At 32.3% G+C, this 60,948-nt stretch overlaps 3 protein-coding genes across 14 annotated transcripts; 2 read left to right on the plus strand and 1 right to left on the minus strand.

Moving 5' to 3' along the window:
* Window positions 1–10,531: 10,531 nt before the first annotated feature.
* Window positions 10,532–11,283, plus strand: LOC142643750 (uncharacterized). Its single transcript, XM_075818465.1, has one exon. It carries the CDS (start codon window positions 10,660–10,662, stop codon window positions 11,149–11,151), a length of 492 nt encoding a protein of 163 aa, XP_075674580.1. The 5' UTR covers window positions 10,532–10,659; the 3' UTR covers window positions 11,152–11,283.
* A 21,346-nt stretch (window positions 11,284–32,629) lies between these two features.
* On the minus strand, window positions 32,630–38,147 carry LOC142642133 (serine carboxypeptidase-like 17). Its single transcript, XM_075816486.1, has 14 exons — window positions 37,764–38,147; window positions 37,516–37,652; window positions 36,174–36,250; window positions 35,929–36,051; window positions 35,219–35,321; window positions 35,054–35,091; window positions 34,843–34,944; window positions 34,538–34,618; window positions 34,275–34,439; window positions 34,104–34,175; window positions 33,885–34,003; window positions 33,184–33,297; window positions 33,025–33,079; window positions 32,630–32,921 (listed from the first exon to the last, which is right to left on the minus strand). Exons 1-14 carry the CDS (start codon window positions 37,895–37,897, stop codon window positions 32,838–32,840), a joined length of 1,404 nt encoding a protein of 467 aa, XP_075672601.1. The 5' UTR covers window positions 37,898–38,147; the 3' UTR covers window positions 32,630–32,837.
* Window positions 38,148–39,095: 948 nt separating this feature from the next.
* On the plus strand, window positions 39,096–48,974 carry LOC142643681 (uncharacterized). 12 transcript variants are annotated; one of them, XR_012845901.1, is made up of 8 exons: window positions 39,096–39,645; window positions 39,816–39,872; window positions 40,625–40,659; window positions 43,202–43,266; window positions 46,333–46,457; window positions 48,117–48,237; window positions 48,323–48,502; window positions 48,591–48,974. XR_012845901.1 is itself a non-coding variant. In XM_075818383.1 (7 exons), exons 4-7 carry the CDS (start codon window positions 46,432–46,434, stop codon window positions 48,786–48,788), a joined length of 495 nt encoding a protein of 164 aa, XP_075674498.1. In that variant the 5' UTR covers window positions 39,096–39,645; window positions 39,816–39,872; window positions 43,202–43,266; window positions 46,333–46,431; the 3' UTR covers window positions 48,789–48,973. The 12 variants fall into 12 exon arrangements, 4 of the variants coding, with proteins under 4 accessions (XP_075674498.1, XP_075674501.1, XP_075674499.1 ...); XR_012845898.1 differs by lacking the exon at window positions 40,625–40,659 and having other exon boundaries at window positions 48,591–48,972; XM_075818383.1 differs by lacking the exon at window positions 40,625–40,659 and having other exon boundaries at window positions 48,353–48,502; window positions 48,591–48,973.
* Window positions 48,975–60,948: the final 11,974 nt, after the last annotated feature.

A 60,948-nucleotide genomic window follows, 5' to 3' on the forward strand; every position in this document is an offset into this window, starting at 1 on the left:
AAATGCTCTAATCTTAAGTCTTGATCAAAAAATAATTTTTATCTTAATATAAAAACATTAGTGAGGCATTTTTATCTTAATATAAAAACATTAGTGAGGCTTTGTTTGGTAATAGGATAAACTTATGGGAGGAAAGAAATAAAAAGAGTGGAAAGAAGAAATTATTTTTTATTATTATAAGTAATTCACACGAGGAATAGGAAAATGCAAAGAAAAATAAAGCATTTTATATTAAGTGTTACCAAAGCTTGTCATGTATGATTCAAGTCATTCATTACAATCCCATTGCTAAGGTAGTGATTAAGTGTTACCTAAGCTTGTCATGTGTATTAGTTGGACCAATAAAACCATACTATTAGTTAATTAGCCAAGTCAATTAAATAACCTTAAAAACTTTTAAAAGCTAAAATAATTCTTTAAAATCTAAAAACTCTATAATAAAAAAAAACACACACACACGATTTCTTTCTTTCCACTATTTTCTTGGCATCCAAATGGAGAGTCAAACACTTTAATGCAAGATTTATTATAAGGGTAAATTGCAAATTACATCCCTAAAGTTTGGGGGTGATCGGATTTTATACTCTGAAGTTTCAGAATTTAAATTTTACCTCCTGAAGTTTGGTGATGTTTGGATTTTAAACCTTAACATTTCATAATTCGAATTTTACTCCTATATTTTAGAAGTGTTTGGATTTTACTCCCTAAAATTTTGGGTTGGTTGGATTTTACACCTTAAAGTTTCAGTATTGGGAGTGTAAAATCTAAACAACCTTAAACTTTGTGGGGTAAAATCCAAGTTCTGAAACGTCAAGGTGTAAAATCCAAACAACCTAAGTTTTAGAGGATAAAATCTAAATTCTAAAATTTCATGGCGTAAAATCCAGTCATTCTCAAATTTTAGAGGTCTAACTTGCAATTTCCTCTTATTATAAATTGAACATAATGGAATGAAAAGAAGAAATGGATTTCTTAATCACAACATTGGCTTCCTCATAAAAGCTCAGAATAATTCTGTAAAATGTAAGTTTGGATAAAACCTCAAAACTTCCACCAAATCAACCACCCACTCAAGAGAGTATCTCAGATTCTCAAGAGACTATTCTCCCACGATAAATAAGATCTACACATGTTCTTGTTATAAGAGAGAAGTCTTGTGAGACGCATGTCAGAAGATAATTTTCCCAACCACCCACTCACACCCAAGGAAAACTATTCAAAATTCCTGTAGTACAGCAATGTGGTACTTTATTTTTATATATTATTTTTTTTAATCTCACATCAAATTGAGAAATGCTTGAAAGAATTGGTTTGATTTTTATATTTATGAGAGTTTTTAATTTTTTTTTTTTTAAACGAACGGTACATGCGATTCATAAAATTTGACTAGGATATGACTCAACAATTTAACTAGATGGCATTCTTTTATTGGGTGGACCACTGTGCAAGGTTAACTTGGCTCTGAAGGAGCACTTAATAATTTCTCAAGTATTGAGTGAGCCACTTTTTCACATTCTACTGAAAATTGGAAAAGGGAAAAATATTTTAAAAAATTGGAAAATTATGTATTTTATTTTCAATCATAAAAAGCTAAAATTATTTTCTTGAAAGTAAAATGAATCAGTTTTTTATTTTTTATTTTTAAAAACAAACAAACATACACGCACAATGGAGTGGAAATGAGATTCTTTTAGCATTGCGGGCTTAGAGAAGGTGGTTGTAAATTTGTAATTATGGGTTGCAGGCCCTTTTTGCATCCATATTTTGTCAATGGGCCTTTAAATCATGATGGGTCAGAGTGGGCCCCAATTTCTGAAAGCTCAAATGTATTTGCGTCTTTTCTAAGGACGGATAGGCCGAAGCCTTTTACATTTGGGTCGAGGAAATCACACACTATTGTAATATAATCAGACGCTAGATTTAATAAAACACATGATTTTGGCTTCCAACAATTTCTTAAGATCTAGCATGTGCATGTGCATGTGCCACTAACTAATTTTCTCTCCAATTTTCAACTCTACAACAAATTTGGCACATGTGAATTTAGCTACAATCATCGTAATGACACGTGAAATTTAGCCCTTAGGTCTGTGCCATGTCACTCTTTTGTGCCACATCACCATGCCACTCCATAATCACCTATGTAATGCATTAGACTTTTGTATCAGGAGACTAATCAAAGTATAACAAGTGACTTCCCGTATTAGGCTCACACGCTCACACATAAGTAAAGATTTGTTAGAATATTCACATATGAGTTGTGTGATTAGTTATGCATTTTGAAGTTTCACATTGAATAATAACACACACACACACACACACATATATATATAAAATGAGGTTTTTTTTTTTTTTTTTTTTGGGTCTAGTTTCATAATTTTCCTTTTTAATTTTAATTTTTTTGGATATGTTTGTTTTAAAGACATGGATTAGTAAGAGAATGTCCTATTTTGTAGGCATTTTAAGTGAAGTTTGAGATATATTTTTACCAGGTTGTCCTCAAGTTTTTTTCTTGTTAAATGTAAGGTTTAGGGGTATTTCTAATCTACATAAAAGTCTAGTCCAAAGAGTTGAATCCTCATTTTATATATATATATATATATATATATATATATATATATATATATATATATATTTATAGATATAATAAATTTTCAACTTATGACTCTAGCTTCATGAGCACTACTCTTTATCATCAAGCAAAGATACCAATTAATTTTTGGTGTAGGTAGGGTTTGAATCTTAGATCTCTTATTCAACAATAATAGATTTTACCAATCAATTAGCAATCAATCATATCATATACTATATATAAAAGCAAAAGTATTTTCCTACAATTAAGGAGGTGTTGCCATGTAGGAAAAAAACTCATCTAAAATTCAGCCATGTTAACAATTAAAAAGTGATAAACTATATTTTTTCACAACGTTAACACACCTTTTGATAGCCTCTCACTCTCTCAGTATAAAAAGAAAAATAACTGGTTAAAATACAATTAAAAGGCTTGCAATACTCCACAAAAAAAAAAAAAAAATTGCAAGATACAGAGAGAGAAGGAGAGAGTTTGTAAGTCGTCAACATCCGTTCCCTTGCCAGACTTAGAGCACTAGACTTAGCCATTTTTACCTCTTTTTATTAAGTTTTTTTTTACTATTACCCAATAGATCATAGTAACTTATTTTTACTGTTAGATCAAATTTTATTCTCTACAAAATGGAATACCTTCTAAAAATAAACCAAACTTTATGAAAAGCTCAAGTACGGTTATTACCTTACATATTATGACCCAAGTTTGACTATTTCCACGTGTAAATTAAAGCCAAAATTCTTAGCCACTTACAAACTTTTTTCCTTCTCTCCACTTATAGATGATACTTCTAGAAAATTTCATTATTATGAAATCATGTATTCTTTTTTTTTTTTTCTAAATTTTAATTCAATACGCTTTTGTCTATTAATAATGTTCTTTGTAATTTATTCAGGATAATTCTCTTTGTCATCGATTGGTGCAACAAAATATATATAAATCTTGAGATTCCCGAAATTGCTGAAATAATTGACAAGTGCATATTTTTAAAATTTATAATAACAAAAAAGTCTAATAAATAACATATATTAACTCACAATAATTTAAGAACGCACCCCCGTTTGTTTTCTTCCTTATTTCCCCACCAAAAATTGCAATACGAAGCATCAAGTTTTGAACAAACTTGGTTTGGGAGAATGAGAGAAGAAGCTTGATAAGAAGGGAGGGATGATGCCACAGAAGAAATGAGAGTGGCTCTACTGGCTTGTGACAAGGTTTTCTTCTTCCAACCTTGAAGATGTTGTTTAACTTTCTCAACGATTTTTTCACACGCTGCTTTCTTATCTTTACCTGAGACAATAGGAATACCCAGGTGTGAGAGATGGTGTCCCTCAAAAAAATAGAGATTCAAGTACCTTTTAGGGCACCTCTCTTTTTGGGTAAGTGGTATGGAGTCGCCACTTATTTTTTATACAAAAAAATTAAGAAAAAATAAATACCAAATACATGACTGAATTGTTCTTCTCATTTATTGAATAATAATATACATAATTGAAAAAATTGAAAATTACATGGTTTTGGGTCCTAGTTACAAACTACCAAATATACATGATTTTTTGTCATAGTTACAATCTACCCAAAATAAATAAAGACAAGACTAGATCTACTTAACCAAAGACCTAAATTCGGAGGTTAGGTTACGGAATGGGAAGGTGTTAGGCACCTATTCCGTCCAAACAAAGTCTAGTCTTCTAGACTCTTGTGACCAATGTACTATTTTATGCATGTTATGTATAATATGTTGAACATGTGAAATAAACTAATTACATAAAACCATTTATGAATGTATCCTCTTTTGTTTAGAAAAATTCAGATCTGTTTTGATTGGTAAAAAAAAAAATGATTTTGGTTTATATAAAAAAATCAGATCTGTTTGGTGGTATATGTAAAAAGAATGGTTTTTGAAGAGAGAATTCAGATCTGCTTTTGTATGTGTAAATAGAATGATTTTTGAAGAGAAAATTCGGATTTGATTTTTTAAGAGATAAAAAAAAATGATTTTGAGTTTTGTAAGAGATTAAATCTGTTTTGATGATGATAAAAAAATGGTTTTTATAACAGAAAAATCAAATCTGTTTTTATACTTGAAAAAAAAAATAATATATATATATATATATATATTTTTTCTATGGAGAGGATCTCATTCATAAAATTATTTCATGCTATATATGATTCAAACAAAAAAAACAGCAAACAACAATTCATGATCTCTTTCTTTATTTCAAAAATCTGCATACATTAAAAAAAATTAGATTTGTATCTAAAAAAGATACAAAATATGTTTTTATTTTAAGAAAAAATCAGATCTACATCTAAGGAAGATGTAGATCCATTTGGTTTTGAAGAAAAATTTAGATCTACATCTAAGAAGATGTAGATTTGTTTTATTTTGAAGAAAAACTAGTTTGGTACATGCAGATTTCTAAAACAAAGAAACAAATTATAGTCACAATAAAAGAATCAAGAATATGTTTTGATAATCTAAATTAACAAATCATAACATGAATATTTAGAAACAAGAAAGCATGCATTATCATGATTAGAGAAACATTAAGAACAAAAGGGTTAGAAAGCAAGCTCTTGCATGAGCACTTTTTTACTTGAGAGGATGTCTTAGGGTTCAAAGAAACTTATTCAATTCTCTTTGAAACCTAAAAACCCTAATTCTTGTAGCAAATCTCAAAAAGGATCAACTAGTATCAGCACTCTTTAAGTCTCAAAACGTACGCCTCTCAGAGCGTCAAAACAAAGTGCTGAATTATGAGGTTCAGTATCTATTTATAAAGGTTAGAAATCTCTAAAATATAGGTATGGACGACTAGGGTTTGAATCCGGACACATCCTTTTGCGAAAATGTCGAAAACGGTGTGCATTATCGTCACCCGAAGGCTATTGGGCCAAAGCCCATATGATGGCAATTCGACACTTTGAAAGTGCTGTTCAGCACTCCAAAAGTGCCAAATTGGCCCTTGCATGCTGAACGCACTTTCGTGTTCGGGTGCCAATTGGACTCTCTTTCTAGGGTTTTTTGGCCGATCCTTGTACCTAGACGCATTTTCATCCTCCGTTTATGATTTTTTATCTCTTTTTTGGATAATTCAGGCTTTTTAAGAACAATTATCTTGACCCATTATCTTGTGGATAAATCCCTTAAAATAGATTTTGATAAAGTTCAGATTATCCACAATTTTATTGTTATCCAATCATTCATTTTATTCCTATGCATGCATCTCTATTTTAAACACTAATTATCAAACAATCACAAAATTATTTAATTAATTTTAATTTCTTGACTAATAAGAATTAATTTAAATTAATCGTGTGTGGTCGACTCTTCCTAGACACAATGCATATGGATTGTGCAAACTTGATGATGCGATATCTTTCGATCTGATGGTCCGATTTGGAAACTAGAAACACTGTTGCGACCGTTAGAATCCCAAGATCATTTTAATGATATGTAATGAATGACATGATGCATGTAATGCAAAGACAAAATGATGTATGTAATGCAAGAACATAATGATGCAAGAAATGCAAGAACAGAATGATGCATGAATGATTTTTTTTGTTGTTGTTGTTGTTGTACATGAATGGTCATTTGAGCCATTATTCTTAATTAAATCATGGGTGCAAAATCGAGTGCCTACACCAGGTATTTTTCCTTCTTGTTTGAAGCATTAATTCCAACTAAGTTGGCCAGCCTTGTTTTTAGACTATGGGGAGTATTTTGGCTGAAAAGAAGGACTGACTTGTGGAAATTAACCTTTTGACCTGACCAGCATGAGAAAACATCCCAACAAGATTTAATTTTCACCATGTTCTCATCATTTGCTTGTGCAAAGATAAAAAAATCATTCGCAAATTGTAAATGGGTGATAGGCATCAAGTCTTGAGTTAACTTGAAACCTTGTATCCTATTACCGGAGGCTACCCTTTCAATTAAACAAGCTAGAACTTCAGCAGCAAGAACAAAATGAAATGGGGAGAGGGGATCTCTTTGTCTTAGCCCTCTTTGAGGCCTAAAAAAACCAAATGGGCTGCCATTAATAAGAATTGAGTAAGACATTGTAGATACACATTGCATAATCAATTGGATCCATAAGCTTGGAAAACCAAAACAAAGAAGAACTTTTTCCAGAATCCCCATTCTAAGCATTCATATGCCTTTTCCATGTCTATTTTAAGTGCTATCCAAATTGTTTTACCCTTCCTCTTCTTTATAGCATGGAGGATCTCCTGAGCAAGGATGGTATTTTCTTGGATTTTACGGCCAAGAATGAAAGCAGTTTGCCACGGAGACACTGGCTTATAAAGGACCTTTTTTAGCCTATTTGCTAGTAATTTGGAGATGATTTTGTAGAGCACATTGTAAAGGCTAATAGGCTTGAATTGATTGACTGACACTGCATTATTACCTTTGGGAATGAGGGCTATGAAAGAGTGATTTATTTCTTTCAGCATATAACCCCTAATAAAGAATCTTATAACTGCTTTAGTAACTTCCCCCCTAATTATATTCCAATAGAACTTGAAGAAGTGGGCTGACATGCCCTCTGGTCCAGGGGCCTTGTTAGACCCCAAACTGAAAACCACACCCTTGATTTCATCTACTATGAGTATACTTGAAAGCATTTCTACATCCTCTTCAGACAAGCTGGGAATTATAATGTTATCTAAATTGTTTGGAACATGGGGATTTGAGGAAGTGAAGAGATTTATGAAAAATTATTAAAAGCATTTCCCAATTTCCTCTCTGCTTGAAACCCAAGACCCCTGCTCATTTTTCAAGAAATCAATTGCATTTCACCTTTTTTGAACTATAGTTGAGAGATGGAAGAATTTTGTATTTAGATCAGCTTCTGTTAACAATTAAGATCTAGACTTTTGTCTCCACAAAATTTCTTCTCTTCTCAACCATTCTTGGAGTTCTAGATTGATACTGGCTTCTCTCTATAGATTTTCTTGGGTGAGTTTTTCTTTCTGGGCCTTATCAAGTTGCTCCCATTTCTCTCTAATTCTAGTTTGAATATTACCAAACCATTCTTTGTTCCATCTTCGAAAATCTTTTTTTTAATTTTTTAATTTTTTTTTTTACAGACCATGAACATAGGAGAGCTTTGCACACATTTCCTCCAGCACTTTTCGCAACAAAATGGCTAGTTTCATCCCTTGTCCACGCCTCTTCAAATTTAAAAGGTCTTTTGACCTGCTTTTGTTCTCCTTCAGTGAAAAGAATAATGGGGAAATGGTCAGATGTTGAAGTTGGTATATGTTGTATAGTAGCTTGAGGGAAAATGAGTCTCCATCTACATTTGCAAAGGCTCTGTCAAGCCTTTCCTTTATATTAGCTAAACCCTCCCTTCTATTTGACCAAGTGTAGGGGTTCCCAAAGAATTGCAGATCAATGAGACTATTTTTCTCTATTATTTTATTTGGACCTCCATTAAAAGGCTTAGCCACAGTCCTCCATCATTTTTTATTAGCTTGAGAAAATACATGATTGAAATCACCTATACAAAGCCAACCACCACTAAAAGCATCACCCACCTTCTCTACAGCTTCCCAAAAAGGCCCTCTATTATCTCTATTAGGAGGTCCATACACAAAAGAGATCATCCAAGGTTCATTAACCGGGTCAGAAAATACTAGGCCGTTAATCATATTGCACCATTTGGTAATGATTTCCAAGTCAATCCCCAATTTCCACCCACCTACAATCCCACCTTTCTTCCCTTTGGGACTCACAAACTCCAAATTATAAAAACCCAAAGACTCTATAAACCTTTTAATTCTTTTAGTGGGCACCTTGGTTTTAGATAAAAAGACAATATTTGGTCCAATGCCTCTTATTAAGGTTCAAAGAGTTATTTTTGCCGCAGCTTGAGCCAAACCATGACAATTCTAGGATAAGATAATCACGGCTAAGGGTGGGGCATGGTAAGGCCTGCCTCAGCCATTTTGGATGCAAGGGACAATTCATTATCTTTTCTTTCAAACCTAGTTGCTTTTGCTTTCAAAGATATATCTCAACATTAACACTCAACATGGTCTTCCAACATGAATGTCTAGGTTAGACATTGAATTTGAATTGCATCCTGTTTTGGAGATTATCCTATAATGATGGGGATATGATGTAGATATCTCAGTGTGTGGGTAGTTAGAAAATTAGAATTAAATTCATTTATGTATAGGGAATTGGTGGACTTTATAGTTTTCCAGCTTCTTAGAGTTCGGTTGCGTGAAGTTCTTTTAGCACTAAAAAACTATTTTTAGCACGTCAAAGCACCAAAAAATATGTACTATATCATAGGTGTTAAAGCTAAAAAAAAAATAGCAAGTAGACTACTGTAGCGTGTTGCTACTAAGATTTAATTAATTTATTTTTATGGAGAGAGAGAGGGAGGTTATTAATAAAGGGAAATGCTAATGAATGCCCTTGGGGAATTAGTTAACAATCCATTTAAAGAAAGTTTTTATAAGAAAAAAAAAATTAATGTTTTGATAGCTTTTTTCATTTCCCATAAAAGCGGTGTCAAAACATTCTTAAAATAGATTGTTAATCATTGCTCTAAGGACATTCGTTAGCATGACCTATAAATAAATTAATATGTTGAGTTTAGGGGTGTCCAGCCAGATCCGGAACCCGACCCACCTGCCCAAACCGTCCGATATGGCTGACCCGACGCCGGTGATAGGTTGGTGGCGGGTCTGAGCTCCCTGAACCCAAAAACGGCGGGTTGGTTGGTTGGTTTGAGGCTGCGAATCCGAAATTTAACTGACCCGACTGTATCTAACCAGAAAATCGCTCATTTTATGTTCAATCTATTGAGATCCGGCCTGAACTCGAAGGAAAATCGCCCATTTTCTGTCTGATTTGTTGAGATTCGGCCTGAACTCGAAGAGTTAGGCGAGATCTCGTCGAGATTTGGCTTGATCTCTTTGAGATATGCCGAGATCTCATCGAGGCCAGATCTCGCCAAGATTGGCCTGATCTCTTCAAGATCCGCCGAGATCTCGTCAAGATCTGGTTAGGTCTCTCCAGATCTGGTGGCTTTTGGAAAAATCCGGCAGCTTTTTGTCCAACCCGAAACCGACTGAGGATCGATCTGAACCCGATGAAAATCAGACTACCCGAATCGACTTCGTTCACCGGTCAGTGGTGGGTCTAAGCGTGGGAAACCCGAGGTGATCGGGTCGGTTCTGGGTTGGGCACAAACCCGACCCCGACCAACTTGTGGACAACCCTAGTTGAGTTGTTTATATTATTTTAATAAGTTGTATATAAAAATAAAAACTTAAAACAGAGTGTATCGTAAAGCAGTATGTTAAAATAGATAAAATATATTTTTAAGGTGTTAAAAGTAAAAATGTTTAGCACCTTCGATATCAATGCTCTTAGCGAAGTTGCCATGTCACCAATACCATTCCATGCTATGGTGTCTTTATGATTAAACCCATTCTTGTGGAGGTGTGGCACACCATAATTTCAACCATCATGTGGCATTTTTTTTAATACACATTATTATTGATTATATGAAATGTCTATCCAATTGGTTGGTGAGATCCCTTGAGTTGGATGACAAGGTCCTACCCGCGTAGTGTATAATTTCTCCAATTTGTGTTCCAAAAAATTTGTCAACTTGCTGAGTGTTATGACTCGGCCCAAAGTCACGGAGGAAACACTAAAAAAGTGGTCAAATCCTTGTATATTTTATTGAATCTGTCTCCCTCACATTTGATTTCAATTTTGGCCTAATAGAACTTTAACTTTTCGTTATCATATTGCATTCGAACCTTTCATATGTCTTTTCCATAGGTTTGAAAAAGTCCACACGGCCACATTAACTTTCCTCTGCCGTGCCATCCAACATGTTTGACGCCTCTTCCCACGGGACAAAGTCCAAAACACCCCACACCTTTAAGTATGCCGCATATAACTCTATCCCATTTAGCTCATACTCACCAAGTTTCTCATTTCTTGTATTTCAGTTCTTAACAAATCAATCCCATTTTGCATCAGAAAGATTTCACTACTTCTTGCTAACAAAAAGCATTACTAGAGGCATATTATGAAGAGACAAGCAAATAAGAAGCAAAGCAAGTTCATGTACATTGTGTCATCACCCATTAGGATTTTAAAGAAGGCAACTGAGTTCTACATGAGAAGCATGGAAGATTGTGCTGGAAGGGTGGGTTATGGTGGTGTTATGGGCGGCCCGGCTGCACAAGTGTCACGTTTGCCTAAGAGTTTTAGTGTCAATTCTTCGCAGGGTAGTGATGATGAGGATTTGAGGCAGCTTTTGAGGGCTGTGTCAAAGAAATATGTGGAGAATAAGGAGAGTTCTGATATGCATCAACGGCAACAACAAGAGGTGAGAGTGAGACAGTCCAATATGGGTGCTAATGGAATGGGGAGGAGTTGCAGTGTTGGGTTGGGAAAGATTGGGAGAATTGATGAGGACATGCCTTGTTGTTTTGAGGAAGATGAAGTTAATGTGAAGCCAGACTTGTATCCCAGAAGTAGAAGTCATGCTGTTAGGAGGAAAGGTGTGTATCGTTAAAGAGAGAGAGAGAGAGAGAGATCGAATCAATTGTTTCTCTATTCCAATTGAAACTTTCAAACTGTAATATACAATTTGTGAATTTGTTCTTCTTTTCATCAGATGAAAATGAATTTGTTCTTTGAATGTTTACCCTTGTGTTACTTTTAATCTAATTGTTATGAGTTTTATTTAGAAAAAATGGGGGAAATAAAAGCGAAAGTAGGAACTTTGCCATACAAGAATCCTTTGCTGAGTTTGTTATAGTGACAGCATCAAGATATGATTAGACAAGTTTAATACAAAAACATAAAGTACACAATCGGTTTTAGATTGTTCCATGAGCTTATTTACATTCTTAAACATAATGTATAGCTATTTAAAGTTTCATTTTATTTAAGAAAAAACAAGAAATTTGAATTGCTAGACTACTGGTGTATGTGGTTTATATGTGATTATATGCATATAAGGAAGACAAGCTGCAACAGGCACCCATTATTGTGAATGCCTGCCATATTCTAAGAATCATTTGTGGCTTCTCTCTATCATTTCATTTTTTTTTTTGTTGATAATTTGATTGTTACAACAGGAAAGACTAAATTTAAACTCTATTTTTTTTTTGGTTGAAAACACCAAGAAACCATGTTAAAGATCTTGGCCTCTTTATCATGTTGTTAAGCATCTACAAGTAGCCATGTTAATAACGAAGTCCGATACAATTGGCAAAAACTCTTCCAAGCTCTAAAGTTGAATTTATTTAACTATGTGTTAGCTTTATTCTGTGCCAAATTTGCTTGTAATTCAGCATTTAGAAACTCTGTATTTAGGTGAGAATAATGTAAGGGTTGTGTGTGAGAGAGTGAAGATTTAATCAAGAGTATGCAACAAGAAGGTGACTCACGACTGGACTCGCGATTGATTCGCGAGGGGTGACTCGCCAAAATGAAGCACACATGTGAAACATGCAGGAAGATGAAGAGTTAGGCTAGCTAGATCACTACAAGACAAAAGGTACAGTCTAACCTAATCTAGTAACTGGCGACTGGAACTCGCGACTCATCCTAGTCACAAGTGACTCGCCAATGCACCCTATTTTGTTAAAAAGTGCTTTTCACATTTCATCTCATACCTTACTATAAATACTCTTATACCCACGAAATGTATAGAGATTTGAGAGAGAATTTGAGTGAGAAACCCTAGAGAAAAAAAAGATTGATTCATCCACAATCTTATACACTTGATTCTCCAAATTCCTCTACTTTCACCCTCTCTATTGTCATACCCATGAGAGGAACATAAACCAAATCCTTACCTCACCAAATTCAGAGTAGTGAGAAGGTTTTTGGTGTTTGGGAAGCAGTTCAAGAGAGAACCAATTCATATTAGTTGATGCAATGGGCTAATTGTAGGATCCGGAAAGTTAGAGAAGACACAGTTTGGCGTAACCTTGTTGGGGTAAGAAGCTTGGAGGACTTAGGTGCATTGGGTAGATTAGGCTTGGAAGGTTTATTACTATTCTTGTATCCCAACTGATTTTTTATTGGACCATTTACCGCTTGGAGGGCAGCGGGGAGGTTTTCGCCGAGTTCTTTGGTTTTCTCTTCGATAACACGTGCCGGTGTTATCTTGTGTTTGCATCTCTCTTTCCCTTACTCTAACTTTTAATTTTTGCTAGTTGTGATTAATTAATGACTTAGAGTAGCTTGCTAATTTGGGTATTTTTTATATTTCATATTCTGTACATATATTGTTTGAATATAAACTTATATTGAAAAATTTGTATTTGGGGGTCTAAACATTCACAAGTGTTTTATACACTAAGTGAGTTTTCACAGGCAATCTATATATATATATTTTAATAGGAAAAACTTAAAGAAAGTTCAATTATAATTTGAGATTAGAATCCAATTTTGAGGCATGTGTCTAAATTTATGTGGGAACTATACTATAATTATCCACTTAAGTATGTGTTATGTGTCCACTTAAGTTTTTAAATTTTTGTGCCAAGTAAATTTTGTAATATTAATGAACTATATATATAAAAAAAACTAATCACATATACTCAATAAAAATCACCACACAACAAAAATCACATGTTTTAACTTATAAAAAATTAGAAAAAAAAATTATTATAAGTAGTATTAAATTTAGATAAGAATTTTAATATGTGACTAATTACGTTTACTTTTAAAAAAACAATTTGACTAATTATTTAAATTTTGTGATAAAAATTTGTTTAATTTTAAATATATTTATACGTATGCATGTGTTACATGCTATTGGTTTTTAAAAAAATAATTTGACTAATAATTTATATTTTTATAAATAAAATTGTGGTTAATTTTAAATGTATCCATGCGTTTGCATGGGTTACATGCTAGTGAAGTATAAATGCTTTGGCAATTTAGTCAAATATTTTATTGCAATTTTTCATTTTATCTATCAAAAAATGTGTGATCATCTCAGTCACTGCCTTAAGAGAAATGAGAGTACTAAAATCATATCTTAAGCTGCGATGATCATACATAGTTAAATCATACTGGCCAACAAAGAAAGAAGAAAAAAGAGCGTACTAAAATCATAAAGAGAGATTGCAAGATGAAACGAAAAAAAAATGCAAAATATAATGACAAATTGAGTTAATAATGAGTTTATCATATATTTTTTTTAAATTTAAAATAATATCTTGAAATTGTCTACTAGACAAGGTCTAATCTAATGTGCTGGAGCAGCTGCAATATATTATTAGCCGCATCGGTATTGGTAGAAATTTAACCATGACAAGCATCCAATAAGTATACAATTTACACACAATAACAATATATTATCAACAATCAGAATAGTTGGCAAGCTTGATTTGCTATGCTCAATGGGAATATTGAAGAGTTAAAAACAAAAAAAACTATTATATTAAGAAAAAAATATATTAAACGAATAATGTTTTTAGAGAATTTATGTGGTCAATCATAATAAACATATGCTAATGGCTAACTTAAAATTGGGGTGATATTTGCGTGGAAGAAAAAACATATCAAATCCATAAAATAAAAATTCAGAAAGTCAAGCACTAACTATATAAACATTTAGCTAATCATTCATTATTTAAATAAGAAATTTGCAACATTTGATACGAACGTAGCCAACTAAAATTTGATAAGTAAAAAAATTAATAAATAATATTCACCTCAAAAAAAAAAAAATAATAATAACTATAGATAGGATATCCTTTAAAAACTGAAGATGCATTACCATAAACTATAGACAGGTGTTTATATATATATAAACTATAGACAGGGACATAGGGTATCGTTTAAAATATGAAGATGCATCATACATTGCGATAATTTTTAACTATATATCTTCACTGATTGAAAGAATCTTCATTTAAAAATAATAATAGTTTGATTATTGATGGATGACGTTCATGATTAGTTTAACTGTTTAAGTCGAAATCTTTTAAATGATCTTCACTGAACTTTTTGTTACAATTTTTATTTTTATTGAACTTATTGTTAATTTTTTTTGCCAACAAAATATTTTCTACTACTTTATTTTCTTTGTATAAAAAAAAAATGAACCATTGTTAATTTTTGCGCTAACAAAATATTTGCTACTACTTTCTTTATTATAAATACTAGATGCAAACCCGCGAAATGCATGGGGGAAAAAAAAAAAAAGCTATTTCTTGTAGTGAAAAATACTATTTTGTTTTAAGAACTCAATTGATAAAGCTAAAAGCTAATGATTAGTTAAACCAATATAATGTTTTCCTATCATGGGTCTTAAATTTAAATATGAATTTCAAATTTGTGCGCTTTCTATAACAGGAAGTCTCAAACAATAGGATGATTAAATAAAGATGGATTGAGTATAATATTATTAACATAAATAGTTTAAAATAAAAAGAAACCAATAAAATGGACCAAAAATGGATTTGTAATTAAAGTTTAAAAGTGAAATTTCAAGTTCTATTACAATCTCTCACAACATATTTGGTTCACAAACTACAATCATTGTTACTCATACGGAGTTTGGATTGTGCACCTATACTTGCAGTCTAGAATTTTGACATTGAAATTGATAGATGGTAAATTGTCTTTAGAATCATGTATATCCTTTGAGACCTCAACTACTTCAAATACTTTGTTTTCTCCACATGACTCCTGGAATCAAAACTCAAAATGAAATACTAAGGTCATCACCATAAAATATAAATGCATCTAATTTGACAATAAGATCTGAGAAACTAATCACTCACCAAATACAATTATTCCTACCAATCATAACCATTTGAGCCAAATATCAAAACTAAAAATCGTTTAGATGGAGACGGAGAAATCATGAATGAAACAAAATTCCTACAGAATGCAATATAGAAAGAGAGGCAAAGGCAAACCATCTCTTAAGAACAAAAGTGCAAGAGCGTGTCAACAAAGGATTAAAACTTGAAGAGATGCCCAAAGAACCAAAAGAGCAGACCACGGTGCTTAATTAAACTTAGGTTCCACTTACAACATTTACAAACCACTTAGCTGCCAAGTGCCAATACTCACAACTTTCAACAAACACCTGATGCCCACCAAATTGATGCCAAGTGTAGGCCTAAGGCCTTGACACAACAACTTTGAAAAGTATTATAGGTCCTATATAGTTTATGTTTCAACAGTTTGTACCAATTTGAAAATATGCCAAGGGGAGTACAAAAAACACCTATTAGACAAAATAAATACCTTACATGAAACCTAAGTCCAAAAAATATATATATATATAGAATAAAAAATAAAGACGCTTGCTCTACAAATTCTCTCATGACTTTGATAGGGAGAACCCTCAAAGATAACAACATAGCAGTAGTCTTCCTATGCACTTTTCAACTTTGACAGCCCATGAACATATTGGAACTTCTTCAAATTCTTACACTAAAATGAAATACCAATCCATTTGCCTTTCTTAGACTTTGAAGCTTCCATGAGGACCATGATTTGCTTGAGAATAGGAAAAATTTTCATTTGTTTCAATGTTGTTGCAAACTCTGTTTCCTAGCTTTTCTCTCCTTCCAAAAGCACTACATAGAGACAACATTCTATTAGACATCTTCTCAAATAAAATATGATCAATTAAAAAAAATGTTTGCTTCTCCTTCCAAATGCAGCAACAGAGAGGTCCACCCCAATAAGAAATTGAACAATTAATAAAATCTCTTAGTTTCCATTTAGTTAGCTATGCCACCACTTATTGAATTATTGTTTAAATATATTACTAGAGAAAAGAAGAAGCAACTATTAGACAATATTGAATAAAAATAAAAATGCTATATTTTTCATCTCAATGATTCGATATACAACATTGTTCATTTTGCACAGATGATAAGTCTTTGACCCTAATTGCACAAAGATTAAACTCACATTGAATAAAGTTTAGTAAGACCCACATTCTTTTTGCTAAATAATCAAGTGAGAGTGCCCCATACACACACTTCAATCATTGAATATTTAATTCCATTTTAAAGAACAAACCACTTGGAAGATCAAAATTAATTTAATCCTAAAAAAGATATAAAAAAAATGTATAACAACGTCAATCCAAAAACATTTAAGGAGCAACATAATTGGCAATTCCAATATCACAAATAAATTAGAAGAAGGAAGATGTATGTTAAGTAATGAAGCACACTTGCAGCCCATGCCTCAATTCCAATATGGCAACAAACAGAAGTCCAATTCTCAGTCTCAATGCTTAAATCAAGAAGCTAATTTACCACAGATAAAGCATGACAGATTGCCCCCTAATATCACGCTCAATGTCTGACTTTGTTCTTTGCAATTACCTTAGGAATATATTATGCATTTACTTTATAGCTTTTCCTTGTACAAATTACTTTCTTCACATGATGTAAATAGAAATTCTCATAAACATATTTCAAGCCTGAATCACTGTCCATTATTCCAACAGTATTAAAAGCATGTAAAATTTTCACATTGATCATACCCTTTTTGGCATAAACAATGGTGTTTTTTGTATTGCATGAACATGGCAGTGATCACTTGGACTTCTTCTTTATAGAGCCGCTAGGTACTGATTTGTCAAATGGAGCCGATGACGCCAAAGCTAATTTGTCATATCAGCATAGTTGATTCCTGTTGCAAAAAGCATTGAATGTTTCTTCAAAATTTAGCAAAAAGCATTGAATGTTTCTTCAAAGATTTAAGTAAATTTTTTTTTTAAATTGAAAGTGAATAAGAAAAACCTAAACAATGAGAGATGTGGATAAGGGATTCACCATCATCGTCTAGTTTACGATTTTAATGGTGACCTAATCATCAAACCTGATAATGTTCATCATTGTTGTATCTTCATCATCAACTTGAGCCCTTGCATCACTATAACACATGGCATCAATTCAAAATTAGGAAAAAAAAATTAAGACAAACAATTTAGAATGGCAGACATGAGCACTCCAAAATCCCTACACTTAAAATAAAGATAAAATACACCTAAATATATTAATTGATTTAATCACTATATCCCCAATGTATCATGTCTTAATTTTTTTAAAGAATCGACATATCACTGTGTGGTCCATGTCCATATTTCTTAGTCCATAGCCAACCCAAAATTTTGGGACTAATGCTTGGTTGATGTTGTTGTTTTAGTAAGAACAAACGATTTATGTGCACTCGGTGTGTCCATAATTACATCGAATTATCAGTTTTTGCTTTGCATATAACATGAAAATACCAACACAAAAATGAACAAATCAATGTAGAATTTGATTATTAATATGAAACAAAAATTCATTTCAAAGTTAAAACTTAAATAAGGCCAAGATTAGATAAAAGTGGACGTATATGTATATACCTTGCATTACAAATTCGTTATCAACTGCCATGTATGCAATAAGAGAAAACACACAATAAAGCAATGCAACTCAACCACCAAATATCATGCATGTACATATTAAGTATATACAACTTATTTCAACCCCATTACACCTTTATTCGCCTTGATTAGACCATGCTCCAAATTCCAATGTAGCAATGGAAACATTAACTAAAGCAATAATATAGAACAGTACCAAATTCAATTGGTAGTGGAGGACACAGAGAATTTACCGTGTTGCATGAGTAGAGAAGATTAAATTTGAATAACAAAAAGTTATTCAGAAAATATATTAAATAAATATGCAAATTTCTAGCATAGGAAAATAAAATTTAAAAGTGTAAAGGAACAGAAATGTAAACATAAAGAGAAGGAAAGCAAATTGATTGAAATGAAGAAAGGGGATAAACACACAGCTTTTCGGCATGGGCTAAGGAAGACCAATAGATAGCAAGCTAAAAACCCATTGCCTATGTTTTCTTCTTTGGCGTCTCAGAGTTCTCCAATGGTGTCCTTTTTTTTTTTTTTTCCTCATCTTTCTAACTCTCTCAAAGGGGGTTAATCTCATTACCGGAAAAGATTACAATCACAAAAACCATCAATTTTCCCTTCTTTCTTTCCTAATGTCAATCATTAAGCCTGGGCGTAAATCTGATTAGCTTTGGCCACAACCAAGCAGTACAGACTCAAAAATGCTAATAAGTTCTCAACCAATTTTGTATGATAATGCTTTTATCTTCAAATATTTTGTAAATAAAACATAATAGTTCAATGTCATATGACCAATGAATTTTATGAATAAGTAAACTTAGTATATATTTTCACCCATTCTAAATCACAGTAACAACCAATAGCCAAAGGTAAATTGTATATGCCAACTTCTAAGTTTTAAATCCAGTATCATAACACATGCAATTACATAAAATATGATTTGATCATGTCTATTCCATTTTTGAGACTTTAGTGCTTTAACTTAATTCCACGAACTTACAGATAAATGTAGTCACTATTCTACTAACAAATGTGCAATTAAACAATTAGGAAAGAAATACACCAAAACATCAAAACAAAGAACCATAAACTTTGCATATGAAGAAGAATCCAACAAATTTAGACAATAATTATACATTTTGGTGAAGGTAGATTCAGCTCTTACAAAAGATGATCTTGAACAACATTGAACAAACAATTATAATTATGAAAACAAAAAAAGTATTTTAACAATAAATAAACAAAAGGCAGTAGAAGAAACAAAACAAAATTGCATGTGAACCGCTTTAATTAAACAAAGAAAGTATTTGCACTAACATAACTGCTTAATTCATTATTCAATTTACATCATCCCACTTCAATGACTCGTCTTACTCTGAGTGAACATAGATATGATTGACAGATACAGACTAATACAAATCAAAGTCATACCTCATTTTAAATAAAACTTACTAATTTAAATAAATAGGTTCACCCTCTCCCTCAAACCAATTCTAAATCAAAATCAGTCAAACCAAAATAGCCATGTCTAAGTCATTTTCCTCAATAGACTAATAATGCAGTTAAAAAAATTGTCAGCTTTGGCTATAATTCAATCATAATTAACGTCAAACTTAAAAGGAATACGAATTTTAGAAGCAAGGAGGTTAACTACTATTCAACAACATTGGCACCAATAACCCAGGAGTCAGAGGTCAGTTCGTGTTTTGTGTTTTTCAGGGAAAAGATGGCATGAAGATGTAGGAGAAGCAGAAATAAATATGTTTTAATATTATTATTAAAAGACTTTTCTAAGTTAGGTTGAAGAAGATCACTAAACACCAATCCAATCTAACTCAAGTAGAAGTGAAATCATAGAAAGATGCTAATACTAAATGCAAGAAGAGAGCAATTAACTAACAACACAAATATACATCAAAATTGAATCTCACATCAAATATTCATTTTTAAATTGCTACACTTCTTAATGACTACCACTCATGAATTCCCTCCCAAAGATTGGAGTTGATTAACGGATGCTGCTCCACCCTTAGTCACTGGACCTATTCCTATCTATTTTAGCCATTCAAATATTTTAGTTTACTGAAAACAAAGAAATTGTATTTGTAAAGAACCTGTGATTGGCTGCAAGTATCTTCAAAGGGAGATTTCTACATAGTAGAAGATGAACAGTTTGGTGCGAGGCAACACCATTTCAATCTCTTTTACCAAAAAACAATAATCCCAAAAAGAATCAAATCTAAACCAAATACCCAAAACAAAATCAATTCTAACCCAAAGACCTTAGGTAAAACAAAATCTAACCCATATAATCATGAAATGGTATCAAAAACCAATAGTTAGAAAACAATAGTTTATATATCCGCACATGAATCTATATATATATATATATATATATATATATATATATATATATATATATATATATATTCATTTAATCTAAGGATATAAAATCATACGAATGATGTCAAGCACATAACTCCATTTTTTTTTCATAATGGAATCAAGTTTTTCATACGGCAAAAAAACCTAAAATAAATATCAATGCAACATTCAATCCTATACTTATTTAATCTCAACGATTTCCTTAAGATTAGAAACAGAAGTACCCAAACTAAAATCAATATTTTTAGTGATTTCTGTAATCTAAAAAAACTAACAAAAACAAAACAAAAGCAAATATCTAAAATTGAGAAAACAAACATTTTAATAGAGAATCCAAAAACCCAAAACAAAAACGAATCAAATCTAAACCTACCCAACAAAAAAACTCAATTAAAAGTAACGTTTTATACCCAAACCTACAAAATTGAGGAAAAAAATGTACCTTCGTCGGTGTCGATATCGACAATCTGGTGTTCTAAATCTGGCAAGGGAACGGACGGTGGTGGAGATTGTTTTTGTTGTTCGGTGTATCATTTTGACGAACTCTTCTCTCTTTCCCTTTTGATTGTAACGTACAATGGGCGGACTTAGATATTCCTCTCTTTCTCTTGGCGCCCCATGCCTCATCGCCTTTGTATCGCATGTGTTTTTTCTTACACAAAGAATATCAAGCGGTGCTAAGTTTGGAAAACAACATTATTTATTGCTTTTTAATTTAAACATGGCAAAATTTTAGATGGCCATTTTTCCTAACGTGGGAACACCTCTTTAATTATAGGAGAGGAGTAGATTAGATTAGACTAGTCACTAACTCATGCGATGCAGAAAAATTTTATGAAAGTATAGTTTATACATTAAAACTTTTTAATTTTACATGAACTATAATAGTTTTAATAATATTTGAAAAATAAAATAAAAAGTGAAAACTCGAGCCGATTCAAGATGAACCACTACAATAACAAAGGCAGTCCTCCCATTCATTCTTGCAAGCCAATAGCAACTGCAAGAGCTATCATGAGGGCATTCCATCGGATAGTTTTGACCCAAGTATGCTCCTCCTTTATTTTGATCCTATACATCAACAATTTGAAGTGAGTTTTCAGCAAGTGGAATTAAGTAAAAATCACGTTTGCACAAAACCTAAACAGACATCAACAATTTTACCAAGTTTTTTGCTAACTTCATAATAATTATGGAACGCCTTGCAAGCTTTAATCACCACTGGCACATCAATGATGTTGAAGTTTATACATGTTCTGCATGTGGTATTAAGTTTTAAGGTTTAATAGATGTGGCAGCCAAATGATACATGGAAAGACTTTTATCACATAATAATGATGCAGCAATCAATATATAAATATATTGTGTGTAACAACATTTAAATGGAACAAATAAAAAATAAGTGTAATTGTTTTGAATTATCCATTCATCTTAATCAGAATTTAACAAACTAAATTTGATAAAATAGTTTTCATATGAATAAAGCTTTATAAAGCTTGAGTATAGTTTCCCCTTATTTCCAAAAGTTTCCACATAATTCATCCAACAAAGTCTACAACTCCTCCCAGGCCTTTTTTGGAAAAGTGAACGATTCTTCCCAAACCTTACCAAACCTAGAAGAAAAGAATGAAAGAAAACTTTAAATTAAATAATCATTCAGAGGAACAACTACAAACAACCATGAAAAATTTATGACTTAAAATTTTTATACATTGAAATTGAACATTTACATGTTTCCTACCATAAGGTTTTGGATTCTGACTCCAATTCCAAATGTCATGTCGCTTAATGTAAAGTTGTAAACTGTTAGCTTCTCATCTTTTTGTGGGTACCTAACACCTTCTCCACTTGTAAACTTCTGGACTTAAGAATTAAGATTTTTTGCAATCCACTTTAGATTAGGAAAAATGACATTTGTATTAGCCTAGGATTGGTAATAAAATCAACTAGAAAAAGGTGACCAATTACACCTTAGAAAAACCCAATAATTGGTGGTGACTTCACTCACCTTTGGTAATCCCTTAAAATTCGGCCCAGATTCCTACTATAATGCCAAAGGTAGACCTACCTTCCTCCACCAAGAGAGAGAGCACTCGAAGCTCCGCACAAACACACACAACCATTATCGAGAAGGGCCCTCCACTGGGGCCCCGTGCGCGTTGGAGCATCGCCACGGCGGGTGGTCGGACAAAGGCATGGCGGCGGCGGTTTTTTCACTACCGATCGGTAGCGGAAGCACACAAATGTTATACATGATTAGCGGGCTTTAGTGGTGAGATGGTCATTTATGCATTTCTCTTAGATGTTATACAAATAGATGCCACCTATGTGTGAGTAGAAGTTGTGCCGCTTCCTATGAGACTTTCTGGGTATGTCTCTAGAGCTCTCAAGAAACTTAGTGGCACATGGCCTGGATAAGGCGCCAACCCACTTAAGAACAACCTTGGTAAAGAAAGTAACGTGGGTGGTAAGATTGGATTACTAATGGCTTGGTTAAATTAGTTTTAACTCCACCGTTGTCTTTTAGTTCCTACTTATCAATATATATATAAAACCGAAACCTTTGAAACTCCCAATATTTTCCACGTTAGTATTTATTTATTTATTTATTTATATTTTTAAAAAAATTTATTTTATTTTTATCCAGTCTTTTTTGCGACTCAAAACTCTCTCTAACCTATATATGCATTCCCTTCTCAAAAAAAAACCTATACGCATGCTTAAAACCCAAAACCCTAACCTTCGAGCTCTCTCTCTGCTTTGTCTATGGTCCTTCTGTTTCCCCTTTCTCTCTTTATTTCTCAAACCTCTCCCTTACAAGCCATCCCCATTTGCTCATTTGCTCAGTTTAAAGCTTTATCTCAACTTGCTTTGCTCGCTCTTAGCTGATTTCGGCGTATTTTCTGGTAATCTATATGATTTCACATCGGATTTGAAATTGTTTGCTTTTTTTTTTTCATTAAAAAATATACAGATTGCATCAAATGGTTGAATTAGAACTTTGTTTTAGAAAATTAGGGTTCATTTTCTTCTTCTTCTTCTTCTATTTCTTATTTTTTGAGATTTTCTATCAAAATTGCATAAAGTTGATTTTTTTTTTCTTTACCGAACCTAGGGTTCGATTTGATTAATTAGCAATTGATTAATGCTGAGTACTTCGACTTTTTGTGTGTGTGTGTGTGTGTGTGTGTTCAAATCTGTATAACTATTTGTTGAATTGAGTAAAATCTCTATGGATTTTCAGTGGACTAGAAATTTAACTAAGGTTTCGTATTGTTCAGTTACTGATCTGCTTGATTCTGATTTGATCATTTTTTTTGTTGTTGGATTTTTTCGATGAACCGTTTGGTCTTCACCTATGAAGCATAGACACGGCTGGTAGGGTGCTACACTGGAGTTCGACGTGGGACACAGTGTCCGATGCGGTTGCTCGCGCGTCAGTGCCGCGTTTGAGCTTCTTCTTCTTCTTCTTCTTTTTTTCACGGATTTGCGCCGACTTGGCTCGATTTGTGCCTAACCGAGTAGATTCAACCAAAATCAAGCCGTATCAGTCGAATCGGCTGACGACCGAAACATCCGAAACATACCGAAATGGCCAAAACAGGCCAAAATCTGCCTTGAATCACGCCGGAACAGCCGAAATCGGCTTTGGATGAGGCCTAAACATCCTAAATTTGTCCTTCCTTAATTTTATTTTGAATATTTGTTGCTTATTTTGTGTTTCTTGCCTTCTTCTTTCTTTGTTTTGTGAATCAATGCATAGTAATGTGTTTTTTAATAATATTTTAATAGTAAAAATATATAGTAAATATAAATAAAAATATTTTTAATAATTTTTTAATTGCCGCACCTGCACCCACACCCAACTTTTTCAAAAATTGCCGAGTCCTGCACCCGCACCCAAATCCGGAAACGCACCAGTGCTTCATAGGTCTTCACTACTCATTTGATCTGTTGAGTTGATTTTACTTTTGAGTTTGTTTGATCTGTATGTATATTTGTGTTCTGTTTGTGTGTATATGTGTACATACTATGTATGTATTTAAGCTTCACTAAAATTAATGCTATGTGTTTCATATTGTTCTATCGGTTTTGTATTCTGTGACTAGGTTTCTGTGTTTGTGTGGTTGGCTCCAATGTATTGCTTAATGAAATGATTTGGGACATGATATTTTCTGAACTCAATTTTTAGTTTTTAACTGCCTTGACTTAAAGCTTTGAGAACTTCTGATTTGTTCACTTGATTGTGGTTTACTTTTATTCCAAAATGAGTTGTGCTTAGAAAAGATGTATTTTCTTTTGGGGAAAACAAAGATTCTAATGTGAAGTTCACATCGTTTGTAAATATCTATAAGCTGAAATTTTTATTTTAGTCTACCACCAAGAGTATTTAAGTTTTTTTTTTTTTTTTTTTGGGTTGATTGTCTTTGATTTAGGTATTTGGGTTATTGGTTCTGTTTAAGGTTGAATGATGAAGAAAAATGAAAAGAATTTCACAATCGAAGACACCTACAACCCTACATAGAGATGAAGCAAAGAATGGGGTTTTTCGGTATTGGTTTCTTTTGGATTGTATGTAGCAGTTAAATTTCAGATGCAATAGGTTTGGATAAATTGGTGGTTGATTAGAGTTTAAATTTCGTGTTGTTGATGAATTTGGGATACCCAAATTTATTTTTAATTTTTATGGATGACCAAGTTTGTGATTTTTTTGGTATAAATAGTTATGTGGTTTGGTATTTGTTGTTTCATATTTTGCAACAAAGTGAAAAGAAATCAAGTTAATGCTTCTATGTCATGTAAGGTTTTAAACATTGGAAGTTTTAATTTTGTTGTTTGTTGCCTTTTCATAATTTATTATACATTAGTATTGCATAAATTGTACTAGCATAAATTGTTTTATTTTTTGTGTTTGTAATCTTTACACTATGAAGTCAGCTTGCAATTACAATTAAGGCTTAGTTGATTTGTTGAGTTGACTAATGGTTGCTCTATTATTTTAGGTGTTGAATTTTTTTATGCATGTTGAGGTTATTTCATTTTGTTAGAAATTACCAGCCAAGAGGCTTTAGGCTTTGCTTGAGGACTTGTGTTTTTATACCACAAAATTGTTTCTTTCCCTGCCTTTGTATTGATAAGTAAAAGCTGTTAATAAATGTGTGGCCTTTCAAAAAGCCACATGTTACGTTTATTCCTTTGTTTAAAGTTCCGTTGTAAAGGCTTAATGGAGTTGCAACTTATTACTGAGAAAAGATTGTTTACCCACCAATTCATGAACTTTTCTGGGTTTGACATGTTGGATTATATTCTCAAAATTTTAATTGAGCATATGTTTGGGTGTTGAGGAAAAAAATAGTGAAGCAAAAGTAAATGGAAGAACAATCAGTTATGAAGGGTTTTTTTAGATACGTTGGTGAACTATGAGTTTTCTTTGTTAATGTTCAGATTCACTGTTGTGAACATGATATTTTCTCTGTCTCTCTGTCTCTCTCTTGCGCGCGCGCGCGCACATGTTTTTATTGGTATAATGGTTGAAAGAGTGATATAAGAATTGGTATCCTTTGTGAAAATAGGCCAACCCTAAGTGTTTGATAAAATGTCTCAATGAAATTAGAATCAGTGTAGATTAAAGGCTTGGTAAAAATTTTACATTTGCTTTCTGAAAGTCTTCTATTTTGGATTGGTAAAAATTAGAATATGTTTGGATTGGTTGAAAAAGTCTGTAATTTTTTATTGCTCTCTTTATATGTTATTATGCTGTTAAGTTTAGTATTTTAGGTTATTAGTTGCTATAAGTTGATTTTTTGGGTTATCTTTGAATTACAGCAGTTACCGTTGGTGAGAATTTGTATTGCAACTCCCAACTAGAACTGTGATTTATAATTTTGTTAATAGAGAACTGTAAGTGTTTAGAATTTTGGTTAAGAGCAATGATTTTTATTGATAAGTTCTTTGGAATTTTGGTTTTCTTTTTAAATGTAGTGCTTTTATTTAAGCAATCATTTTAAAAGGCTGAAAATAATGCTGCAACCTATGACTTCACTACATAAAATTATTTTTATTTGAATATATGTAGCGTAAAATGCTTTGGATATCACCTTATAATGCTAGGTTTTGTCTAAAATTTTCTTATGGAATAGATGTATTGAACACATCTTTATATGTATGTGGGATTGACCTATGTAAGCTCTACATACATATTCATATTGGTATATTCAATTTGTGTTTGCCTATTGGGTTTGTGTGAGACCTTGGGTCCTTGCTATCTAATTGTTACTTACTCTCTCTCTCTCTAAAGGCTAAATACTTTGATATGTTGAGTTATTTGGGTTTCGTTTGAATGGTTTCATTGTTTTTTGCAGGTCATCTGGTGCCACTTAGGGACTGTTGCTTTACTCAAATTTGTATCTGTCAGCCCTTCTAAGAAGCCTTCAAATATGTCTCCGAAAACTTTATCAGAGCATGATTTGGTCCCACTAATTCCTGCAAGCTTGAGTATGAGTCCTCCATGACCAGCGGTTGCACTTCAAATCCAAGGTTTTCTTTCTTCAATTATATTGAATTGGGAATTTCTAGCTCTTTGTATTATAGATTTATGTTGCTGTTGACTAATTGTTTGATTAAATTTTTTTTTCTCATGATCTATTCAACTGATATAGTCCATGAACTTGGTTTAGTTGTTATAGATGTCAGTTTGTATGAAAGTGTGACAATTGTTGTCAAATAGCATTTGTTAGGCCGACTAATGAGCAAAAAAAGGAAAAAAAAAAGAAAAAAAAGAAAAAGAAGAGAACAAAATGAGTTAAATGGGAATTGAAACATGTTCTAACACGCTTCCAGTACACCTAGCAATATCAAAAATAAAATGTGTTAAATGGGAATGAAAAGACTGTTTTTATTCCCATTTGGAACTTGTACACCACGGTGTGCTAGGTGTACTACAAAGAATCTTTTCATTCCCATTTAGGACATGTACATCGCCTGTTTGAAAAAAAATCTCACTCTTTCTTGATTTATTTATTTATTTAGAATTTTATAATTTACTTGCATTATTATAAGTCAACTTCATGGTTTGTGTCTCTTGGTTTTGGTTGTCATAGGAATTGCTAACACACTGAAATACCACCCGTGCTCTCATCCTACATTAAAACAAAAAATGCTATTGACTGTTAACTAACCAAGCATGGCAGGTGTCCAAGACAATAATATAGTAACATTATCCCATTGATTTCAATTTATTTCTCCTTCCCCCAATTTCACATAGATACTTTCACATTTTTTATCAAACAAGTCCATGCATTACACCACAATGACTCACTAAATGCATTGTATGTAATTGTAGTAGATTTGGTTTTGAATTAGAATTGGTTTTATAGTGGTTGAAACCCTAATTTGGGTCCATTTCTATATACAACCCTCTATATACATCAACTGGTAAGGTTTTGTTTCCCTTTTTAAAATTTGGATTTTAAATATGACTTAGGTTTTGATATTGTGGTGGATTGGTTTTGATTTAGGAAATTGGGTTAGTCTGTGGTCAACATAAAAGGGGTTTGCCTAAGAGATCATTTGGGAAGAACATGCACTTGGCATTAATTTGTAAAGTGTATTTTTGTTGTTGTTGTTGTCTTTTTTTTTTTTTTTTCATGTGGGTTTGTGGATAAATATCAGTGAGCATTAACCTCTTACATGGTATATGTATATATGTTATTTTCAGATCTGTAATTGATGTTTTGGTCAATTTCACCATTTCACCATTGCTTTTGGTGATTATTATGTATCAGCTACACTTACATCATTAGTTGAAGGAGTGGTGTTACTTTGCAAAGCAGCCAATAAATATACAGCTATCAACTTCATTTTCTTTTGTTCTTCCATGAAGATGAGGGGGATGCATGTTCACAAAGCTTGATGTGCAGGTTTAAAGAAAAGAGATGAGATTCTAGAAGGAGAATGTTTGGATCTAGATTGTCATAGCATTGAGCAACCGTGATAGCTATTGCAGTTGCTATTGGCTTCTATGTAAATTAAATTCCTACAACAAATATAGATGTGGCAATAGTGTTTATTGGAATTCTTTTGACAGTATTTGATCTACAAAATACATTAGAGCGAAAAGTGAATTTATGTAGTGAGACTAATTTACAATTAATATGAAGTATGTTTTCATTGATTCAAAATTGAATTTGGATTTTGACCTTGAGCCAAGTAAACATACAAAGGTTGCAATCCTTTGCAAATAGATTTCCCATTGTCTTAATGTTGCTTTAGTTTTCAACATTATTTTCTAAAAAAAAAAAAATTTCTTTCTTTCTTTCTTTTTTCAATGTCCTTTTTTTTTTTTTTTTTTTCCCTTTTCTTGGTGGGCAAATAAGCCTTTCCTTGATTCTTTTAGCTTTTTCTTTTAATGTGAGGTTGATTAACTAAATATTTATTTAACTAGCCTTTTCTTTTAATGTGAGGTTGATTTATTAAATATTTATTTAACTATCCTATGCATTGCACGGGTTAGCGACTAATTTATCCTAAGTATGGTTAAAACCTTTTTGTACCATATTGATGCATGCTTTCTTTAGTTGCTTGCCTTTCCTATTTTGTGTTTGTAACTTGTGGGGGATTATTGGTGTGGGTATGTGTTCCAAACACTTTAATTATTTATTTAATTTCTAGCCGTTGGAAATTTATGAGTAAAACAGCTATTGGGTAATTATAATAAAAATAGCCGTTGGACAATAATGGATAATATAGCCGTTGGGCTTTTACGGGTTATTAGTAACCAATAAGTATAGACATTATTGTCATGAATAGCCTATATAATATCCATCATTACACCCTTCTTATAAGTCATATTTTATTGTTTTATATTTTACTGCTCTATATACACAATCCTATCATATGTCTCTCCCATATATTTTTCTACAATTTATATTTGTTCTAAGGAAAGGAAATAGAGGGTTGTTCTGAAACCTTCGTAAGTGGAAGTGTGATCATTACAAAAGTTTATGTTATAGTCTAATCCTAGGGGTTTGTTTGGCCAAGAGAACTCATCGTACTGAGTTTTATTCCGGTTGGTATGAATCAACCTTTAAGGACAACACTTTCGCCACATGATTCTATAGCATTGTAAGATTGTTCTAAACTATTTTTATTTTATATTCTTGCTAATTATTTAGGATATTATTTGTTGTATCAGAACTTGTTTATTCACTAAAATATTTCCTACACTTGGTTCCCTTCCAACTCGACAAAATAGTAGAAGAATTCCACTTCACCAACACTAATGTGTCTATATACAAATTCTCATCAACATCATCACCAATCAATTAACCCGTGCTCTATAATTTCTTTAGAAAATAAATAAAGTACAGTCTTAACTGCAGAAACTAGTAACGCATACCCAGTTTCAAGTTTAAAGGGCAATTCGCCATGATATTCTGGAAGAGTCTTGACAATCCAGTGTGGGACTGCAGTGCCAGCTGATACAAGCGGTAGAAGCAGCACATACAAGCATGCTGAAATTGCTTTGGATGACATTGTCAAGGTACAATAACCAGGTTTCAAGCTTCCCACTTAAGCTATGATGTTAGTCTTCTTTTATATAGAAGGTTAGGAGAATGACAACTGAGTAGAGCTCAAGAACGTTTGATGAAATGTTGATGAGTTTGGAGTTACAAGAGAGGTATATCATATACGTGGTAGAGACAGATTGTTTTGTACCATTGGATTTTTTCCCATTTTTGGTATGTGTCTCAGTGTATCAGTGTATGCCTTGGGAGGTCGGGGGGACCAAGGATAGATTATTATTATTATTATTGTTGTTGTTATTATTATTATTATTTTTTTTTTTTTGTTGAGAAAACGAATAGATCATGTTTTGAATCCTATATTTAAATATGGTTTCAAATTAAACCTAGTATTTTTTAAAGTTTCAAATTAAACCCTAAAATTCAAGAGATTTCTTTAGTTTCAAACTTGAACCTTGAATTATAAAATCATATGAATTTAAACTTAAAACTTTTTGAAATTTTAAGGATTTAATTTGAGATTAAAAAAAACTGTACGACTTAATTTGTAACTTTTTTAAACTTATAGATTTAATTTGAAACTTTTTTGTTATACCAAACCAAATTATCATTTATAACCGTAATTGACCCAAATCGAAATACAATGCTTCCATAGCAATGGGAGGAGAGTTGTCAACTCAAAAAACATAAGAAGAAATATGTCTAGCATAGCAAGCTAAAGCATGAGCCACAGAGCTGGTATAATAGAGAACACTAGAGACAGAGAACCAATGGAGATTGGCAAGAAGTGCTTGGATGTCAACAAGAACATGACCAAGTCAAAGACACAAAGAACAAGTAAACAAACACAATTTTTTTCACAATGAATTTTACAATTGAGAAAATAGTTAACTGTGAGTGGTGAATAACTTACATTCATGAACCCACTACTTTATTTCCTTCTCAATTCATAGTCCACTATTTTAACAATTGTGAAAAGGTGGTGTATGCATTATTGTATGACAATTCAATTAGTAGGTCTCATAGTTATTTTTTGACATTGATTTATTTTAAGCAATCAAATTAATTTCCCACTTTGAATGTTAGTAACTATGATTAATTATTTTTGTTTCGTTGTTTTAATAATATGAAATATATACTTTTAGTTACAAATTTCCTTGTTATTATTACCAATTAATATTTTTGAATTTAATTTTGTCTTTAGTATTCTTTTTCAATCTTCCCCCTAAACTGAAATTTGTCTTTGCCATTAACTACTTAGTGAGTTTATCCATTAAGACTCATTTAACTAGATTACCCAATGGGTCTTTACACATTTAACCCAAATGTTTATTTTGGTTGAGTCAAGACTTATCCAAATTAGGTGAATCATGGGTGAGTTAATGGATTTGCTAACAAGGGAGACCAAAACTTCAAGGGTGGTTTTGGTTAGTGGTTTTTTAGGGACCAACTTGATACAATTGAAATTCTAGGGACTAAAATGAAATATGGTTTAATGGATATAGACTAGATACATAGTTTACCCAAATATAAAAGAGAGAGTAGCAAATCTAAAAGTGAGTCGGCAGTCGGAACCATAACCAGACTAATGGAGAAACTATAGATTATTTACAAAGACACCGTGTTTACAATTGAACTGAAATCAATTGAGTTTCAGAGTGATAGACCAAGAATGTATTGACCCCTTGTGATGAATTAGCCAAGTTAATTAATTAATTCAATTAACATGCAATACACGTGGTAGCACAAACAAATCACCAACTAAGTTAAATGAAGTTGAAAATAAAGTTGACACGGTGATTTGTTTACGAATGGGGAAAACCTCCAAGACAAAAACCTCACCAGGTGATTTTAAGGTCACCACTCCCGAGAATCTACTACTATCACAACAAGCTATTACAAGTAAAGGAATCCTAGTACCTTATACCAACCTGTAGTTGAACCCTTACCTCAATACACAATTGGACTTGTTCTGTAGTGACAATCTCTCATTTTCAATGCACGGCTCCTAGTATGTGACTAACCAATCGATGCTCGGATCCTAGTACGTGGCTTACTCCTTTGCACGAATCCAAGTACATGACTGACACAACAACTTGAGAAGGATGTTGGCTGCAAAGTTTTTCAGTTCATCAACATGATGAAGATCATAAAGCTCATTGGTTACAAAACCCTATGGCGTACAAACGTAGCAACTTCTTCAAGAGAAAGATGAACTAGGGCAAATTCTGTCTCCAGTTACAATTTGCTTGAACAAAACCTTTGCATCAAGTTTCATCCACAGAGACAACCCTTAAAATAATCCTTATATATGTTTAGGGTTGTGAGAAAAGAAAGCCTAAAAATGTATACACGGATATGTGTGAAATCATATCTGAAAAACTGATTTTCGTAAATCTTGATAGATAGGTTATCTATCGAGAAGCTGTCGAGCATCAGGCTAAAACTGCCTTTTAAACCTCGATAGATGCCATTTGTCGAGCTAGCTGTCGAGCTTTAAAAAAAAGCACTTTTACACTTGATTCTTGGACAGATTTGCATGGTTTCAATACTTGGACGTGAACTCTTGTTCCTTGAAGTATTAAACACATCCTAGATCTACCCAATTATAAGTAAAGTGCGTTTTGTTAAAGGATTAGCTAATTCTAAATGAAATATGTTCTTAATGTGATTCACATATGTCCTAACACAGAGAAAAATACAGAAGAGGCTAAAGAGCATTTGTAAAATCACTAGAAACTAATGACTTAGTTCTTTTTCATTATGGTTCATTCTTAAATCAAAAGGTTCAAATACCGCATACAAGATAACAATACAAAACAAGGATTGCATTGTTGGAAACAATTGTCACATCAACTCGAATTTCAATTATTAAACTACATACAAAAATTTTGCCTAAATATAAGAAATAAAAAGATAAAGAAAAAACTACAGAGGATAATAGTGGATCCATCTGTGGAACATATCATAACATTCCCTACGTTTATACTCTGGCGGCGAATGTCCAGATCCCTGCAAAACTTTAAAATAACAATAATGAATATTTATCTACAATTTATTAAATTGTTTGGACCAATGAAGTGAAAATTTGAGTTAAGAATTTTTTTTTCCTTGCCTTTAGAGTTGCATATGTCAAACGGTACCCATCATCTGTATATTTCCTTGTGTACCTAGATGCATGATAATGCACATTATTAGATATATAAAACAATTGTAAACAACAAAAATATAGAAAAAAAAAGAAGAAGCTAATATTTGATATATTAAAACTCACCCTGCAACTTGACCATCGACAAACCACGGTCGCCAATCAGTATCAATTGTTAGATCTAGAGCAAGTATCCATTGTTCAATACCGATATGAGGAATAACCATGTCATGATCACCACTGCAGAGAGAGAGAGAGTGCAATATTTTTAATTATTAGGCACATAGATTTGGTACAAATTTTATAGTGCAAGTGAATTTTTTTTTGGTGACTGTACTTTTAATCCATACACAAGTTTAATTAACTTTGCAAGTCCTACAACAAAAAACTATATTAATGTTCTATATTCGAAATCAATGTCTTATTTATTTATTTATTTTTTTTTTGAGAAACAAGTCTTAGAGTCACAATTCATTTCTCAAAATTTTTTACAATTAATGTGGTGGCATCTGGCATGGAAAGTCATAAATTATTATTATTATTTATTTATTTATTTTATATTTTTTTTGAGAAAGGGCATGAAAAGTCTTAAATGGTAGACAATAAAATAGTGTCAATAATAAACCAAAGTCATAAATTATGGAAGATATTGTATGTGTAGCATTGATCATTTGAAATGGAAGATATTGTATGTGTAGCATTGATCATTTGAAATTTTTATATAGTTCAGTTAATGCATTCTATTCAAAAAAAAAAGTTATGGTATAAGCTATAACCAGTAATTAATTCAAACAACTAGTTACAGTAGAAAAGCTCCAGATAGGAACCTGAACACCAAGATTTGCAAGCCTGAGGCGGTAAGGTTTTTATGAACTGGGACAACATCATCTGTGTCAACTGTGTACTCAATGGTGACATTGCACCTAAAGAATTTTTTCACTGTTCCCTGTTGTCACAATACAAACACCTTAACGCATGAGATTTATTTGTTCAACCAATTAGAATGTCATTGCACCTAATAGTCTCATCATGAAGCATGTACCAACCGGTCGAACATGAAGAGCTTCTTGAACACTTTTATAATTTCCCCATATGTCAGAGAGCAAATAATCAAAATTCTGCCAAAATAAAGTGACAAATAATATAATTAGATGCACTATCATATGGTCTTGCATTTTTAACAAGTGCAAGAGAGAGTGAGAGAGAGAGAGATTTACTTTGCACCAAAAGTCACCGATTCTAGTTGATGGTAGAATGAAATTGTTTGATTTTTCTCCTAGTGACCTTCGTGCTCTTTCTTCTTTTGCCATTTCTTTTGCTTTCGGTGACAAGAAAGCACAAGTGGGTTCCAATATATTTTGATCACTTATTAGCTCTATGCACTGAGTATTCAAATTAAGGATCATTCAGTTTTGCTGCTCAGAGAATTGAGAAAAAAAATTCTAAGTTCTAGTACCAAAAAAACTGATAATCTACAAACCTGACTTATTGCTGATAGGGCCTCTGTACAGTTTGAATTGTCTGGATAAGCATAATCCCCATGGCAACTATCTTTGGCTGTCTGAAATAGAAAGTAATACACAACAACAAAGAAGAAAGAAAGTTTCTTGAGTCAAGACATGAAAGACAATATTCCCTTACTCATCTGTACATCCACTATTTTACACAAATATTTACAATATATAAACTGATGTACAAATTTTAAAAAAGTGAAAAAATACTATTCACATTTATAACATAAGGTTGAATGTGAAAATATAAATGTGAGAGAATAAAAACCCTTACATTATACATGGTATCTGATATTAAAGCCATCCGGTGAGCAAATGTTATTTTTACGTTCGTTTCAAGATCTGTATTCGTATGAGGGCAACTAAGCACGAATCCCTGATATTATTTTAAAGAAAATTATATTCATTGAAGTAAAAAATTGAAAGGATAAGAAGAACAAAAAAAAAAAATCAAGTCATTCAAGTCCTAAGGTTAGATCATGTACTTTGAGATTCACAAAGGGCTCAACTCCTGCTTCATTGCCTGAAAAAATCAATAAAATTGAACTACGTTATTTATTTATGTGGTTCAAAATGAGTTTACTATAGGCTTGGTTTCAATGAGGAAAAATTTATTGCATTTGGATGCTGGAATGTTAAATGTAAGTTACCATTTATGATATCTTGAGCAAGAATTGGAGTAATTATTCCTGCATAGGAATCACTTCCAAGAAAGACTGGATTGTTCAAGAACTTTGGGTGTATGCTCAACCACTGCATCATAGATCAAAAAATATATATAAATAAATAAATATTGAGCAATAAAGTAATATAATACACAAGCTTTTTATTTAAAATTGTGACTTAAAGTCGCAAGTTCAGTTCATTTTGGCAGTGTCTAGATCCACACATGTGAGTAACATGTTTTTCCCTTCATGAAAATCTACTAATATTCTAACTGACTTGCAGCCCAATGTCACCTACCTCACCCTATCTCCCACCTACCCTTCCAAGTCTCTGTGTTGCAGGTTCGACTTGCCTCTTCCCCTCTCTTCCAAAAAAAAAAAAAAAAAACTAATTTCAAATTAGGTGTTTAGACCATGGACAACTGAAAATTATTTTGTCCCCATGTTTTTATGTCTTTGGACCCTTTTTTGTTTCCTTAGTTGTTCATTTTAGTTTTGTATAAGTTCATAGTTCGAGAGTGAGGGGATTGAACCCTAGAAGTCTCTGTCAAAAATACTAAGAAGTGCAATTAAGTTTCAAGACTCTTGATTTTAGTTGTACATGGTTTAACTAAAGAAATGAGAAATAGTTTCATCCAAGCACAGAATAAGGAAATATATAGTATCTTCTAGATTAATTTAAAATTTGCGCTCACATTTCTTAGAAACTCATAGAGCTGTGCTGCATAAAGAGTGTCTGTTGTGTCCCAAGCTTCTTGCGCTGTTGCATATGAAAAGCCAGCACCCACAGGTCCATCCAAGAATATTATGTTGGCAGTCTGAAAAGGCATTATCATTCATTATCAGGATAACAAAAGTATAATAACAAGGAAAAGATTGTATGAAAATTTTGACTACACAAACAAAAATTAAACAATGCAATGCATGCTATATTTTGTACCTTTGACCATGAGCTTGGTTCATATATCAATGTTGGTAAGCCCCCAGTGTAATCAGTGATATTGAATTTTAATGGACCTACAGAAGATCATAGAAGTCATCAAGGTTAATTACAGGTTACAACCATAACAAATCAAGGCCATTTGCTTACTTCTAGCATCGGACAAAGTACACATAAAACAAAGTGCATGGTGTTTGGAGATTTAATGAGTCAAATAGTATATTTGGACTGTTTGAAAACTGCATCTATTACATTTCTTTGTGTTTAAATTTCAATATTCTTGAATTACAGTTACGTGATACTCTTTTTCTCTTACATGAAATTAAGGTAAATCTCATTATAAATTCAATTACTTGGACCCACGTTGCTATTCTCTTGAGGGTACTTAACACTTTTTTATTCAATCTAAAAACATAGAAGAAATTACTTATTGGATAATTCATTTGACAAATAATAAAAACATAGAAGAAATTTACAATTTTGAAAATTAATTTTATAATCTATTGTCAATTGTAGTTGACACTTTATTTCAATTTGAGATATATATCAAAGTTTAATTGTTTACTTATTTATACATGGTTTTTTTTATGAATATCATATCATTTTTAAGCAATACACACTCTAGGAAATATCATAATTTATTTTGAAAAGCTATTTATTTTGGACATAAATTGTTAAAAAATAGGTTTAACCATTCATAATTTATGTTAATTAGATACTTTGGCTTCACCATTTTCACACTTGTGAATGTTTCTCATGTATGTCTACAATTTTAAATCTATGTTTTTAACTGTACTATAACCAAATTATCATGGCATGTACTTTGCTATATGATATCTAAAAATCTTTACTCATTACAGAATACTCAATCATTCATTTTTAAATGTCTCAATTGTTTCCTTAAAACTCACAACAAACAATTAAACCAATATTGTCTTAATTTTATTTTTTTTTTACCAAAAAAAAGTTTAAAAAATGATTCGGGTTCGGGTCGCAGGTCGGGTCGGGTTGACCGCAAAAAAACATGGGTCAGGTTACGGGTCAACTCGTTTTTACTTCGGGTAAAAAAATTGGGTTCAGGTTTGTTCAGAAAATTCTGACTTGTTTTGCCATGTCTAGTCTTAATTGCCTTAAAGAAAATCCATTATGAACCTAAATGTATACTTCACGTTGCACATGTAGATATGTATGGTCACTTGGTACCCTGTGTTATCCATGTTCATTGGCAAAGACAAGAACATTAATCCTAAAAGAATAGATTCACTGATCACTACATTAACCTTATCAATTAGAGTATGGATATATGGAACAAGAAGAAGAAGACAAAGAAAGAATGGCATACCAATCTGGTAAAGAAATCCATTTAAACCAGAACAACCAGGGCCTCCATTATAGTAGAGTAGAAGAGGATCAGCTCCCGGAAACCCTTCCGACTCAATGAAATAGTAGAAGAACTCGACATTGCCCACAGTAATGTATCTGTATATAAAGCCCCATCAACACAATCACCAGTCAATTAATCCCTACTAGGATTATTGTGAATGCTAGTATGCTACATTATATACAAAAGCAAAGAAAAGTAACATATACCCAGTTTCAAGTGTAAATGGCAATTCACCGGGGAAGCCGGGAAGAGTCTTGACAATCGACTGAGAGAATGCAGTTCCTGAGAGAAGCAGTAGAAGCAGGCAACACAAGTATCCTGAACTTAGTTTCGTAGCCATTGTTAAGAGGCCTCTTGGTCTAGATGATCATCCCCCAGCTATAATATAAAATTCTTAGGCTTCAACTTACTAGTTAATTATCTCAGCTGCGCGTTCCGTGATAGTATTAGGCTTCAAATTTTAGGAGAAACGATATTTGGGGGGGGGGGGGGGGGGGGGGGGGGGAGGGGAGTTAGATGAAATGTTAGGTGAAACGTTGTCAGCTTCGAGTATGAATATAATGTAAGAGCATGCCTTTCCAGCTCCTAGTGATCCCAAACATGAAATGACGTGTATATTTAAGTTTTCTTCAATGAACAAATAGTACTTTAATTCAAACTATTGAATTAGGAATGTGGGTTGGAGTCCCTTCAGCTATTGTCTAACATTTCATATCACAAGTCTCAAAGATATGTACTATAACTGGTCAGTTTGAACTTTTGGTGCACCTAATTGTGGAAAGTCAACCGTATAGGATTGTCACTACAGTTTCAAACTTGGACCACTAGAAATGCAAGCTCCACCAAACGAAAAAAAAGAAGAAGAAGATATGCTTAAGGACAAATACTCCAACATTTCAGATTTTCCTGTATTTTTAAAAATTATCTAAATTTCTTGCATGTTGCACACGTGACACAGACTTTATTTTCGTTATAGCTAAAGCGGTATTGTATTACCTATATAATATCATTCACTACCATGGGTAGAATCCATTGCTAGTGATTAGTATGATGGAAAACTATTAAGTCTAGTATGATAAATTAAAATAATATATAAATACCTAAATACCTTAATTTAGCTTTTATGAGAATTGTAATTTGTCTATATCTATGAGGACGTTTGGATTCAACGTCCAGCGTCCGCGTTCACGTTTTGGACCTTTTTTTTTTTTTGCTACAGAGGGGGACATGTGCGCAGTGTGCGCACTGTGCGGCACTGTGCGCGTACTATGCGGTACTGTGTGCATACTGTGCGTGTACTGTTTATATACTTTTTTATCAATTTTTTATTAAAAATGAGTCCCGCATCACTACTCACACATTTAAAAATTATGTTGCTATAGTGTTTTTAGTTTTCAGTAATAAGTTCTATCCAAACGGACTCTATATATAAAACCGAAGCTTGCGTTTGCTCCACGATTTTCCATGTCAGCACAATATTAAAAAAAAATAATAATAAAAAAAAACAAAAAACATAATAAACACACTCAAAAAAATGTAAACTCTGCCTTTCCCTTTCACAATGGTTTGCCATCCCCATCTTCTTCCTCAGTCCTCTACCAGCACAATGGTCTGCCATCCCCATGTTCTTCCTCAGTCCTCTACCAGCTCCTCCTCGATCAGACCCACGGCAAACCATCGTATCGCATCTACAAACCCAGCACACCCACCATACCCACAAACCGAAGCCTCGATCTCCTTCCTCAGACCACCGATTTGCCATAAACCACCCACAGCCAACCTCTACAACCCGGAAACGGCCCCCCATTCGCCGTGGGTCTCATCAACCCCATGGCCACAAATAACCCACCACACCCACCATGCCCACCATACCCACAAATCCACAAACATCGAACAGAGGTCGAGCTCCTTCCTCAGACAACTCATCTTCTTCCTCAGAACAGAGGTCGAGCTCCTTCCTCAAACCACATGCAACCTCTACAACCCAGAAATGACACCGCATTTGCTGTGGGTCTCATCTAGCCCATGGCCCATCAACTATGTCAGTCGGCAATACACCCAGCCTAGCCCGTTGAAACCAGCCCAAAGGTATCTAATAAAAAAATTTGATTAGAACTCTATAATATATTTATTTAATTTTTTTTGAATCTGAACTCTACAACTATTAGGACTCTATAACTATTATCTTATAAATAGTTGATTCTTATTAATCTTCTTTTTTTTCTTTTTCTTTTTTTTCATGGCTGTTCAATTTCTAGGTTTATTGCTATTGCCTTTCTCATCATTCTTTTCCTCCATTTGAATAAGGGTTAAAGGTATGGTATTCGTTTGCCTCTGTGATAATCTATGTACATCTAATTTCTAAATATTTTAGTGTGGATTTCTTAGGTTTTTTTTGAATTTTAGTTTAGTTATATCAATTTTAGCATACAGTTCATTGATTTCTGTTTCAAATTAATTTACTTTAAAATAGTTCACTTTGATGTAGTTTACTTTGATTAAGTGCAGTTTGAGTTACTCTGTTTAGGAATAGTACACTTCAAGTCAATTTGTTTTGAATCAAGTTATTTTGAATCAATAGGATTGGAATATGAGTTAGACTTAGAAACAGAAAATTAGTCTCTTAGGGATTGTAGTCACTCTAGTTTCTTATCTATCATTGTACTTGCATTGCAACAAAAAGTCTTCTTAAGTGAGGTATTTTGAACTTCTGCAAAATCAAATTTTACTTTGAATTGGGTTTTCACTTCAATCCTAATGTAATTAATTTACTTTGAATTAGATATCAGTTAGACTTAGAAATTGGACATTAGTCTCTTGAGGATTGTAGTCACTTTAGTTTCTTACCTATCATTTTTTTTTATGAGGGTAAGCTGTCTGCTCTCATAATCAATTTGTTTGATGATATGAAGGAGATTACAAAAATAAAATAAAATAAAATTTGCACTACACTGCACTGTTTCATTAAAATATGCACTACACTGCACTGTTTCAAACTTTCTGCACTGTACTATTTCTCTTCTATTAATTTTTCTTGGCTGAAAATTGGATTCTTACTATTTTGCAGGTAGGGATTTAGCATTTTCATATCAGGCTTATTTGGTAATACAACTACATGACGAGGAAAGTCATGTATTTACCAGTCTTTCCTTTATTCTGTACTGTTTATTGCATATTTATTGGTAATATGTTTGTGCATTTATGCATGCTTTCAATCAATTTGATGTTAGGATTATGACTTAGGATCTGATCTGCTTTTGTTTACTTCAAATTAGTTCACTTTGATGTAGTTTACTTTGATTAAGTGCACTTTGAGTTACTTTGTTTAGGAATAGTTCACTTCAAGTCAGTTTGTTTTGTATCAAGTTATTAGGGTTAAAGGTAAATATTCTCTCAATTTGAATTGTAATGTTTGCCTCTGTGAATTGGTAGGTTTATGTTTGACTATTTCAAGTTCAGACTTATAATAGTTTTGGATTTCTTAGCTTGAAATAGGGGTTTGTTAGATAAACCCCTATTGTAAAAAAAAGGTTGTGTTCCTAAACAACGCTATTTTATGCATAATTGTTAAAACCTAAAGAAATGCACTCTTCTTTCACTCTCAATGGAGTGTGTGTGTGTGTATATATAAAGTTGTAAAATCCTACAACTACTCTCTTTAAACCAATCATATTTATTTTCTCTATTCTCTCCCAAAAAAAAAAAAAAACATTTATTTTCTTTACAATTTCCGACCAAACATAAGTCAGCAGTTCACTTATCCCTTATCTTATAACTCTGACATGTAATATAGCCAAATTATCTTTATGGGAAGTCTTCAAAAATGAGAGAGAGAGAGAGAGAGGGTCCCGGGGGGGGGGGGGGATATATGCTTCAAGAAGTTCACTACCTCTCCCATTAATATATGAAGAAGATAGATAAGCCAGAGTTCTAGCCAGGATATGAAATACCTATGTACTATCCCATCATTAAAAAATTAATTAAAAATATATAAAACGAAATAAGTTTTTAGCAAGCCAGTTAATGCCCATGATCAAATACTCTCTCTCTCTCTCTCTCTCTATGCTAAACTCTTTCTATTGACAATGAACTTTTTACCTTTGATGGTACCCATCGGCTGCTTTAAATGACAACCCCAGAATGTGATTCCTATTCATTTATTGGGGTACTTACAATTTTGCCACAAGAATCCAATAACAATGTATTTTCGATGCCTATATTTTTGATGTGCAATGGATCTCTTCTTCTTACCTACCCAAAAAAGAAACAAAAACAATGGAATGAAAACGATCTCTTCTTAAAATTAGCTTTATTTATTATTATTATTTTTTTTTACACTTTATTTTATAGATACGATAAACATTTAACTTATGATATCTACCTTATGATAATTTCTCCTTTACACACTTAATATAATTTAGTTTCATTAGTTTATTGAGCTTAAAAAAATAGATAAAAGAATAATTATATTACATACACATCTGTGGGAGTCTTTTTTATATCATTATTGGTTTATTTAAGTTTAATCTAAACTGTATATGCAATACTATGGCTCTATTTGGATTTTGAAGTATTATACCAGAAGTATTTGCTATATAAAATGCAAGAACTGAATGTACTGCTCAAACTTATGCTTTAAATTTAATTTTTACTCTTCAGCTTGCTTTACTTTTGTAAATTAAAGGGTTTAGGGGTTTATCTAACAAACTTAGTCTTGAATCTAAATATTTAGAGGATAAATGATTTTCACAGCAAGGAGGACTTCATTTTTTATTGTAGTTGCTGTTGGATTCATATGTTATTTGTACTGCTCATTTTGCATCTATGTTTATCAAATATTCACTTGCTTTGTACTTCTCCAATCCCAAAACAAAGAGAGAAGGAATGAAAATTCCACTGACATGAGCACCAGCCTGAGCACTATCTTTACCAGTTACAACTCTAGCTTCCAATTCAATATCTCAAATTCTGCCAACACAGATGGAATGATATCAAAATTCGATTGATCCAGATACGCTTTTCACTTTTTTATGATGGGTTTTGCTTGGTTTTGTATTTTGTATTATGCATAATTGGTTGTTGTACATTTGGTTTGAGTCAGTGATATGCTATTGTTATGATGAATATTTGTGCATAGTCCTTTCAAATGATCAACTAAACAACATTTACAAGCAGTAAAATTTTAGTGTTTAAACAATTTACAATTATTAGCGCATGATAGATAACATTATTCTAACAGTAAAACTCCAGTTTCTGCTCATTTGATTGGTTGTCTAATACCATCCTTTCTTAGCAACTCAATTCATCAAAAAGTCATGAAAATTGTTGGAACTACCTTGCTTGAGATAGTTTTGTAAAAGTTAAAGGGAAATTAAATCTGAATTTTCGATTTTTAATGAGTTTAAATCTGGATAAGCATAAAATCTGTGTTTTACATCTAAAATCTTCACTTTTTTACAACCAAAATCTGTCTCTGCACTGCACTGTTTCACAAAAATTTACACTGCATTGTTTCACAAAAATCTACATTGCACTATTTCATTAAAATCTGCACTACACTGCACTGTTTCAAACTTTCTGCACTGCACTATTTCTCTTCTATTAACGTTTCTTGGCTGAAAATTGGATTCTTACTGTTTTGTAGGTAGGGATTTAGCATTTTGATATCTGGCTTATTTGGTAATACAACTACAAGACGAGGAAAGTCAGGTATTTACCAATCTTTCCTTTATTCTGTACTGTTTATTGCATATTTATTGGTAATATGTTTGTAGAAAGAATCTGAAATTGGAATGATTGCATATTTTAGTTTCTTGGTTATCTCAAACTTGGTTTTATATTTATGTGAATGCTATATTTTTCTTCAATTTTTTCCCTTTTCTATAACATATAACTGTTAATTTGTAATATATTTTTCTGCTATATAGTTATATTTATAAATTGAAATTTTGTGAATGCTTTGCTTTTAGTTTATTCCCCAAGCATGGAGTCTACTTTCTATGCAAGATTGAGACGAAGATTAATTTTATCTCAAAAGAGAAATAGAAGGGGTATGATATTGAGATATTAAAAAAATATTTTTCTTTAAAAAACTCAAAATTACTATGTAACCTAATAATTAGTATGTAACCTAGTCCAAACAAGAACAAGAAATGACAAGCCATTTCAAAGGAGTATTCAACGTAGACAATATAGCACTAATGACAAAAGCAGAATTTACGGAACCATTGGATTTAGGACCTCCAACAATAGTATGTGAACATTGTGGAGCTCAACTTTGGTATGAAGAGAGAACTATAAAGTCAAAGACGCCTACAAAACTGAAGTTTAGTTTGTGCTATTCTGAAGGAAGAGTTGAACTCCCTCTATTGAAAGAACCTCCACACTTTCTTGGAAGCTTACTCAATATTAGTAGTGATCAAAGATCAATAAACTTTCAACTAGGGATAAGAATCTACAACTCTCTCTTTGCTTTCACTTCTTTGGGGGGTAATTTTGATAGATCAGTGAATAATGGTTCTGGTCCATATGTGTTTCGTGTAATTGGTCAAACTCATCATAGAATTGGATCACTTTTTCCTGTTCATGGCCAAAAACCTAAGTATGCACAGCTTTATATTTATGAAACTAATAATGAAGTTAAAAATAGAATTGATGCAGTTATACATGAAGATGATAGAAATTATGAGGATCCAGATATTATTACCGGGTTGATGGAAATGTTAGACCAATGCAACCAATTGGTTAAATATTTTAGAATGGTCAGGGACAGATTTGATGAATCAGATATACATAATGTCAGAATTCGTTTAATTTGAAGTCACAATTTTGGTGAAAGACAATATAACTTACCTGTAACGTTTGAGATAGCTGCTCTTATTGTTGGAGATTTTAATATTGAAAGTTTTGATAGAGGTATTATTGTTTAGAATCGAAGTTTAGGATTGCAACGTATAAATGGGACTCATCTAAGCTTTATGGCATTGCAATATCCACTACTTTTTCCTTATGGTGAGGATGGGTATATGCTTGGAATACCTTATAGGAATTTAAATGGGAGCAATTCTAAAAAAGGGGAATCAATAACAATGAGAGAATACTATTCTTATAGGCTTCAACAACACTTTCATGAGGGCAAGACACTGTTGCTTGGTAGAAGGCTTTTTCAACAATTTATAGTGGATGCATACACTTCTATCAAAGAAGAAAGACTACAATGGGTTAGGTGCAATAAAAAAAAATTGAGGTCAGAGCTATACTATGGTTTGAAAGATGCCGTTCTTTGTGGTGATACGGATCCCATTACTGTAGGCAAACGAATAGTCCTACCATCTTCATTTACTGAAAGTCCAAGGTACATGGTTCAAAATTATCAAGATGCAATGACAATATGTAGATGGGCAGGTTACCCAGATTTATTTTTTACATTTACTTGCAATCCAAAATGGCTAGAAATCAATCATTCTTTGGAATTTATAGGAGGCCTGAAATATGAGGATCGACCAGATATTGTAGCAAGAGTTTTTATGATAAAATTGGATGAACTATTACATGATTTGAGGCATAAATCTCATTTTGGAAGAGTTATTGCAATTGTGTATACAATTGAATTCCAAAAAAGAGGACTCCCACATGCACTTATTCTTCTATTCTTAGATCCAAAGGATAAGTGTCCAAGTCCAATAGACATTGATGGTATCATTATGGCTCAGATACCAGATCCAGATGAGGATCCTGTTGCTAATGAAGCCGTAAAACAATTTATGATGCATAGGCCATGTGGATCTGCAAAATCGAAATCACCGTGCATGATAAATGGTAAATGTACAAAACATTTTTGAAAAAGATTTTATGAAGAAACAATAATTGATGAAGAAGGCTTCCTAGTATATAGAAGGAGAAATGATGGAAAAACAATAAAGAAGAATGGAATTCTTTTGGATAACCGATATGTTGTACCTTATAATGTAGATCTTTTGGTGAAGTACCAATCCCATTTGAATGTAGAATGGTGTAATAGATCTCGATCGATCAAATATTTGTTTAAATATATAAACGAGGGATCAGATAGAGCAACAGTTTTTGTAGAAGAAAATTTGCCAAATATTGGGAGTGATGGACAAGAGACCAACATTGTTGTTGATGAGACAAAATCATACTTGGATTGTAGATATATTCCAGCTTCTGAAGCATGTTGGAGAATATTTGAATTTCCAATTCAGTTTCGATATCCACCTGTTGAAAGATTAAATTTTCATTTGGAAGATGAACATCCCATCATTTATTCGGAAAATACAAGCTTGGATAATGTTTTAAATATACCTGGTATTGAAGAAACAAAATTTACAGAATAGATGAAAACAAATGAGGCTTTTGAAGATGCTCGAGAGTTGACTTATGCTGAATTTCCTACAAAATGGGTATGGCATAGTAATGCCAAGCAATGGCAAAGAAGAAAATCTAAATATTGTATTGGAAGAGTGTATTACGCACATCCTTCACATACACATCTTTGTAATGCCTAGATATCATTGCAAATGTGATTGGTGTTGGACCGATTGAGCAACCTTGCATCAAAGGATCAAATGTCTCGATGAGAAACATAAATGTCATGACTATAGAGTATGTCTTTTCTTAAATATAAAAAAAAAAAAAAAAAAAAAAAAAAAAAATTATTTTCAATACATGCGCATTTTATTTTTTTATTTTTGATAAGCCAATAAATGCACTTATATTATATGAACTTACACTGTAATATTGGAAAATTTTGAATAGAGGAAATCAAATAAAACTTACACTTTGGGGATCAATTGCAAATCAAGTTGAGGAGAGCTTCTTTACTAAAAATCCAGGCCCTTTTATCATAATAGCTACATGTTTGATTGTCAAGACATTGAAAGGCAAGTTCATTTCTCTTTTCTATTTTTCTTTATAACCATATTCTGAACTACATAAGAAATCATCCAATTGGGTCAATTAACTATTTTTAGCAAAATGTTTTTGAGTATATATTGATCAAATTTTCTGTATTCAGCTTTATTTTCTTTTTTGAATCATAAATTGAAAGATGTATTTTGGAATTAAGTGGTGTGATACGTTATCACCAGTATTACAATGTGGGGCTTTGTTGTCTTGGGCTATCCCAAAGATGGAACTCTGTGAATTGCATTTGCAACTCTAGAAGGATTTATGCACATGTTTATGCGACAGTTATTGGTTTCTGTAACTTCAACAGTTTACTATTGGGTTATTAATTTAATATATGCTGTTTTAGTTGTGTTTCTTTTGTATCTGTAATTGAGTTCTTATTCTTGGAGAGGACTTCACTATCCCTTTTTGTTTGTTTTAACTTCTTTTTAGAGATCTCACAAACTTTATGCTTTTTGGGCTATTATTACTTTGAAAGGTGTGGGATGATCACACTATAATATTGGTGTGTTGGCACATCTTGGTGATAGACATGTTTCTCATGTGACAATAAAGGGGTGTACGTTAAGGAAGGTTTTGGAGTCCTTTTAAGGCCTAAAGAAAAAAAGTCTAAGTGGCACAAATTATGGGAAACTGTTTGTTTGATATGAAGGTTGTTTTGGCAGTGCGTGGATAATGAGTATTTTTAATAAGGTCCTGTCAAAAAGAAGTTCAACTTGCAACTTGCAAATTAGAATGCAGTATTCCTAAAAGGACACGTGCAATAGTCAAGTTTTTTGGGTTGTGATATAGTAGCCTTTTAAAATAAGTTGTGTATGTTTTATTATTATGTGGTATCAATACTTTTGAAATCTATTTGTTACTTTTTCAACATGATTCACATATTTGATATATTTACAGTCTCTACAATACTATGATGATAACATTGAAACTTCAATGAACTTTTTTTTTCTAATGAATCCGTGCATTACAAGAGAGTATAACTTATCGTCAACAAGTGAAACAAGGGTTTATATTGATTTGGACATTCCTAAGACTGCTGAATTCAAAGATTAGTAAGTGCTTTGTTTTGGATTCACATTCTTAACATATTTACAATCTCTACAATACTATGTCTAATATCTTTATGTAAGATAATAGGCTGGTGGAAAATAACCAACCAATAGTACAAATGCCAAAGCAATTCAAACCACAACTGACAATTCAAGAAGAGATGAACATCAACAAAACAACCATAAGTGAAATAACAAAAATGATGTGGGACTCTGATAATGAGGTAAAAAAAAAACCCTTCAACATTGCTTTATGTACTATAGACCTACTTTTACAAAATTTAACTATAAAATTATGAATTGATTGATATTAAATTCAATTTCTAGGAAACTATCTTTACCTGTCAAGGAAAGATTATAAACATTGATGTAAATAATTCTGGTTGGTACTTTATCTCTTGCGAAGTATGTCGTAAAAAGGTAAAGTCGAGAAATTTTTTTATGGTGCGATAATTGCAACAAAAAGGCATGCATGCTTCCCAATCCCTAGGTAAACAAAATGAAAATGTTTACTTTTATTATTAAAATACACAATAGTTAATATGATATTAACATTATATATGTCATTTCTTTTATCAGGTATAGAATTCAATTAAAGGTTAAACATAGCTCAAGAATGGCCACATTCATTTTATTTGATTCAAAAGCAGAAAAATTCCTCAACATATCAGCGAAAGACCTTTTGAACAAATTTTTAGGGGTGAGAATGTAGAAGATAAAATTAGTATTAAATATTTACTAAACTTTACTTGATTGTACAATTTGAAAAATGTTACTTTTGTTAGGAGCCCGATGAAGTCATCCTTCCTGTGTAGATAGAAAATCTGAAAGGAAAACAATTTGTTTTCCAAATACAACTAAATGGTTATAATCTCAAGTATGGATGGGATTTCTACACTGTCAAGAAACGTTTCGACTCTTTTGAAGAAACTGACAAAGTAATTCAGCTTGATAAAATGACAAAAGTACGTATTCTTTAATTTAGCAAAATTACAAATATGATATTTAAGATGTATATGTTGTAATACATTCCTCAACCTATTCTATTGCCAGGCTTACATCAGTGATGCTTCAAATGAATGTAGCAACAACTTATCAACTGAAGAAGATGGTGATTGTACAATATTTCAAAAACTTGAGGTTCAAAGTAATGTTCAACTCACACCAACATCTATACTGAAGGAAAACAAAAGGCCATATTCAGAGACTACTACAAAGCAACAAAGGAAGAAGATACAAAAAACACTTTAAAGTTGTATTTCAATCTCTAAGATTTTCTATGCACAATTTGGTTTTAATGGATTTGTGATTTTCGTACTAAAGACATATAGGAACAAAGGAATTTTTTTGCTTTTATGCACAATTTGGTTTTAAAATGAAACAAAGAGGAATTAAACTCTTATATTTAGTTATTCGAGGATACAGTTTTACTTCAATGTTTTTTAAGTATAATGAATACATTGAATATTTAGTGGAAGTCATGAAATATATGAAATTGAAAAATAAAAAAGCCATAGCAAAAATACATGGTATTGGGACATTTGCCTAAAATGTGCAAATAAAAAATTGTTGGGAGGAGCTTCAGCCTAAAATAGTTGTGGCTTTGAGAGATGATAAACTATTTGGTTATGCATTGTAATATATTACTTCATAATATTTATATTTATCTCATATTTAATATTACTTCATAATATTACATGTTTCATCTTATATTAGAGCCAATTTAGCTTTCAATAATTGAAATTAGAGAGATGTTCAAACCTAAACATGTTAACTTTTTTTTTATAAAACTAGCCTGTTCATCGCACGAGTTAGCGACTAGTATAAAATAAAATGCCTGATCATGAATTTTTTTTTGTTGGCTTCTTTTAATTATGCCATATAATTTTTAAAAATCCCCATTTTTCTATGTTATTATAAAATATATTTCTAATTTAATTTTTATAATTACAAATAGTATTAAACTATATAAGTTAATTCTAATTAGAACTCATCATCTCAATAAAGCACCACAATACTAACCAAATTATGATTAAATTACATTTTATCTTTGTGGGTGCCTTTTGTGTTAATAGGCCAAGGCTCGTTCTGCAATGTTTTGGCCCATTGAGTCGTGGGTTAGGAAGTTGGGGTTGACCTAACTCCTTTGCAGGACCATGCTATAGACTAGTTTGTGCACAAGCCAAGCACTCCAGGGGTGTAGATGATGAAACACATGAAGCAAAGAGTTGGACTATGGTCAAGTGGGCCAGCTACAGCAGAAAGAAGTGAAGTGGAAAAATAGCTGATAAAATAGAATAACCAATACATCAAATATTATTAAGGATGCCATGGCAGACCAACTAACACATCAAATATAATAAGAAATGCCACGACAGAACAACTAATACAAAAAATATAATAAAAGATGCCACGGTAGAACAGCTAATACAGAAAATATAATAAAATATGCCACGACAAAACAACTAATACAACAAGAGAGAAAAAATGGTAGAAAAGATACCTCTTTTCTACCATTTTTTCTCTCTTCCTTTACCACTTACTTTCTTTCTTTCTTTTTCTCAGATCTTTCTCTCTCAGTCTTTTACTATTGTCTTGCTATGGGTTCTTCCTTTTCATCTATGGCTACTGTCCCTCTTTGTTGTGGGCATTCCTTCAAGACTGCCCACCAACCCATTAGTTGTTCGGCCACTACCACTATTGGGTAAACCCAGTGTATTATCTTTCTTCCACTACCCATTCCATGTCAATATCTCTCTTTGTTTGATCTTGCTATAAGACTTTCTCTTACTACCTACCTCTATGGCATGCATCAAGTGGTCTCAGCCGTCTACGACCACTTTTGGGCAAAATGCCATCCTGGCAAGGCATTTTCCCAATAGAAGCTTTGGTTGGAAACCCAAAATAAACTCTTTTCCCCCCACCACCAAAGCACACCCTTTGAACCCCTTGACTGTGGGTTCACCTCTCTTGTATTGGCTGGGTACAGATTGATAATGCTCCGACCATTTGTGCTTACTCCATTATCCTCTATCTTTGTTTTCTTTAGTCCCCATGTTGTTTCTATCGTAGCAGACTAGCCTTGTTTTGTTCTACTGTGAGTCTCCTCTACACGTGTTTATCCTCTACAGAAGAGGGCATGGGCTTTTGGGTTTCCTTATTTCTTTTCATTCGTTCCTAGGCTCTTGTATTTACTTGGCATAAGTTATTGCCAAACCAATTTGTTAGGCTTTTACTCTCTTCTTTCTTATTTCCTCGGGCCTTCATAATCCACTAGCTTGCATGTTATTCCCCTTTTTCACCTTTTGCTATGTTCCTTGACCTTTTAGCCTATTGGGCTTAATTTCTTCCTTTGGACTCTCATAGCTCATTTACTTTACTTTTACCTCTTATATGACTACAGGCCTACTGGTTATCATTTCCTACCATGTTGGCCCATTGGGCTCTTACCTCTTTCCTTGGGCTCTCATGGCCTATTTGCTTCTATCGTATTTCTTCCATTCTTTTCCTTTTTCATCTCCATTTACTATCTGGCTTTTTTCTGCTGTTGGGCCTTTTGTCGAAAACGGGTATTAACATTCAGCACCCTAAGCATGTGAATTGTTCCCGTAGTTCATATGCGAATACTTCTACCGTTTCTTTTGCGGGCTTTTTAAACAATGGTCCCCACCTTGCTTAATTTCTGCGATGAACAGACCTGTCTTTTCTAATTTCCCAATTTATCAATTATTTTAAACTAGCCCCTCCACTTCATTTAATGCATTGCCTCTTTTGATGACTATTCCGTCGTTTCCCTTCCAGACGTTTGTACGTATCCCAATCTTTACTCTTTATCTCTCACAATACCTTTTCTCTTTCACAACTTGCTTGCTCACTTCCAAGTGCAGGAGATCGTTGCAATATAATTCTCGAAGTACCGAGGTCGAACCACAAGGAGCAAGGTAAATTCAAAGACAATATAATTAAATAATAATTTGGGTGAAGAAGAAAAATACTTTTTCTTGGTGATTTTTAACAAGAATAATAATAAAAACTGATTTAAATCAATAATGTAAATACTAGGGCATCAGGGGGGTTTCCCTATATCGATATGAAATTTTTTGTGATCTAAGAAAATATATATTTCATAATTGATTATTATTATACAATTAAAAACTTATGATTCGGTTGAACTAAGACAGTTCAAGAACGCATGATAACCTTGATTAATAATGTGGTTAGAAAAGTTTTCAGAAAAACCCATTCACTTTAGAACCTAATTTCTATTTGAAACTATTAGAAATTCATCTAAACAATAAGAAAAACATGATTGAACTTATTGAAAGTATGGAAGAACTAATACATCAAAAGAAATCTAATTGAACAATCAAATATGTCATTGATAAAATCCTAGAAAGAATCACATTGAATATTTATATCGTATAGAAGAAACATAACCCCTAGCCCTAGCAAGGAGTTTAGGCTGCCATTAGAGAAAGGAAAATACAAGGTTTTCTCTACCTAAAATTCGTTCTACACAACCTCCCTTCAAAACCCTAACGTCTAAGTGTCCAAAGAAAATAAAACTTTTACTATTTTAATTTCCGTCCAAGTTTACAGTGGTAACTTGTGAGTTAATTTCAGCCTTCAAAACTTGAGAATTTCGAAAAACTCAAAACTGGAGGGTTGTAGATATTTAAGTCACGGTTCCAATCCATCTAGCTTTGTATCAATTGGATTTTTGAGGAGAGAGATACGCCCAAAATACTGATCGGTGCTTAGATCAGATTTTTCCTTTTCAGATTCTGCCTCTTTGATTTCTTTCCTTATTTGAAGCTTCCAATCATGGTAGACGATCCAAGCACTCCAGCTGCACCTCCTTAGACATTTAAGCATGGTCCTTTAGCTCCACTTAATTCTAGTTTGGCCTCCATTCTCTTACAAATTCCTGTAAACTCATCTTTCTCACATGATTTCCTAAAAGTAGAAATTACACACAATGAATGGCATCTTATTCAAGAAATTATGTAAAGATCAATAATAAGGACTAATGCAAATCATGGTTTAATTATACAAATTAAGCATAGTAATAAGGAGATAACGCCCACATAAATATATAACAAGTATACATTTTAAGGCGTTGTCAGACCCCCCCCCCCCCAACTTAAATCTTGCTAGTCCCTAACAATCCACAAAGCACCCATGTCTACTAAAAGTGAAAAATCTAATCTAATCTAATACTATATGTAAAAGCAGAAGCCTTTTCTTGCAATTAAGGAGGTGTTGCCACGTAAGGAAAAATGCCGACTTTAAATTCTGCCACTTATGAGTTAAAAAGCAATAAATTATGTTGGTTGGCAATCCTACAACACTATTTAAATCCTCTCATTATAAATAACAAAAAATAACCGGTTAAAATTAAAGAGTACACATAAATAGAAATAGAGAGGCAATGAAACCGAGAGAGAGGCGATGAAGACACAGAGAAAGAAACAAAAAATGAGATAGGCAATCCTGGGACACGGAGAAAGAAGAGAACCCCTCTCTGTTTCTGACAAAACGGCTCTCTATTTCTCTCACTAAGATTAGAGTTCATTTGCCATTTTGGTTTTACCAGAACAAGAACAAAAAAAGTCCCCTTTGCCCACAAACAACGCCTCCGATGGGTTCTATTCTTTCTCTGATGTTTTTAGGTAAATTAGATTTGTTATATGCTTTCAATTTTTTCAATTTGGTTCTAGATTTGGATTCAAAAATTAGGGCTAAGGAAATCAGGTTTTAATATGTGACTATTCTTTTTTTAATTTTTTCGGAAATAGATTTTTTTTCAATTCGTCTATTTTGGAATTAAATCATTCAAATTCTTATATGTGACTATTTTATTAGATACTTTTAGTAATGGGTTTGTTTAAATTCGTCTCTTTTGGATGTAAAACATTCAATTTCTTTCTTTGCAGAGATGAATTGGAATCTTTCTTCAATTTGGAGTCTCTAATTTCATCAAAGCAAAGGTACCAAAATTTTTTCCTAATATTCTCCTAACTTTACCTCTCTTAAATGTTCTGTTGGGGCATTGAAATTGTGGAATTTTGAAATCTGAAAACATATTGTTTATACATTGTAGATACTTTTAAGTCATGATTTTGTTATTTTTGATGTTGGGTTTTTCTGGGTTTTGCATGTTTTAAATTCTTAAATCTGAAAGAATGATGTCCTTTGTACAAAATTGATTACTTTGTATGTTATGGTAGAGAATAATTTTCTCAGAGATTTACTTATCAAAAAAAGATAATTTTCTCAGAGATAGTATGATTAATGTTTGGGTATTTGGTTGGATTTAGGCATTTGGGTTAGATTTGGATTTGGTTTTGATTCAGGTATTTGGGTTAGAAAATTAGAATTTGTTTAGTTTTTGTTTTTGTTTTGGATATTAGGAATTGAATCGGTTTTGGGGCTGTGCTGTAACTAAGTTTACAATCTGCATAGTGAGGGGACAAAAGAATTCAAAGCTTGGCCAATGTTGCCAATCATATCTTCTTTGCTGGATACTGCTTCTCTGTCTACAATAACTTGTCACTAAACATGTATTTATACTTTTATGTCTTTCTTATAAGATTTAATCTGTACTTTTTCCTCTTTATTTATAGGACATCTATTGGATGTTTCTTTACATATGTCTTTTTTTTTTAAAAATAGAGTTGCTTAAGTCTATATTACCATTGTGATGCCCCAATTTGATTGATTATGTGATGTGTGTGGGTGTGTGATGAGTCCCACATCGGGTATTTATTGGGTTGAACTGTGCTTTATTAACAACTACAAAGAGCCTCAATTGTGACTAGTCCTTTTGAGGTATAGCGCAAATTTGGCTAGCGCTTTTCCTTGAGTTGTTACTAATGGTATCAGAGCTTAGGTTATGATCTTGCAGACTCTATGTTAGGATTTGATTTGGAATAAGGTTTGCGCACTAGGGATTACAATTATAGTCATTGTTTATGAAGGTTATTAAGCCATAGATAGTGTTCTTTTGATGACTTGATGAGAAGTGTAAGTGAGGTTCCATCATATGATGATTTGTTAGGTCAAATTTGAAGGATTTGATACTTATGTCTACATGGTCAGGCCTACGTGACTTATAAATACAAAAGGGAGGATTTTAATTGATATACTTCTATGATCATATACTAGTATTAAGTGGGTATATTTTATTCTTGAAAATTTTGTAATTGATCAGATTGGTTATTAAAACTTTTTCTTCTTATTAAAAGGAAAAGAGAGTGAGAAAAGAACAAGCAAATGAAATCTTCCTACTGTTTTGTGACTGATCTTTTGAAAACTCATTTGATAGTTTTGCCTAATATAGTCGACCTACCTGAGGTTAGTTTGATCTGTAGGAGATTCTCATAGGTTTAAGTATTGAATGATAGTTTACTATATGCCCTATTTAGAATTTGGAGTGCTTTTAGGGAATTGTAAATTGCAAAACATTATTTAGGGGTTAAGGTTTGATGTTAGAGCTATGACTCCTTGATTTTAGTTTATATGGAGTTAGGTAATTAAGGGAAAATTCGTAGTGTGAAGGAAAAATCAATTTGTGGTTGTTGTAGATCACATTATATTATATGTTATGATATGAATTTCGAGGGTGTTCAAAGAATTCAGTAATATATCGGTGGATTTTCTTGGATTCTAATGTTAAGGACTGACTTTCTTTGGATCATTGCTCTTGTCAGGGTTGACTTACATGGACTACCATAGCCTAATTTGTGTGAGGTAGTCCCTAAATGTTTTGAGACATGTTCTGTTACTTAGAAGTTGAGGTCCTAATTTTCTTTCTATGGACTTGGAGGATTATTTAATATCCTAGGGAATAAGTTTTGATGCTAGAAATGTAATTCTTTGAATTTTAACGGATAAGAGTTAATGGATTGGCTTAGTTAAAAAAATAAAATAAAAAATAAGGAGGATATAACACAAGAACGTGGTACTATTGAATTGGACTAGTGAACCATGATTTTGATTGGATATTAAAGGTTTTGGGTGGCAAGAGAGTTTGTTTTGAAAGACTATTACAATTTGAATTATAGTCAATTCTAGAACCTTTTGTTTTATATTGGTAGATGGTTAATGATTATAAATTTCATTGTACTCTAAGTTCTAGGTTGCTTGGAAAATATTATCAGCAAGTTAAAGAAGGAAAAAAAAAAAAAAAAAACAAACAAACAAAAGAGGGTTTGAGATACTTCATGAACTATTCCCTTCTAGCCGATGTATACTTAAGGATTTGTTTTCATAATAGGCAATGTAATTATAAGGAACCCAGCTCTTCAATGAGTTCCAACCCAAGTATCATTTGGAGATTAAAGGTGAATAAATGTTGCTTATTTGAGAAGATAATTTATGGTTAAGATAGAGGATCTATGAAAGACCTTATATCAATGCTCAATTTATTATTTATATAGATTTTGGAATTTCTTTTTCTTACAAATCTTGAGGAAGAAAAGATATAGTGATATACGCATATGTTGTAAATTAGTTTTGAAATTAGGAAGGATTGGAACTTTGGATGCACTACTTAATTTTGAGGTATAGAATTAAATGGATGCTAGCATTCAATGGTCTATGGTAAATCTCAAAATTGTGGATTTCCCTTATTGTAATTTTGGAGACTACTTAGGTCTTGGAATTTTGTTGAAATTAATAATTGATGGAAAATCAGTTATTGTGGTTAATCTAAACAAATGGGCCTTGGAACTTTTATTCATATTGAAAGGAACTTAGAGAGCTATTTAGACTACAGATATGTATATCTCTAAAGAATCTTATATTTTCGTAATATGGTTGTTCTTAAACTATGGGTAGTTGAGTAAGAGATTTTATAGTGGTATTGTATTATGCGGTGGAAGCATCATGGCTCCATTTGCTTTGGAAATTTTTATTTTACAAATTTTGAGGAAGGAAAAGTCTATGCATATGTTGTGAAATTGTTTTGAACTTATATTTAAGTGGGAGTAATATACAACTCAATGGGATGTTATAGCATGATGATTTATGGTAGACTTTGATTGTGGTTTTCTTTTATCACAACCTTGGAGGCTCCTTCACCATTTAGAATTATTGGAGATTACTTATTGAAGAAACTATCGTTTTTACTGGGTTTACTTGAACATGTGGGTTTTGAAATTTATGTTCATTATGGAGGTAAATTATAGTGCAATTCGGGTCAAGTGATAGGCATAAAAAAAATAATAATAATAATAGTAACAAGAAAAAAAGAGAGGAAGTCTTCATAGTTTAATTGCTCTTACTGTGGTGATGGGAGATAAATTTGTACAGATCAATACGATTGTGGCTTTAGAGTAGCGCAGCGAAAGCGTGATAAATTGGTTCAATTTGTGATGAATTCAGAGGACTGAATTCTTATAAGTGGGGGAGAATGTAGTATCTGGAAAAAAAAAAAAAAAAAAAAACCACTTAATCATTTATAATTTTATATTAGAAAGTTTGTGTTTTTGTTTTTAGGATTAATATTGATATATTAAAAAGAAACAAGAGATGAGGGGGCCTATCCCATTCGCAGAAGGATGCCCAACAAGTGTGATGGATTAGATGCACACGTTGTGAATCTTGAGATAATGGGTTTGAACAGTGGATATCTCTTACGCTTTTTGTTTAAATATTGATGGACGTGAGTGGTGAAAAGTGAAAACTAATAAGTTTGGAACTGTAAGTGTAATAGCCAGAAAAAAAATAATAATAAAAAGGAATTGAAAGGAGGGGTATTTAAGTAAATTTGTTTATGGGGTCAATTGTTATAATTAAAATTACTTAGGGTTTTTTTTGAAAATAAGGTTGAAACCCTAGTTTTATATAGTCTAATTTAATTCAGCGTATACTGACAGATGTTTTGAGGAAGGAAACTAGCCAAAATACTCAAATAGAGAATGTTTAACTACATAATTGAGGTAAGAGGAAATCTCATTCTTTGTCAAATCTAAGCTTATTTGGAATTAGAGTATTTTTATGTGAATATTTTAACTGGTAGTGAAGCTATTTAATTATTTAAGAGTTTTAATGATGCAATGAAGAAAAGTTTAGATATATATTTCGGTCAATATTTTTACATATACACACACGTTCTGTTGTGATAAGCATGGCTGAAGTGGTAGAGTATAGGCGTGATGGGGTCAAAATGCTGCGCAGTTGGGTGGTTAAGAGACTGTGCCGAATTGATGGAATTGGAAAACAAAAAGTCTAATATGCATGGTTTTGAGGTCTGACAGGTTTTTAAAAAAAAATAAAAAAAAACGAAGAAGAAGAAAGTTGCACTTAGAGTACACGTCCTTGTCTAGTATGACATAATAGTGCTAGCCTTATCTTTAAGGCATTGATGGTGGCAGCCTATACATACATACATACATACATACATACATACATACATACATACATATATATATATATATATATATATATATATATATATATATATTATGATTAGGTGGAATTTTGGTGTAGGAAAAGTAGACAATTATAAGATACTTTTAATAATTTTTCTTCTGGTCAGGTACCATTATAAGTTTTTTTGAATTATATGATTATTGAGTAAATGGCGCTTGTAAATTGTTAGGTGAGATCTAAGGATTTTAGAGAAGTGTTAGGGAGAAGTTCTTATGGTGAGCTAGTCGAGGTAAGTGACCTTGTCCTAATTGGATTTTATTTTGCTTATATTAATGTATTTTTAACTACTGAAAATTTGTTTATAATTGTTAAAATTTTTATTTTTATTGTATTACTATTTTCAAGTAAAGAATTATCATAAATATATCTGATTACTGAATATATGATGTGTTTTGTTTAATTTTTTTTAGTTATACTGATTCAAAATGAAGAATAAAGAATTTCTACAAATATATATGAGTATTGAATATAAGATTTATTTTATTAAATTTTTTTTTTAGCTATATTGATTTAAAGTAAGGAATATAGAAATATCACAAATGTATTGAAATATTGAATATATGATTATATGTATATGCATTTGAATAAGATACATTTTTGTTAGAAATTATGATTTCATATATATGATTATGGACAGTCTGACTATGATTTGATTCTGATACCCAAACCAATGGGGGTAATTCATTGGTACTCTGATACCCGGCCAATGGGGGTTATTCATTGGTATTCAGATACCTAAGCCAATGAGAGTTATTCACTGGTACTCTGATACCCAGCCAATGGATATTATTCATTGGTACTCTGATGCCCAGTCATGGGGATATAGCGTGACCATAGTCACAAGATTGTTAAGTTTATGAGTTACATTGAATATTTAACTATTTTGAGTCATTAAAATTGCTTATGTATTTTTGGAACTTATTGTAAGTTATAGATTTTGTTATATGGAAAACTAACTACCTTTTAAACCATCTATGATATAATTGTAAGATTAAAGTATGTGATCTATTTGCAACGTATATTTAAGATTAAGAAACTTCTTAGTTATTTTTGAAAACCCATAGCATATTATAACTTTTGAAGATTCATATTACATCTTATTATTTCACAGATCTATTGCTGGATAAAACTTATTAGGATTTTGGTTACTTATTGAGTTGTCAACGCACCCCTCTTTTTCCCCTCCAGTTTCAGATTGGGAAGAATAGTAAGTTTTGGGAGTTTTGATGTTGTGTTGTGAGTAGGAAAAGAAGCTTAGAGATTTTGGAATTGGATGGTCTTCTAATAGTTTTATATTTATTGGCCAATTGGCATTATGTACATGAGGTTTGAATTTTGTTCCTATTAAATTATTAGAGATCCATTCATAAAGAAATTGTTGAGGTATTTTGGATTTATTTTATTTAATTTTTGAAGATAAATTTTAGTTGCTAAGAAGGTCTTGCACACTTGTACGGTGCTTACTTTATAAGTGTGCGGCAGTTGTCACGTGCCTATCTTTATAGTTGGGTTCGGGGCGTGGCAGCCATGATCAACACAAAGATTAATTAATCTTTCAGATGACTCTTGGAAGTAGTGAATCCAACTCTTAATATTTGGGTTTCTCCTCAAGAAATCTAAACATGTGCACATTCTCAAGGATTGATTCATTTATCTACAACTTTGCCCAGTTTTGAAACTCACAAAAATATGACAAAAATAAGAAGTAGAGTGTTCGGTGATAGATGATTTAATATAGTTCTTGACAATTTTTTTTTTAGTTCCATTGACACTTATAATAGGATGAAAAATGAAATAGTTGGGTATATTTCTAATCAATTAGCTATAGGAAAGAAAATTTGATTAATTCTTTCCAGTTTAGTGGTATCGTCTTAATATCTTTTGGTTAATTTTTATTTATAGTTTGCGAAATTTCTATTGCTAAAGATCTATATGGTAGTAGTATGTTTGGTTTATTACTTTAGCATGAACCTACAATTCTTTCATATGACTTTTAATTTTACTTCCATTGCTTCAGCCTTTCCCTGTAATTAAGGCTATGATGACATGTAAGGAAAATTGCCCACTTAAAAACCTACCATGCTTACAAGTTGAAAGTTACAAAATACCGCATGTTGCACCGTTTGAGGCTTTAAGTTTTAACTGTTTATTGTGCAACTTACACAGTTTAAAACAGAAAACACAGATTAAAAGAGAAAGAGAGAGAGAGTTTGATAAACATAGAGAGAGAATGAGTCTATTAGGCACAAAGAGTGGAAAGAGAGAAAACAAACTGAGGAATCTATCCCCAACTGCGTCAAGCAATAGTCCAGGCCTCTGCCATCGTCAAACCCATTCCTTCCACCAGTATAGTCTCTGTTTTTTGGTTTTCTACTTTTATTTTTATTTTTTAGTTTTTAATTTGGGGTCAAATCTGATTTAGGTTGGGGTATTTTGACTGGATTGGATTGCATGAAGTTTTTTAGCTTAGATTTGGTTTTGAATAAGGAATTTGGGTTAAGAATGGTTTTTAATATCCATTATTTGTGTTGGATTTGGTTTTCCTTTTGGATAATTGGGCTCAATTTGTTTTGAGTATATCTCTTCACTTTAAAGCTTTCATTTTATTTATTCTGTTTTAAATTTTTTGTTGAAACATTTTTCCCTTAATTATTTTGTTTCCCATGTTTCTTTTCTAGCATTGTTATCAAGTTCTTCCAGTATATACTTCTGTGTATTAGATTTTTTCCCCATATAGTTCACATATCACAGTGATTGTGTCAATTTTATTTTTAAATTGTATTTCGTTGGTATACACACTTTGTAATGTAGAATGAGGTTGGCCATATTTGATCAATAGGGCTAGGATTGCAGACTTTGCATCTTGTTGGGAAATTTAGACCCCGGTTGATAGAATTAACAAGTTTTAAACCCAAGTTGTTAATTAGATTTATTATGAATAAAACTTGTTAAAACAAAAAAACATCAATATCAT

The sequence above is a fragment of the Castanea sativa genome, chromosome 7 (genome assembly GCF_040712315.1).
Source record: "Castanea sativa cultivar Marrone di Chiusa Pesio chromosome 7, ASM4071231v1".
NCBI lineage: Eukaryota > Viridiplantae > Streptophyta > Magnoliopsida > Fagales > Fagaceae > Castanea > Castanea sativa.

Bases quoted from the DNA above. Each gene is read 5' to 3' on its own strand.
- LOC142643750 (XM_075818465.1), top strand. From the start codon at position 10,660: ATGAAGAGACAAGCAAATAAGAAGCAAAGCAAGTTCATGTACATTGTG.
- LOC142642133 (XM_075816486.1), bottom strand. From the start codon at position 37,897: ATGGCTACGAAACTAAGTTCAGGATACTTGTGTTGCCTGCTTCTACTG. The intron at 35,092-35,218 runs GTAACTTACATT...TGATTTTTTCAG, and splicing joins TGCTCAAGATATCATAAATG to GCAATGAAGCAGGAGTTGAG. The intron at 34,945-35,053 runs GTACATGATCTA...AAATAATATCAG, and splicing joins AGCCCTTTGTGAATCTCAAA to GGATTCGTGCTTAGTTGCCC.
- LOC142643681 (XM_075818383.1), top strand. From the start codon at position 46,432: ATGTTTGATTGTCAAGACATTGAAAG. The intron at 48,238-48,352 runs GTGAGAATGTAG...CTTCCTGTGTAG, and splicing joins TTTTGAACAAATTTTTAGGG to ATAGAAAATCTGAAAGGAAA. The intron at 48,503-48,590 runs GTACGTATTCTT...TTCTATTGCCAG, and splicing joins AGCTTGATAAAATGACAAAA to GCTTACATCAGTGATGCTTC.